The following is a 72089-nucleotide window of genomic DNA, read 5'->3' as shown; positions in this document are numbered from 1 at the left end:
ACATTGTTTGAGAAGTTTTGAGGAGATAAACAAAAGCACAAAGGAGATAAACAAAATACGCCAATGACAACAAAGTGCTGAAAGGCAGCTCCTATCTCCAGGATCTAAGTATATTTATGCACTATTAGTCATTTTGTCATGAAATTTAGAATGAATTTTGTTTAGATGCCTGAAAAAAAGTCAATAATAATTACCGGTAGGGAAGATTTATATGTTTTCAAGTGCAAATTATGACAAACTGCTTCCCCTCTTTTGCTGAACAAAATATTTTTGCTGTGATGTAAGATCTATTTTAACAACTTCACATCCCAACCAGCCTTAACATCTGCAGCATTTTGAGCTCCTCCAGCCTGCAAACCGACCAACCTCCACCCACCGTGTGCATAATGGCTGTTCACCACTTCTTCTTCTTTGGTCCACTTTTTGGTAGATACTGGTCAATGCAGTTAAGGTACACGCCCACAAGAGTTACAGTTTTGGAAATACTCTGACCCAATCATCTAGCCATCAAAACCTGGCAAATCTTTCCACTTTCATATAAAAAAAAAAAAAAGAATTCAATAAGTTTCTTAGAATTGTTGGATGAAATTCATGCATCCATTGCAGGATCGTCACAAACCAAAAATCTCCAAAAATGTATAATTTTGTCTTGCAAAACATACAAATCTGTGATTGGCAGGAAAATACAGAGCAAAATGTTTGTAACATTTCACAAATTCAGTGATTTCAATTTAAAAATGTTTCCAACGAGTTATGGGTTGTCACAGCTCAGACTGACCTAAATTGTCCTGTTTTGAGATTTATTGGGTTATTATCATTATAACTTTGATTTATCCCTTCCTTCATACCTGCATTTTTGAATAATAGTTTATATTTTGTCATCCTCAGTATCTCCTTAGGTTGTTTGTATTGGTCAATACATCATGTTGTAATGACAGTGGCCTGAAAAATGTATTTATGGTAAATGGTGAGCAATCCCGAAACGCTTCACATCATGAATCTCACACACAGACGCATTCACACACCACTGGAGGCTGCTGCCATGCAAGGCACTGTCAACCCATTAGGACTGATTTGGTGTTCTGTGCTCAAGGACACTCCAGCACGTGGACAGGTGGAGATGGGAATCAAACCTGCAGCCTTCCGATTGGGAGACGCTCTACCAACTGAGCCATGTCGCCGATATACAGTGAAGAAAAACATTAACATGTTTAGTTTGTGTCACAAGTTTCTGCATCATTCCCAATATTAATTGAAAAATATCGTTTGAACAAAGGTACAAGAGAGTAACAGATATGCCGAATGTTTCAAAGGAGAAGAGAGGGGAAGTGATACAAAAGACGTATGAAGAAAACTATCAGACAGAAGAAGAATAATGAGCAGAATGGAGGGTAGAAGAAGGCTTTTGAGGATAAGGTTTCACTGCAAATAGCGGTCAGGCAGTGAAGAAAGTCAAAAACTCATTTCATACTCCACTGATTTTTAACTTTTAGTTGTCTTTATTCAACATTAAAACCCCTAAATGCATCTGGAATAAAAAGCTGGCACAAACCTCTGAGTGTGTGTCTGTGTCTGTCAGACACTTATCAAAGACAGCCCTGAAGTCTTTGCATGTGTGTGTTTTTTTTGTTTGTTGTTTTTCCAAAGAGAAAAACAATTTTCAGCTCCTCTGTGTCTAAACTAGTCACCTGTTTCTTCTTCTTTGTGTCTTGACATGTCCAGGCGGCGCGCCCTGTGGGGGTGGGGGTCTGTGATGGTAACCATGGTCCCCGGCAGCCGCTATGTTTGCAGCGCTCACGCCAGAGAAGAAGACTCCACCAATGACCGCGAGGAGCGGATCCTAGCAGTGTTGGGCATCATTGGAACCATCCTCAATCTTTTGGTGGTCATATTTGTCTACATCTACACCTCAGTCACCTAAGAGTTTCTGCAAGACTTGATGTGGAGACTCTGCCACCATCCTCTCCTGAATTATTCATGGACCGAGAGAGGGTTTGATTAGCAAAGTAAGCACTGTGACAAGGGGATCACTGGCTGTACGCCCAGCTGGACATGAATCTCCACCTGTGTCACAACTCACCCACTATGAAAGCTCGACTCCGTTCCATGAAGTTTGCTGCCAGTTACTGAGCGGCAGCAGCAAGTGGGACGATCTGAACTTTTCCATACATGTGTTGTTACATTAAAAAAAAAAAAAAAAAAAAAAAATCAGCTTTGGATATTTAAACGACTGCTGACACAGTGTCCCGTCAGGGGACGTTCATCCATCTGTATTCATACTGAACTGTGGAGGACCAGTTGGATCAGAGCTGCGCTTGTCATATTTTACTGTGCTAACAGCTTGTACGTTGTCAGATAACACTGTGAAACTGTTTGATGTGTGTCCTACTGTGTTGCATTTTGCAATTGCGTCACTGCCAGTACAACAGGCCTGAAGTGTACAACCAACAAGCCACTTTTTAAACAGCCAAATGGCTCAGTAGCTACGTAAACTGAAACAGGGAATGAGGCAATATTGAAAAGTAAATAGCGGCAGTTATCAGGATATAGAGCCATAGAGCCATAGAGTTCTCAAACAAACAATCTAAATCTCAGTTTATTTCCTCGTTAGAGTTGGTAAAAAGAAAAAAAAGCCTTTACATGGACCTAACTTGTCCATACCCGAGCACCCCAGAGGAGAGATTCCTGGCTGTGCTTGGAGTCCTCGGCATTGTGCTCAACCTCCTGCTGCTTGCCTTCGTGTACATATACACTTCCATTTAAGTCACTGTGTCCAGATGGAGGTTCTTCTCCATGTACAGCGGAGTGAAATCCTGCCCAGTATTTTAGTACCGTGTTAGCCAATAATGGTATCAGGCAGCAAGCATGTTCTTTAAGCACAATTGTACATAATGTAACTGAGCACACGTTGGTTCATAGTTTACATGAGAATGATGTGGCATTCTGTGGTGCCTGAAGAAGACGGCGATGCCAGAAAAAGCGTGAGTCCAACACCTGGTAGACCTCAGGACATGCTCCGGAAATCGTGGTCAGTACAAATGACGAGGTCAGAAACTCTTAACTATTCAGGAAATTTGTAACAAGTAACCCTTTGTATGACTTAGTGCCCTTGAAGTAGCTCTCACAATCAAAAAGCCTGATGACTCCTGCTGTGGGAAAAAAAAAAATGGAAATATGGCGATCAAAAGGCGATGGGCGGGAGACTTTAGGAGTAGGAGCAGCTACTTCCAGAAGCTTTAAGAAACTGAGACTTGATGGCTCACTGGTTTGACAAAAATACACTTTATATAAAACTGATCTTTTTTGTGTCAGACGGTCAGTGTTTTCATAATACAGTAGTCTCTCTCTCTCATGTATATTTACTTACACTTGTCTTGCTGTGACGATCAACTTTGGAACAACAATGACCAAAACGTAAAGACTGCCATCTTTGTGCGAACTCGGTTTGCCCTTACTTGACGAGTGACGCTCCAAGACATGGAACTGAAAGGTGTTGATATTTCGTCTTGTGCTGAAGCTCTGCGCATCAACAAACATCTGTTTGTGTACAGTCTGTGCTGCAGAATAATGCTGGATTTTCTGGCGCCGGGTTTCTCTGATTGGTTGCAATCTCGGAGAGGACGGAGCGCAAAGCCGAAGCAACGCCGCACAAATCAAAGCGGGGTCATTTTGCAATGCGGCGCAAAGAACTACAAGAACGACAAAGTAATCAGGGAGAACCGACGTAGAGGACATGAGACGTCTCTCCAAATCCTCGCCGTCGGGATTGAAAGCACAAAACCCTCCCTGGAGATCAGACACAACGTGCCCACGGGGAATCGTGGACACCGTGACCAGCTTCAGCCCCGGGTCTTTAACGGTGGGGCAGCAGACCAGCGAGCAGGAAGGACCGGCTTGAATCTACACTTGATCCCCGTCATCCTTTTCTGCACAAACAAGCTCACGCCGGAGAAGACATAGAAACACAACTCAATTCACAAAATACAGAAATGACTACAGCTGACTGCTCACTTCAATTTTCATGTTGGCTTGAGTGAAAAAGTGTTGACATTTTGATAATTATAAAGAATGTGTGTGTGTGTGTGTGTGCGTGTGTGTGTGTGTGTGTGTGTGTGTGTGTGTGTGTGTGTGTGCGTGTGTGTGTGTGTGTGTGTGTGTGTGTGTGTGTGTGTGTGTGTGTGTGTGTGTGTTCTCTTAGTTTAAGTAGCAATCTATTATTGAGTGGTCTGTCTGGTTTGATTTGCAATCATATTTAAAATTCACAGTCCCGACACTGGGAAATGTTTGGGATCAATCGCAGCATAAATGGTTTTAGTGACCACAGACTATTTTTATAAACTGCTTGGTTCAAATGTGATGAATCTAGTTCAGTGGTTTACAAAGCATGAGCAGATATAAGAACCTCCTCACAGCGTTGGAACCACATTGTGCCCCGAAATACCCTACAATGCAAGTCGTAATTAAATTCAATGTATTTTCACATTTTAAGATTTATTTGGTTTCGGTGCCCATCCATAGGCAAGAAAGTATAACTATTCTCGCATTAGTAGGATTCATTTAATTCAAAATATCTGGTAATTATTTATTTATCAATATTTCAATTAATCTCCATTACACGTCAAATGAATTGTGGTCTACAAATGTGTGTTTCAATAAACTAATTTAAACCTCCATTTGTTTCATTTTCATCATAATTTTTTGTCAACAAGTCAAGGAACAAATCTCCTGGTACTCACACTTTTAAAACCACTGATCTGAAGGTTTCTAGTAAGTGTGATGTATAATTTGTATATGATTTGTCTGTCTCACAGGCATCTGCGCAGTTTAATATCTTCTTGCTTTGGCCTGTTATCAATAATCCTCATCTGATTGTTTCATATCCTGGTTCAATTTTGAATCAAATGTAACTAATAATAAATAAATGGAAACCACCTGCTTTCTGTTTTTCTTGAAGCACACAGCTGAAAACACATTTGACTACAATTTGAAATGCCTGGAAGTACTGAATATTTTTACATTATCAACAAAACAAACGAACGTAGTGGGCGAACCACTAAGTTAGTTAGTAAAATCAACAGAGATGATCAGGTACTCATATCAAGGAATGATTTAAAACTGAATCCAACCATTTACCCTATAAATTGTTTCTGTCCTTAAGATTTTGGATTTCACCCTTCAAATGTGCACAGTTGTGAAGAACATATTAAGCAGGGTCCTTGTTTCCAGTGTCTTACCATTTTCCAGAAGAAAACATGTTAAAATAGAATTACTGAATCTTAAATCTAACATTTGTTTCATTACATCTAACATGACTGTACTTAAAAAAAAAAAAAAACTTTACTATAGTAAATTGTACCCTGTATGTACAAATGGAGCAGGTTTCCTTCATTTGAAAATCATTGTGATAACATGATTCTACTGAAGCCCATGAAACAACAAATCACACTCCAACACGACTGGAGTATTATTGGAATATCCTCCAATCTGGTCCCTTAAAGAGTGAATCAAAACCCAAACTAGTGAACCGTTACAAATAAATGAAAGACATTTGTTTGTGCCGATAGCAACCATGTTAAATTTGCTCCTAAGAAGATGCCAAGAACATCCTTTTGTTGTTCTCAAATGTATTAAAGGGACACTGAAAGGCAGCCTCAAGAGTCTGAAACAACCACAGAATTGTTTTTGATTTTTAAAGTTTGAATTAGATGATTAAAACACAGTGTTGTATTTAATTAGTTAAAATTCAATCTATTTGCAAGGACAATGTCGCTGAATTCAATCTTTTGTGTTTGTAAATGCAGTTAAAGCTTGATGTTGAGACCAGTTTCACAATGAAAGACTTTACCAAATGGACCAAGGAGAGGAAAGAGGCCAGCGGCTGAATTCAGCCATCTGCTTTACTAAAGCACACCCAGTGACCTCCTCAATGTACACACACACACACAAACACACACACACACACACACACACACACACACACACACACACACACACACACACACACACACACACACACACACACACACACACACACACACACAGTGAACATCAAAGACTGATTATATTGTCAATTTTAAGATTTTCTTCCCAATATATTAGAGAATAACAATGCTTTAAAGAAAGGGGAAAGACATCTGACCACTGCTCAATTCAGCTACGATACCCAGAGATCAAAGTGGGTCTGGATTATTTAAAAAAATACTTTAGTCATTTTTATTTTGTTCATGATGCATAAAGTTGACATGACTTATAGAGAGCCCACTGCAATTTGGCTGCAACACACATCAGACAGGACCATGAATGCAGATGACATAACTATATGAAAATAACATATTACTTAGATAGTGGTTCACCATTATGATTTATAGAGTGGCCGCTGCTGGCCAAGAAATCATGTAAATTATTATTATTATTGTTATTATTTTTTCACTTTCAGATGGAAATGGTGAGGAAAAAGTCTGATTCAATGCTTGAAAGTTTTCAATAGAACATGTTTTTTTTATGTGCTTTAATGATGCTATAGTAATAAAGTAATTAAATTATATGCTTAAAAGTTATAAGTGATAAGTTATAATGCTTAAAAGTTATATTGACGGACTTCAGCCTTCTGCCTAATTAAAACACTTTGGACCTTTGACATTAAACTTTCTCTAATACATTGGGAAGAAAATCTTAAAATTGACAATATAATCAGTTTTTGATGTTCACTGTGTGTGTGTGTGTGTGTGTGTGTGTGTGTGTGTGTGTGTGTGTGTGTGTGTGTGTGTGTGTGTGTGTGTGTGTGTGTGTGGACTGGGAGCCCTCTGCCCAATGTCAGCTGTGATTGGCTCCGTGACCCTAAGTTGGTGACGGATGGATTTTCATACTTCAGCGGACTTCCTGCTCTGGTGGAGCTTCAGAAACAATCCGAGGAGCATGAAAGTAAGTCGATGAAGCTAAAAAAAAAATTTTTTTTTTAAATCTTTAAAAAATAAAAATCTGTGGCCATTTTAGCTCCTCCACAATCTGTTTTTCTATTAAGGAAGATGTTTGAAATTAACTGGAATAACTAAATTAAAGTCAAACCCAGTCCCATTTGTGTATCCACTTTTTATCAACCAGATTCAACTTGACTGCTTGGTGTCGTTGTTCCCTTTGGCTCCTGTTTTTTTGTTGTTGTTGTTTTTTTTTTTAAAGCATTTCCTCTTCTATACGCTTCTGGTTTGTCTGTGTTCTGTGCCCTAGTCCCGTGTTGTCTTGAATGCACGAGCAGACTGAATACAAGGTTATCACCCACAGAGCAGGGCTCTTTTTTTTAAAAGTAGTTACTTTGGCAGACCTGTGCTGTTGTGTGCAGCCATGTTCAGCCAGCCGTATAAACTAACACTGTGTCCTCAGGCGCCCCATGAGACGGCCAATGACCGAGCTCATGTGGGCGCTGCCCTCTGCGCACGCACACACACATACGAAGGACAGTCACGCACACACACCAGCCCATAAGGTCTCCTGGAGATCTAATTTCCCCTGAAATGTACAGTAAAGTCAGGTATGATTTAATAAGCAAGTGCCGCTTTCCTCCCTTTCTCTTCTGTCTGACCCTCCCAGCATCCATGCTCTCTCCTCGCCGCCTCGGTTCATTGTTTCTATTTTAGTCTTTAGTTAGTTTGCTAGCTCAAGCATGAAGCCCATCCTTGACTGTGAGCCTCGAGCCACTGTCACTGAAACAGGAAAAGATGTTTTATGTAAACACAAATATAATGTCCTACTTGCCTGTTGAGTGTAACAATTCCCTCAGAAGTTCACCCAACCTTGAAGGAAATTACACACTGAGTCACATAGGGTCTTTTTTTTTTTTTTTCTGAACCACTTTATAAGCACCTAGGTTCCTTTTGAGTGTGCGAAAAAACAAAAACAATACGCATCCAAAGAGCTCTAAGTCATTTACATTACACTTTATTGTCAAACTGAAACACAGCTCCCACTGAGAGAAATCAAAGAACGAGCAAGAAACACGTTGTTGTAAGTCTGACGTGTTGATTTATCAAAATTTAAATTGTTTAATACTATTTGTGCTGAGGTTAATTACACATCTTAACAGTTATTATTGAGGTTTTTATTTCAGCAGATGTTTTTAAAGCCTGACAATTAAAGCCCCCCTCAAGCAACTTGACTCACACTGCATCCTTCAAAACCACCTCACACTCTCATGACTATTATTTTCTTCTTTCTACTTGGAAGTTGGTCTTTCTAATGCTTCTTTCGAGATCCACAGGCAATAAAGAGCAGAAGCTTTTTAGTCCTTGCTTAGATAGATAGATAGATAGATAGATAGATAGATAGATAGATAGATAGATAGATAGATAGATAGATAGATAGATAGATAGATAGATATATAGATAGATATATAGATAGATAGATAGATAGATAGATAGATAGATAGATAGATAGATAGATAGATAGATAGATAGATAGATAGATAGATAGATAGATAGATAGATAAATACTTTAATGATCTCCAAGAGAATTGGAGAAATGGAGAATTTGGTGCTTTTACATTCTTTTTCATATCCACTGAGTCTTTCTAAATAGACACATTTTCCAGTTTTAAATCATTCTATTATTCTATTCTATTCTATTAAAAAAATACAGCATATGCATTAATGGGGAAAAAAGAATACATGTTTCTTTTAATTATAATGAATAATGAAGCTGGGACTCCCACACTTTGAAAACCGTTGGAACATTAGCATTGATGTCATTCTAATGTTTGCGTTTCTGATAAATCGCTCCTAAACATAAGAATAATAAACAAACTGCAAGAGTGTCTCTACATCAAATTTGGCTGATAATATACAGTGACAAAGGAAAGATGATTAACAAAGGATATGTGACCATAAAACTACGGTACTTAAAATTCATATTCTTGGAATCAGTTTCCATATATCTTATAAATTGTTGGGTTGAATGTGCTCTGTCACAGTTCAGCCCTTTGGCAGTGAGGACAATATTTGTGTTACCTTCACAACAAGAAGGCCGTTGCTCGGCTAATCCCCCGCCGGAGGGCTTTATATTTTCTCACAAAGCCAGCTCTAAGGCAGCACACTTGGTACACTAGAGGGTGTTCCATGGGTCCTAGTAGATAATTATGTAGAATCTGAAAGGCCTTCTTCATAAGCTATGTCAAAATACGTCTCCAGAGCCCAAAAAGTGTTTTTATGCATTTAGTGACCCTGTGACCTGATATGCAAATTAGGTCATGGTCACCATGGTGCCCCTTCTCCCCAGGTGGAGTGTCCATGTGTGAAGTTTGGTGACTGTGGGCCCAGGAACTGCTGAGAAATGAGGAGAAATGTTTATATGAAAATACATGTATTTTGCAACCATGACGAGCAAACTTCAGACCCTACCAATCTTCAAGGTCAAGGTCAAGGTCAGGTCACTTGGTATGCTGGAGGGTGTCCCCAGAGTACTAGTAGGTGTGTATAAAATTTCAGAGCCCTAGATCAAAAACCTAGGCCTCCAGAGCCCAAAATGTGTTTTTAAGCACTTCGTGACCCTGTGACCTACTTAATATGCAAATTAGGTCAAGGTCACCATAGTATCCCTTCCCCCTCTGAGATGTATCCACATGTGAAGGTTGGTCACTGTGGGCGCAGGGGTTGCCGAGATATAGGTAGAAACGTTCGAACGGACGGACGGACGGTTTCAAGATCCCCCTTCGGGGCCTATCGGCTACGGCGGGGGATAATAATGATTTCAGCTCATCGCTTTGTTTTTGGAAGACGGCTGGATTGATTTCTGGTTCTGTAACTGCATTCCTGTCTTTATTATCTTACCTGATTTTAATGATCAAACTGTGACGTACCAGAGTTTTAATGTTTTGTTTTCACATTTTAAAGTGGAATCAATTAACATCACCACAGGAGTCACATACAATGTGTAATAAAGTAATGTATTATTGTAACATATCTACATTTGAGCCTGTTAGACATTTCTTTTGTCAACCTTAAAACAGTTGTACGGCTGCTGTTTCTCTTTATTCTGGACCCTGATGCAGTTGTTACTTTCGCCAACATTAATGCTGCAGACATATTCCTGCCTTTAAAAGAGCTGTTGGTGGTTTATCCTAAATGTTTCCCAAAAGTCCTCTTTTCATCATCAATCAATCATTCATCGATTTATTTCAAGAAAAGGTGTTTATGCAGAGTTTCAGCATGACTGGTGGAATCTTGTCTGCCTCACAGAGCACATGCTCAAAGCACTTACAGCAAAAATATCTTCATTTATTTATGACTAATTGACTCAAACTGACTAGAATAATGTGTGTGAGATTGTAATGAACTGATGTGACATAAGATAAACTCATCAGACTCGCCAACATTCAAAAGTGAGTGAGTTAATTTTCCAAGTAATAATAATAATAATAATAATAATAATAATAATAATAATGCATTTTATTTGTAATGCACTTTACATCTGTGAATCTCAAAGTGCTTATACAACAATATAGGCTTAAAGCAGCAATCTAAAACATTTAAAATCAAAAACAGCACTTAAAACAGAGCAGAGCTGCAAAACGTACATGTTTTTAGTCCCTTTCTAAAATAACCAACAGTAAAAAAAACCAAAAAAAACAAAGAAAAAAAAACCAAAGTAATTAGTAAAGTCATTTCACTTCTTTTCTTTTTAAGAGGTAAATTCCTGCAGTAACTTCCCCTGCATTGGCCACATATGAACGATTATGATACACATTAAAAGGCACACATTTCTTTCTTTATTTTAATGCTGTTAAAGAATAATGTGTAATAGACAATTATCACTGTCAGCATCACACTTTGGATGGTGTTGTTTTCTTGGTTAGTGATTACGTCGATGTTGCAGTCTCTGTAGAGTTTTTAGTATTTGCCCTCATTCCAAATTAGTCATCACTCATGAAGCTCTTGAAGCCTGGAGCTCAGTCAGCACAGCTGGGACTAATGGATGAACACACACACACACACACACACACACACACACACACACACACACACACACACACACACACACACACACACACACACACACACACACACACACACACACACACGCACACGCACACACACACAGACACCCAATGGAGAGCGAGATAATAGATTTGTGAAAATGCAGAAAATGCTGTTCTCGCCCTCTGTGAAGTTAATTTTCTCCCACTTTTTTTTTTTTTGCAATAATGCAAATTCAGGCAATCTCACTTTGTGCTATTATATGACCAAAATCTACAACAGACCGAATTCATTTGACTTCTTTGGCTTTTCTGTCACAGCATAGGTGAAATATTGTCGAACATTCTGGCTCATTCTTGTTAGATGTTGGCAAGAACATCGGAAATAAAAAACTAAAAAAATCATATTTGTCAACACTTTGTAATAAGGATGTTTAAATGTATGCACCTCAACTTACCTAAATATGCAGAAAACATTCATGTTTTTCTCTTAGTGACTGCTTATCATTTTCTACTCTCCCAATCTGCCCAATGGACATATTCACAAAATAGTTCGTAGTTTTATAAATAAGAATAAAGAACTTGGCGTAGCCAATGAAAAACTTTGATTTGAGAGTTTTTATTGGTGATTTTGTAATAGCAAAAGAAGATAAGCTGTTTTAAGCCCGCCGCAGATACATGTTTGAACAGCTGAATTTGACTCATCAGACACACACTTTCTGTGGTTTAGACGACTGCCATGAATCTCTTTACCCAGACTGACTCATCTCGACTGAACCTGTTGGTTCGTCTCTTTGTACAACAATGACCAAGGACCAAAATTCCTTTCCACTGGCAAGGCTTTAATTTTACTTTTCAGAAGATCAAAACATCCTGAGTTTTGAAGATGCTGCTCCTCTGTCTGCTTTGAATGTATCAAATATGAATCCGTATTTTTTCTGTGTATGTTTCTGTTCCATAATGCATGATATTTTTAAGTGGAACAATGTTGTAAACAAGGCTGGAGCAAACATTACCCAACTTCATATTTTATGAGAAATGTGATTTGCATTAACATTTTTCCACAGGTAAATGTGATCAGGGTGTCCCAAAAACGGAGACATTGAACATTTTCCTTTTATAACAATCTGTATGTTGCTCTCTCTCTCTCTCTCTCTCTCTGTCGTCCTTTACTCTCCTCTGAGACTGGAGGTCTGCAGGTTTCTTCATTTTAAAAGGGAGTTTTTCCTCTTCACTGTCGCTCATGTGGAATGGTTGGGTTTCTCTGTAAAGTGCTTTGGAATTGTTCTGTTGGCATTATATATTTAAAATGGAATTGAATTGAGTTGAGTTTGACTAAACTCCACAGACACACATACCAACATAAAAATGTAAGGATCTAATATGAACATAAGTACTATTCATGCACGCACGCACGCACGCACGCACACACACACACACACACACACACACACACACAGGGCAGCTCAGCATCTTTTTTGGCCTTCTGTGTGAGTTTACGCCTTGAGATACACAACAGAAGCAAACAGCAGCATCTTTTCACTCTCTCATTCATTACAGACCTGTGGGTCTCTGTGCCCTGAGAAAAGAGGACACTGGAGACTTAAACTCTGAGAGCTAGCTGCTTTATACACAGCTCTGCTGTCATCCTTGTGAATATTTGGATCTGTGTCGTCGGGGTCTGGACTGAAATAAGGCTGAATTGGCGTTTGCTGCTCTGTGAGTGAGGTTGGAAAGAGGCACATGGAGCTCACTCTGGAACTGAGGGATGCCAGAGGACAGAAACATGTCAGAGAGGTAGGTATATAAAAATTTAACAGAAACCTTTTTCGGAGGAAAGATCACTTCAGAACAAAATAAGGCAAGAGGGGAGACTGAGAGAATAAAATATGCAACTGTAAATAAAATCATAAGGAAATCAATTGAATTAATATATCACACTGAATCAACTTATGTATTTTACTCATAATACATGTGGGACATTAATGTACATAGAGCTGCACCAAGGTGCAAAGGATACAACAGGTTACCCATACACTATATAGTATGAGTATAAGTATAGTATGTATAACATACATATATACAATGTTGTTATTTATACCTACGGTGGCCAGAAATACATGCAGAAGTAGAATAGAATAGAACAAGAACTGAACAAATAAAGATTACATACAATTATTTATATTTACTGTGTCAGACATAATTATTAAATATTGCTTTGTGTAGGTTTTAACAAATTTGTATTAATTAATGTGTGATAGATTCAATCATAGGACACTTAATACCTAGTCTTTTCTGTTCTGTCACTTTGTTTTAAGATTCCTCATATTTTGCGTTAGACAGATCATAAATTATACTACTGCTGGTCTTAAGATATGTACTGTATGTTTATCACTAAATAGATCAGAATAGAATCCCATTGAATACATTTGGACTTTTTATCAGTTTCTATACATTTTGTGGTATCTGTTCTAACATTATTTACGTGCACATTACCATTACACACATTACCAATATGTGTTTTGATACAAGTTTATCTCACCTGACAACAGTATGAATATCACTTTATTATTTCATCTGATTAATCCTCATTTTTGATATGTTAAGTTAATTCTCACCATTGGTGTTGAGAAATATGCGACCGGCTACAAGTGACTGATGGAAAAAGGAAAATATATTTGTATCATGTATTTTCCTTTGAAATTAAGTCTTAACATAACATTAGATGAAAGGCCAAAAATACACATATAGGGATACTGCAGGCCTTGAAAAGTGTGCTGACAGAATAGAATAGAATAGAATAGAATACAATAGTTGATTTGACTGATCTAAACTAAATATTAGATTATTAAATCAAAATTGATTTATATTTATGTTAGCCATACTTTATATATTGCATTCTGTGAATGGTTAACATGTTTTTATCAGGCATCAAGTATTGGAGGCAAAAAAAATACATATTCTAATGTTTTTTTTTCCTCTTTTAAATCAAATGAATTTGCTTTATGTTTTCTAATATATTAGATGAGGGAAAAGATGGGTTCTCTGCATGATCGTCTCAACGAAATAGAATACAATAAATTAAAACGAGGTAAATCCACACCTGAACTCAAAGTTACTTTGTAATTGCATTACATTCATGGATATATCTATGTGAGACAAACTACATACTTTGTATTTCCATACAGAATATAAAATGTTGAGAGGGCACAGAAAAAGAAAACAAAAGAACGTTCGCTGGTTTCAGCACATTATGTGCACCCATAGCGCCATCAAGTGGCTGAAACATGTCAGCAACAGTAATTTCATGCCTGCTGCTTCCTTTGAAAGGAATAAAGACGTTGTACATTTCTCCTTTCCAGGCTCAGAACTCAGTAAGGACGCTTTCTGAATCAGCAAGATGCAATATGGACCCTGACCACTTGCTGGGCATTGTGGGTATTGTGGGCACAGTTCTCAACCTGCTGGTAGTGGTGTTAGTGTACATCTACACCCCAGTCTGACACATCGCCAAACTGCACAGATGAATTAACAACAGATTGTAACATTTCACATCTCTGAAGCTGTTGACTTGACTGGTATTTCATGTAATAATTTACTGGCATTCAACTGTAGTTGTGTTTGTAACTGATGAAATGACCCCAAAGCTGAAGTCCTATAGTGATAGAAGTGGGATTAATGCTGGATTTACTGATTTGTTACATTTAGAATGACACCTCCACCTTAAGAACTTTCCCGTTTTGGAGCACAATCTTGCTATTTCAGTAAACAGAGTGGAGTTTCCTTATACGATTTTACCTTGGAGTATTGCAGTAATGCTTGATTTTTAAATTGATGCTTGATTTTAACAAATAAAATGAATTCAATGAAAGTGAAATAACCTACTCAGGGCTTCGTCTTCTTCTTGTGAACAGAGCATCATGGCTCAATGACATCCTACATTTCTGCAGACATAATTCTGACTTCCAATATATATAAGAAAATGATCATTTCAGCCCAAACATGTTTCAAAGAGATGTTTTCAGAATAACGAAGAAAAATGAAACGTATACAATTACATTTATTTTGCAATGTTGAGACTCAGAACAAACATAAAGAGAAACTTAAGACAACTACTCTCCATCTCAACACTGAAAAAACAGCAAAGGCAAACAAAAATGCCATATTTTACAAAAGTATTAACAAGTTAGTCAATATACATCTATGGAACAAGGTTATATTATATCAATAATAAAGAGTTGGATTTTTATTTTAAATCAGCAACTGGTAAGCCAAGGGTGCATTATAAAAAAATCACAACAAATTAGAAGTTATTTTTTCCAAAAACAGTTACTGCAACATATTTTAAATGTATTACACATGAACTGAACTTCTTCAATCCCATTTCATTCAAGAAATCTGAGAAAGTTGGATTCTCAGAACCCATCAAAAAATAGAAGATACTTTTAAGAATAGAAATAATAATAAGCAATGCTCACTATATTAGTGGCACTTTTTGATATCTTTAGACACATCATGTGTACTAATTAGTTTGAGGTACACGAGCAGCAGGGTAATTATTTGGGGTATCAATGTTGATATCAGGCAGGATCTGACAGCTGGTGATAATATCAATCTTCTCGGACACAGCCTTCAGGTCATCCAGGATTAATCGGATGCTGTGGGAGGCGTTGATGATGGCGCTCTGGGATCCGTTCAGCTGAGACGTCGCACTGCGCACCTTTTACAAAAACAGAGTCGACTCAACATGAAACTCTTTATGTAAACAGAAGTTTCTGTTAATAGGACTGAGAAGCATTTGGGAAATTAAGACTACGGTAGTAAAATTACAATATTGTACTGTTTACATTTACATTTATATTGCTATGACATTCACTTCTGGTCTATACTGATGGTCATTATTTGAGGATTCTTTTTAGAAATCATTCTGAAACTCAATTTAATCGTGATAACTACGGCCTCTTGTTAAAAACCGCAAAAACTGGAAAAACACCTGATATGAAATGTAATTCCCCCCCCCCCCCCCCCCCGTATAGCACTAAGTGATGGCTCATAAAAATCAAACTATCAAAACTTGACATTTTCCATTTCTGTGAACAATCTCAAGTCAATTGTGGCAGAAAAAAAACATTTTCCATAGTCTTCTCATCTTTTGAAATACACAAATAAATGAGCGCTGTGCTTGAATGATACTACAATTACGTAATAAATACGGTAACTTCAGAACGGTTTGCATTAATCTACAAGTCTCTATCGGTAGAGGACCATTGTCTTCCTTTCTAAAAAGTATGATTCACTACTTTTCTTATATGCTTGGTAGACTAAATACTGCAGCAGTGGTGTGTTAGAGGAAATGTATGGCTAATTTATGTATGTTGACCTATAAATGCCCTGCAGTGAAATTCACTTACCTCCTTGCTGGCATTGCCATAAATCTGTCGTACTGTTTGTCCCACGTCGGAATACAGCCGGTGGTTTGACTCTTGTAGTTTCTGTTGTAAAAGAGTGTCCCCTGTTGACAAAGTAACATTAAAATTACTGGACTGGCCATAATTCAGTTTAACCATAGAAACATCTGAAACAGCAAACTTGATCAAATATTTGTATTCACTCCATTGTGAATGTTGGCAACAGTTGTCTGCTTCTTACACTCTGCAACAAAATAAAAATAAAAGCTGATAAGTTGTTATTAATGTCAACATTCCTCACCAAACGGCCTGTGTGTGGGGCTGGGTCTGTCCTCCACTACAGATTGTATATCAGGATGGTCTCTGACCACAATAAGAGGAGGCAGGTCTCTCCTGAGGATCTGAGCACTTTCGCTCAGTGCGGACGACCTGGCGGCCTCCTCTGCGTCTCCCTCACTGTCGGTTTCAGACGCCTCCCCGGGGACCTGAGACAAAACAAATTGATTCAAATAAAGCATTGATTGAAACAAAGCAAATATGGAAGGCATCAAATTAAAATAAATAAAATGGCAAAAGCATTCAGATAAAGGTCAAATAAAAGTCACATCTATTGTTTAATGGAAATCCTGTGCAAATAATGATGTGTTAAGGCCTGATTTCAAAGAAGCAAGGGTGTCATCAGGAAATTTGTTCCACAGGTGAGGAGTGTAGGAACTAAAATCTGCTTTGCCTTGTTTCTTCTGACTCTGGGAGCACCGACAAACCTCCTCTGAAGACCTCCGGAGTCGGGATGTTTCATATTCTACAAGTCCGAGATGTATTTAGGCCCGAGACTATTCATGCGCTTTACAGACCAGAAGTAAGACTCTAAAGTGGATCCGTTGACACACAAGCAGCCAGTGGAGAGATTAAAGCTGGGGTGTTGATGTGCTCCACCCAATTTGTGTTGGGAGGACTCCGGATGAGCTGCAGCTGTCTGACAGATGTTTTTTTTTTTTTTTAACCTTTAACCTTTCCTCTTTGTGGTCAAAGACGAGTACCCTCGTTTTTTGTTTCAGGTTGGCATATGCACCCGGATTAAATCCTACAATAAAACACACACCATCAGCTCTCCGTGACACAATAAGTCCCAACCTTAACTCCTCCTGCGGCAGGCTGCGGCGCAGGCAGCGAGGTAATGTACACTTCATCATCCGAGTCCGTCTCAGACGCCTCGCCCTGCACCACGATCTGGTACCTGCTGGACATGACTGCACAGACAAACCGTGAGAAATTAATCTGGGTGAACGACACTCTCACGGTGAATACATCTTTTCTCCAGCTGTAAAAGTGAGACTTTCACTGTTGCATCAAAACACAAATCACATGAGCAAACGGAAGCAGCTCACTTTCCAACATCCAATCCGATGCGAGTATTACTATCACGTGATAAATGACGTTACGCACTGCAACTGGATGAACCACACGGGAAGGCGTTCATATAAATACACCAGCGTATACCGCTATATGGTTTCTCCCCTCATTAAAGCAGAGGGGCGGGCACATACGAACTAACACCTAACAGGTTTGATCAATGATAATATTTTGTAGATGAAAATTTATTTGGGATTTCTCTTGTTATTGCAGATCAAGTAAATCAGTTTCCCCACAGGGATTGTTATTCTTAAGTGGTTAACGCCTGCTAACACCGCCTGTGCTAGTCTTGAAGGCATGCCCTGGTGAGAATATCGAGTGTCAAACCGACAGTCGGCTGCTACGGGTGTTTGACAGGTAGAACAGATTGGACACTTTACTCTTTGAAATATGTTTAGATTCGCTGATTGTAGGTCACATGTGCATGTTTTAGTTTGTTGGTAGTTTCCTCCATATACCAAATTCGGGAAAATGAGCGATTCTGTGTCGGGACCAAACAACAACACGCTAACTGATCTCGCTAGCTAATGCTAATGTTCAGATCCAGGCTGTTTATAGTTACTGCTGGTTATTTTTTATTTGCTGCTGGTTATTCTTTCTGGAGTCGATACAAAAATCTATTTTAAACTGCGTGTGTGTGTGTGTGTGTGTGTGTGTGTGTGTGTGTGTGTGTGTGTGTGTGTGTGTGTGTGTGTGTGTGTGTGTGTGTGTGTGTGTGTTTCTAGAAATGGCAGACGAGGCTCTGTTTGAGTTCCTCCATATGGAGATCGTATCGCATATTTACAAAGAGCAACAGTCCAGTAAAGGAGAGCTCGACAATAAGGTGAGTCGTAACACTTTCATTCAGCTTCATCTCATCCTCAATGGAGAGGCTGGGATCAAATCACTGCCACCATTTTATGTAAAGACCAGAGTTAAAGAGAATCTGTATCTGCACATGAAACTGACACCTGTTCAATTGCTTCTCTGCAGGACCGAGCTGTCTGTGTTTCAGTACTGGAGGGCATGGGCTTCAGAGTGGGTCAAGGACTCATCGAGAGGTAGACCACACACACACACACACACACACACACACACACACACACACACACACACACACACACACACACACACACACACACACACACACACACACACACACACACACACACACACACACACACACACACACACACACACACGGTTAAATGACGTGAGTTGCTGAAAGTGTGGGTATTTGCTCTTCGCTAGGTTAACCAGGGACTCCCCCAGCTTTAAAGATGAGCTGGACATCATGAAGTTTGTTTGTAAAGACTTCTGGACTAAAGTGTTCAGGAGGCAGATCGACAACCTAAGAACGAACCATCAGGTAAAATAACATCCATCCGTATTCTATAATGGAGCAGATACCAGCGAGGGGCAGGTGCATCCTGGACGGGTCGCCAGTGCATCACAGTGCAAACACAGAAACAGTCGCACACTCACATTCACACCTCGGGGCAATCTAGGGTTGTCAATTCATCTCACATGCATGTTTTTGGACTGTGAGAGGAAACCGGAGTGCCTGGAGGAAACACATGGAGAGAACATGCAAACTCTGCTATTTGAAACCATAACATTCTCGTTGGGAAATGAGAACGCAAACCACTGAACCAACCCGGTACAATAACAGCACAGAGAAAATGCAAAAAAAACAACAAATAATGCTTTAAAATCTGAATAATAAGGCATACTGTATTTACTGTACTTAATCCTTCATTCGATTTTAACTCTTTGTCCAACCTTTTCAGATTACTGAGCCATCTTATGAAAATGTGTTTTTTGTGGGGAAAGAGACTTGTAATGTCTAATAATTTATAATAGATCACTTAACTGTATGTGTCTATGTATATTCTTATTCAACTCAGTAGGCACCTCAAAGCTAATTGAATCAGGTCAACTTGACTTGGTCGTATGACCTCATTTGATTTGATTACTGCTGCAGTAATACATCATCAGGGAAAAGTAAAATCCAGCTCACATTCCCTATCAGTGCGTCAACAATCCAATGCTTGGTGAATTCTGCTTCACAATGATGTGAAGAGCAGACAACGAAGGATCAATAAGCTTGGCTCCCACACTTATTGTCTTGAGAGTAGAATGACATGACTTTTTTGGGGGGGGGCCAGAATCTGCATGCGCCATTTGTCATTCCATTAAGTAAACAAGCAGAGTCTGTGAGAGCCCACTGGTGTTATTGGTCAGAGACCCTTCATTTCTATAAAATCCAATCGGATAATAAATAAAACAAAATCACATTTATTGCCAGTGACAGCTTGTCGGGAGGGTTTTAATTGTATTTGTCTCTCTACAGGGTACCTACGTTCTGCAGGATAACAAGTTTGCTCTGCTGACTCAGCTCTCCAGTGGAAAACAGTACCTGGATCAGGCCCCGAAGGTCAGTTTTCAATCTCACACATATTAAACTTCAACCTGCAGGAGATTAAGAAGAAAGAGTCACCCAATAAAATAAATCTGAATTTCTCCGTCATTACTTTGAGCTAAATCATTTCCTTTTCTTTTCTCACAGTACCTTGCTTTTTCCTGTGGTGTGGTGAGAGGAGCTCTGTCCAACCTCGGCCTGGACAGTGTGGTGACAGCCGAGGTCTCCGTCATGCCCTCTTGTAAGTGTCGTCCAATCACGTTTCTGATAGAGTGGGACGTCATCAAATGCTCATTGCTGATCACTTGCTGATCAAATAGTTTAAAAAAATAAGTCTTTTGATCCAGAAAATGACCAGAAAGCAGAGTACTAAAGCTGTTTACTCATTTATTACCCCACAGAATGGAGGTACAATCGTCCCAGTGGCTTCTCACATCATCGCAGGAATTTATAATATGCACTGATGCCCCTTGTACCGATCTGTTATTTTATAGCTGATTTTAGTTTATTTTACGCTTCTATTTAGTCGCTGCTACCGATGTCGTTTCAGATGTCGTTCCCTCTTTGATTTTTAAATGTCGTGTATATATGTGCGTTCTGTATGTTTTGTGCTTCGTCGCAACACTAATTTCCAGAAACTGAACTGTTCTGGTCGCCGTCTCCCACATCTCGTCTGTCTAGGTAAATTTCAGGTGGTCATCCAGAAGTTGTGACGTGACCGTCCGACTCTCGTCCTGACGAGCAGTGAAAAGGAAGTTCCTGTTTACCAGCTGAACCGCCGCGGAGGGAGTGACCCATCAGCCTGACTCGTATCACGTGGTTAAAATGGAATATACTCTGATTACTCTGCCGACCACAAGGTCACAAATGGTCAGCGAAGGTATATATATGTATATTGTATAAAGTTCTTGTTTTCAGTTTGAATTGGTGGAGCCTGCCTGGCTGTGTTTGGATAGAAGTGAGTGGTTGGCCTCTGATAGAATGTGAGAATGTGAATTTGTGTCGTCAATCACGTGTGTTGTCTCTGTAATGTTTACTTCACAAAACGAGGAGTCTTCATGCAAAAACAAGAAACAGAATTAACTCCAATCCGCTCATTGTTAAACCTTTATTTTGAATGTTTCTATCGTTCAGGATTTGCCATTGTGTTGAGCACAAATTTAAAACGGCAGTGCTTGAACCTTTGAGAATTATTACGCCGTGTCAGGCTCATTATTTATCTTTTTGTGTTTCTGTAAACGCACAAAGAAGTTCCATCCAGGAGTCGGTGCTTCGTTCTGCCTTCGAGCAGTGTTTCTCATATGCTGGTGGCCATTAAATTACAGTTCAGGGCAAAATGTGAGTCTTCGACAGTGGAGGATGAGACGCACAAGAGCTTTACAAACGGTAATGCAAGTTGATATTTGGGTCCATAGATAATAGAAATGTTACTCTTCTTGTACTTTTAGGTTCACCTCCATTTATTTATTTTTGTCATTTTTTCTCAAGAATTAAAAAGAAGTTAAATTAAAGTCATTGAGATACTTCACACAAATGTCTGGTTTACATTACTTATTGGGCGGAAACCCACTGTGTATAAAATTCTCCTCACAACTGAGAGTTCTAACTGTTGGGCTGTAAATATATGCAGTTTGTATTATTTATTTTACTTTCTCACACCTGAACTGAAATCCTACTTGGACCTGAAAACATCACAAGCTGGTTATTGCTTCTTTGTGCCACTCGAGGGAGACAAAAAGCTGTTACTGGTTTTTATGTCTGCTGTTTTTTCAGTTTTTCACATTGTTGCCACATTGTGTCTCGTCTACTTTGTCTTTTTTGTCGTTTCTGTTGTGTGAAATTCTTCTGGCTGTACAGTGCTGTAAAACAAAGCTGTTTCATGACTGAAATTAGCACAGTTTTTGAAACTATTGTGTCGTCAGAAGACATGAACAATTTCTGTGCAACGCAATAAAATTGTTTGGATACAATTTTTGCAATTTGTTTAAGTAACGGCTCTAAACGCTGATGTGTTTTGCCTATTTAGCTTGGAAAAGCCGCTGCGACTCCCAGTGAGCGCGCAATGTCACCTGATTAAAGGAATGTTAAGCAACCACTCTTACACATAATGCAGACCAGTGTAGGACACTTAATACTGGACACAAGATTTGATTAAAGCTTATGGAAATCCAATGAAAGAAAGCCATATGATAGTGGTCAGTTTTGCACTTCTCCACACAAAAAATCCCAACAACTTTACATTGTTACTTTTGTAGTTTTAGTCACTGCCATAATATAATTAACCCCAAACACATAGGACTTTTGGAGAAAAGTGATGTACCTGTAGAAAATCCACTTATGTCCAGTGAAAACAAACTACTCTCTATTGTCACTTTGAGGAAAGTGTTCACACCATGACACCAATGATAAAGAAAAAAAAATCAATTTCCTCATCCACTTCAAACAATTGGCAATACGTTTTTCAACAGGAAGACACTTCTTTATGGCACTGTAAACCACAGAAATGTTTAAATATATTGTCCTCACAATGTCTTTCCTCTTCACCTCATCTCTGTTCAGTGACATTTGTATTTCCTACGCGACGCCTGTCTGGTAACAGGTTCATATGGCAGCACGTGGGCATGGCTGCTGGTGTTACCGGATGATCCTGTGGTTTTGCTTTGTGTGTCAGTTCCGATGCAGCACGCGCAATTGTGCTCCAGTGTTTCACTGCCACCAGTGTAAAACGTTTACACAATAAAGTTCTTTCCGTATGAGCTCGCCACTTCAACTGATGTCAATGCTCATTTTCATAATTGCACAATCTGCTGTGACACTAATTACTCTCGTGTAAATTGTATTATTATTCACCATAATGTCTATTTCCATCATTTAGGATGTCCCAGTGGAAGCTGTATACTGAGCCAAAAATGTTTTTCAGCTAATGTGGACTGACTCTACAGACCAGGGATATCAAACATGAGGTCTGCAGACCCAAACAGGCCAGCAAGAGGGTTCAGTCTCTAGTATTGGTATGTATACTTCTTATAACTCCAAGATCATTTATGAATCAAAGCATTTCCACAAAAATACCAGAACTACCACATAATACTCAATAGGGTTACTCCCAAGACGACACAGAACGAACATGTGCGCGTCACAACCTTGAAGCTTAAAACATGAACTTCTCAGTGCTATCAAAAACACACACTCGAATGCAAAAACTGTTACAAAAACAAACAAAATAAAAAAACAACCTGTTATCTTGGACAATAATGGACAGCAGCACTCACTCTTTGTAACCAGTCTATAGACACCAAATCTAAATTGCCATTTAAAAGAAATTAAACTGCTTTTCCAGATTTGCCCACCAAGTGTCGCCCTGTTTCAGTGAAAGCAGAAGAACTAACAGACTGAGCACTGAACAGCAGCTGGAAACAAGATGCTGCAGCACCCTTTTAGCTGGTTGAGTGACATAAGCATAAGAAATATGCATGCTGAAGGCTTCAGAAGTCTTACAGGCCAACAATATGAACATTGTTAAGAGGGATTCTTCTGCATTTTAAACAAAGGTGGAACCGTTAGTTATGTATGTATTTACTGGCCACGAGGTATTTTAAATCCAGACATGCGTACTTACTCCAGAAGACCAAACGATGCTCATGGGGTCTACTAAAAGGCTCACAGTGGGCTGTGTAATGGGGAAGTACAGGATTTAGTGTGTTCCGAGAGGCTGGGAGTACGGATACTTCAGCCTGCGTTACGTCATTCCTTTTGAACATCTATTTTCTGCGTGTCCTTCAGCATCATCAAAGTGTAGTACAACAATACTACGTTAGGTACTCAGAAAGCAGGTTCCTTTTTTGTGCACGTGTGTGTGTAGGCTCCCAGGATGAGAGTCCTTAAAATGAGCTTAAAATTACAAAAAAACATCCCTGGTTAGAAGTGCGAGCGGCTGGTGTGCACACAGTGCGTCAGAAGTGGCACAAGGTTATGTGTTGGTTCATACAAATCCAGGAATGCTGTGAGAAGTAGGGGGACGGCGAAGGAAATTGAGTTTGGCGTCTGTATAAATGTGCTGCACCTGACTATAGGCCCACTCTTTTGCCCATTTGTTGCAACCCATTAAACACTTATCCCAAATCCTCCGTGGAAAGAAAAATCAGGAGGGATTAGAGAGGAAAGAGGGAGAGGGGAAGGATTGTAGAAAGTCCGCAGAAGGGGGGGGGGGGTTGAGGGAGGAAAATGAGATGGAGGGAATGAAGAGCCTCTACAGGAGGCTGGTGGGAGATGAAAGGTCGAGAGGAGAAGTTTATTAGAGGCTTCGGGAGTCGGGGGTGAAGAGGAAGCAGCGGAGGAAAAGTGAACGATGAAGAGGAGCAGAGAGGGACACGACTTTTGCGTCTCATCTGAACCGAAAGGCCTCAAAACGTGTTGAGTGAGGGAATCTGGGAACTGAGGGATGATGATGATGATGATAAGAGATCTCCAGCAGCTGTTTAGTGCCATTACAGGACTCTGCTCCCCTTCCTCCTGCAGCAGTGTGTCACCAAATACACTCACAAAGAAGAATGAATGAATGGAGAGAGAGGAGGAGGAGGAGGAGGAGGGGGAGGAGCAGAGGGTGTGTTCAAGGGCTGCAGGAAAGAAAAAAAAATGTGTTGGGGGGGTGTATGAGAGTAAAACCAGCATTCATTCCCTCAAATTGATGACTTGCTACATTTCAGCAACACTGTCCACAGACGCTGCCTCCAGGCTTTTGTGGTGTGAGAACCTGAGAGAGACAATTCATCCGGGTTCAGTTTCCCCGCAGAGCATTTTTCCCGCGGCACAGCGAAGAAATCCACCGGAACAAACTCAAATCACAAGTTGAAACCGCCGTTTACAAAGACGTTTCTACCATCAGTTTGGTTTCTCTTTAATGAAAAAGCTATACAAAGAGTAACAAGTACACGCCCTGGAAATGTGTGGAGCTCGAGGAAAAATAAAGTTATGAGCAGTGAAGTGATCAGGCTGATTTTTACAGCTGTCGTGAAGCTAAATGTTACCTGATGCTACTTTCTTTGAAAAAAAAAATATAAAAATTAGATTAGATTTTCTGCCTTCTTTGTTTTCCAAAACCTTATCATTTGAATGTTTTATAGCAGAAAGAACTTTAATGAGTAACTTTGCTCCCTTTAATGACCTTTAAGGACATTTCCCTTCCAGAGCATCCAGACAAATTAACTGTAAAACTGTTTGATCTGAATGAAACAGATCCAATCGATGTTGCTAAACTTTAAGAGTGTTTTCATTATTTCAGGGGGGGGAAACCAAACTCCCTTTGATTGTAATTAGCTTTTCTATCTTGCTCACATTTGATGTTTGATAACTAATTATAGAAAGTACGAATTACTGAACCGTAAAAGTCTTAGTTATATAAGCTTGGGTTTTCATTAACTGAGTGAACAAGGAGCCACGAAAGTTTGGTAAAACTCTCATGGCGATTAACATTTGTTTCCCTTATTTTCCAAAGGTAATATTAATCCATCCATTTATGTATACCACATTAACCCGACTTAAGGTTGTTAGACATTTGATTTCCTTCTAATATATACGTTATATATTTCCTTTATTGGCTGTTTTGTATCAAGTTAATGTAAAAATAACCAAGCAATCAATGTCTTTATTCCACAACTGTGATAGAAAATGAACAAAATAAACATTTTGACTAAAGATGTGCTGCCACCAATTTGCTTTAGACTTTTAGATTCAAGGATCTTGAAAGTTTCAGACCAAAACCAATGTATGTCGTATCCATTTCAGTTTTAACCCGCCTCTAAAGAACCACTTACGTTTCTGCTCAGTCTGATGTAAGAACGTGACGGATACATTCATCGGCACAACCCATCCTCCTTTTACTTAACTTCTTTCTACTTTATTTTTCTTCCTCCGTCTCCATCTCACCAACTCTTTCAGCTCCCTTCACTGATGCATAGTCAAAGTAAGACTCTCTTGCTCTTGCTCACACACACACACACTACAAACTTTGTCTCTTGGGGCCATATGTTGACCTGCAGTGGACCTGAATGCAGCCATCTGCCTGCCTTTCCTAAGTCCCACAGGGCAAGAGTGTGGGAGACTGTCTATAGGACACAATGCGGCACACAAACGCACAGAAACCATACAAGCACACACATGCCTCCAACCCCTTCACCACCACTAATCACTCCCAGACGGCCGGCCCATCTCATGTTAACAGTGACAAGATAATAGCCCTTGTGTGTATGCGTGAAAGAGAGATTCCTTCAGGGTTAGCTGGGAGCACGCATTTTAGGCCTCGGCCTCTCATTTTACTTTAATTTTATTAAGCATGGCTGTTTTTCCCGTGTTTTATGGAAGTGAAGAGAGCGAGTGTCCAATTTCCACCATTGGCACTGAATAAATATAGCGTGGTTTAACCTGGCTCAGAGGGTTTGTGCCCTTGTGTTTGTCACCTCGGTTGGAAGATTGAATTAGGGCAAAGAGGGATGTGAAGAAAAGAGTGGAGGAGAACAAAAAGTGGAATCAGCGAGGGAGAGTTAAAAAAAAAAGACATACGCGAGGATATCCAAGACTGTCCAGATTAAAATTCACACAAAGGACTTCATATCTCCACACAAAATCCTCACACACACACAGATGACTCCACAAACTGAAAATATACTTAAAATAAGTTTAAATTTGCAAAAAGGCACCAAAATAAATACATGCTTGAAAATCTTAGGATGCAGGATTTCAGTGGAGCGCATTTGTCGTTTGTAACCTTCAAGACCTCACTTTAGCCTATTAATGTTTGGCATTTATTGAATTATTCATACGGCCTCCTCCTGTTTTTATCTATTCAAGCCTTCCTGGGGCACTCACTGAAATACTTGGAAATTATTATTGAAACGCCACCTGAAACTTAAAAATATGTTTTCGAAACATTTGTGAGGCAGTAGAATTGTACACCATTATTCTGTGTGACATAAGCAATACAAGTACTGAAAACAAGCTGTTAAACTGAAGAATCAAACATTTCTCTCTTTATAGGCTTAAAAGAAGTCAATATTTCTCCCCACATCTCTGGAAAATGTCCCGTACTCTGGTTGATACATCTTTAAAACTTCTGGCATATAATGTGGTTAAAAAAAAAAAAAAGCTATTTAAATGAACTAGACAACAGAATTAAAAGTGAGTCTCTCATGCGCTTGGTTTATAAAATGAAGCAAAACTTCATTTCTTTTCACAATTTGATGTTGTGCCATTTGTGGCAGGGGGTTTCTGTCTGTCCCCATTCGCTCTCGTTTTCGAATCGTTTCATCTCACCGAGCCATGGTGACATGAAATAAAAATTAGAAGTGACAGTTCACTGGTTTCCTGCTTCCTTCCTGCACGCTGCATGAAAACCCTCAACGTGCCATATACAGTCGAATCTCAAGACGCAAGTCGCTTCAGCTATGAAAACGAAAAAGCCCCACACGTTTTAGATTAATTGGAAACTATGAAAAACCTTGACCTCAAAATATTCACAGACTGTAGTTTTGACCGTAATGATTTAAGCTAGCATTAAAAAAGGGCTTGGAGGAAAAAAAAAAAAAAAAAAAAGTCAAATATATTGTATTCTGCTTTATTCAGATCAGGGCGAAAAAGTAAACAAGACTTAAGACTGAACATGCAAGAAGATTAAGCAGAGTCAGTTTAAAAAAAAAAAAAAAGTTTATTTCCAGTACAAAAAAGCAGAAAACCCCCCAAAATATATTAAACTCGGTCTAAAGTCCTCTATAAATACATTAAAATAAATTAAAGAAATTAATTTACTAAAGCTGATCACTTTTTCAACCTCTAAACCAGCCCTCAAACATGTCGATGAAAAAGCCATTTTTAAATAGACAAAGGACATTTGTGTGTCCACACAGCTGCAGAGGAAACATTTGTAAAAACCCTAAACTCTACAGTAACTCTGCTGGCTCTTCCCCCCCCTGTAACACAGACGGCGGGGGGAGGGGGGTCCGGGACGCAGCACATTCGTAACACTACCAAGCCTCAACAGAGAGGATGCTGGGTAATAACACTGAAAGGCAACAAGAGGGCGAGGAGCACAAGAACACATTCAAACAAGTAATGGAGCTCCGGTGGGCGAGAGAGAGAAAAGGAAAAAAAAAAATCTGGGAATGTTTCTGAAATACAAATCAGCACAACACATCAAACAAAACACAAAAAAAAACAACAACAAAGAAACTTTACATCAGATCCAAAAGACCCTGAAACTGAAGCTCTAACGTTTAACAATGTGATGAAATGTCATCAATAACTCAGTCCACCGAACCAAAGCTTTCAACCCTTTACATCCTCATGCGGAGGAAGTTTGTCAACAACAAGAGCCACATCTCTCACACACAAACACCTCAGTGTCTCACTTCGCTGAAAATCAACCAGAATATCTCGTCTCAACAAACGCGACACCGAGGGGCACGCCGGCTTAAAAACATTCAGATTGAGGCCGGCGATCAAAACACGACATCAGACTGGACAGTTAAAAGGAAAACAATATTTCACGAGCTTATAAACAATCTGGTGTACCGTCGATGGAATAACTCCAAAACATTGGTCACTTTGTGTGTGAGGGCGTCGACATGCTGCCATAATCACGTTTACACTACGAAATGATGTCTTTGGCTTTTCTCACAATCATTTGATGTCGATTCAAGTGATTGAAAGGTGTGAACAGACCGATCACATAGTGATTACAAAATCTTTAAAGAAAAGACTCGAGACTTCGTGGCACTTTGAAACATCTAGCTTGATATGTACGAATCAGAGCAGAGTGACGGCGACACTCTGGTCTGAGCCTCAACACGCGACAAGGACATTATATTGGTAGAGATCCATGAGTCAGTCACCAAGCCTCTATTGGCTTCGGCGCCAGAGGAGCCAAGAAGGTCGTCGGTCAGAAGTGTAGTCGAGGTGGTCTCGGTGTGTGAGCGCTGTGTTTTTGGATGTGCGCGTGTGTGTGTGTGTAAAGCATGACGTGTGCACGCCGCAGGCTAAAGGTAGAATCCAGCGGCGTCCTCAGGAACCGACAGCTGGCTGAACACAGCCAGGCGTCTGCCGCTGCCGTCGCCGGGTCCGCCGCAGGAATCTGAGCCGCTGAGCGAGCTGGTGGAGCTGCTTCTGTCCTGATCGGGATCCGACAGGGACGTGTAGGACAGGGATCGGGTGCCCAGCGGCTCCGAGGGGACGGCCGCAGCACCGGGGCTCCGCCTCAGCGGGGGGGAGCTAGTGGGAGACAGCGCGCAGGGAGAGAAGCCAGAGTCAGGGGAGGGCAGGAACGGAGACCTGGGATCAGCCGCCGCCGCCGCCTGTCCCGCGGACGGGGGCAGGTGCTGGTAGGTCGGGGAGGCCTCGAAACCAGAGTCCATCTCTAGGAACACGTGGGAGAGAAGGTCGGTGACGTCGGCGCAGGAGGGCGGCGAGGCCGAGGGAGCGCGTGCGATGGGGGCGTGAGCTACGGCAGCGGGGCCGATGAGGGCAGGCTGAGGGGCGGAGGGGAACCCGGAGAAGCTGAAACTCTGTCTGATGAGAGGGGGCCTGTGGGGACGAGAGGAGGAGGAGGAGGAGGAGAGCGGCTGATGGGGGATGCTGGAGGAGGAAGACGAGGACGAGCGAGAGAGGGAGAGTTTGTTCTCTTCCTCGCCGTTGTGGACAAAGTGGCAGCGCATCCCGTAGGGGCAGAAGCCGATGGTGTGAAACGTACGACACAGCTCGGTTTTGTACTTTGGGTGTCTGTTGAGATCTCGCAGCTCTTCCGGCCCGTGCGCAAACTGGCACTTGCCGCCGTACTTGCACGTGCCGCTTTCGGTAAAAGAGCGACACAGTTCAGTTTTGTAGCGGGACGACGACGAGGTTGAGGACACCGACCAGGAGGAGCTGGCGTTCAGCGCAGCCTGATCGATGTCGCCGATGTCGGCGCCGAGCCAGCCCAGACTGGCTGCCGAGGCGCTGCTCGTCTCGACCATGCTGACCGAGCGCTGGAATGGGAAGCCAGACTTTCCCCACTGAGTGGAACTGCCAAGCCGTGGGGGCAGAGGACTCTGGGACTGCTGCTCCCACCGGCTGGAGGTGAGAAAAACACTGTCCGACGGCTCGGACGGGAGGCAGGAGAGAGAAGACGAGGCGTTTCTGCGCGGCTCGCCGACTGAGCCCGACGCCGCCATGGCCAGACCGAGGGACGGCAGCAATCCGTTGGGCTCTCTCAGGTCCAGATTAAAAAAATGCTGTACAGACAAAAAACAAACAAACAACAAAAAAAAAAATCTCAAGACATTTACACCTTTAAATCAATTTAAGTACATGAACAAAAATGATAAATACATTGGTTGTGATATTAAATAACTCAACAGTAAAAAACTAGAGAAACAGAGAAGGCTGAATTATCTAAAGGCGCAATGTTGTGGTCGAGCATTGCGATTGTGATATGATTTGTAATGCACATTGTGATCCCATTTTTATTGTTTTCAAGTCTCTGTTTGGTTTTAGTGCTTCTCACTTCCCTGCTGCCACCAGGTATGATGTCATGTTGAAATGATGGCGCGTCGTGACATGGCCAGCATGAATGCACGGAAACAATTTATAGACTTTTAGTCAGCCTATGTAGGTTGCAAATGTTGATATCGCAATCACAGTGCATTAGTGATGCAGTGGGAACCATCAGTACTTTTGTACTGGACTGTCCAGTCACGCAAGATTCAGCAGTATCACACAGCTGATTCTCAGTGTGGTCAAAAACACAGCACTATTGAACCACCAGATATTGAAGGATGAGGTTATCTTGGAAAAGGGGGCAGATGTAGTAAACATCACAAGGATGATATTGCTTTAGTGAACACACAGCAAAAGATAGTAAACCCCACCCTCCCCCAACAACCCTTTGCGGCATTGTTTATTCAATATAGGCCTACTCCCTCCACATCTTTTCAGTGAGTTTGTCAGGTCATTATTGTCGACTTCTTTGCTGTAAACACTGCAAACCTCCACATGGTTGTACAACTGAAGGGCCTCACATCCTTATCTGTGCTGAACACCATCAACTCTCGTCTAAGACCTTTTAGTTTTAACTCTTTATCATTTTTTCCCCCGTTTATAATTCAATCAAAATTAAACACCATGAATATTCTTTCTCCCCTCATAATATAATGCTGCTTATCCATCATGCAATACCTGCATGAAGGCATTTGACTGAATCAAAATGAGGTCCTTGATCTAAACAAAACCATGTCTGTGCAAGTAACTTTAAAAACTTTTTTGTGCAACTAATGCTGCTGTAAAGGTAAATAGTGACGCCTCAGCTGCTAATTCACTCAATGAATAATCAGTCACGGTCTAATTGGTCACACATTCATATGATGTAGAGGAGTTGTTTTTAGTTCCCTGTTGTGAGGAATAGCATCATTTGTGATAAAGTTGTACTTCTGTTCTCACACACACACACACACACACACACACACACACACACACACACACACACACACACACACACACACACACACACACACACACACACACACACACACACACACACACACACACACACACACACACACACACACACACACACACACACACACACCTTTTGGTTTAGGATAATAAACAAAGGCACTCTTATGTGTTGTTGTTGTTGTTAAACACTAGCAGTGCTTTAAACTGTTCTTAAAAGTCACATATAGCATTAAAGTACTTGTTTCTTAGTGGAACCAGCCAGTACCTGAACTTCTAGCTAAAAGTCCATCTCTCACAAGTTGTTTTTTTCAATTTGATGGGTTTAACTCAACTTGTGTACGTTCGTCACTTTACTTCAGAGGCCTTTGATAAACTACAACAAAACACAATTAAATCAGCCACAAATAGCAGGTTAGGCGATATTACTATGGTCACGTATCGACTACGATGCCACGATGTGACCAGTTAGCTTCAGACAAATGTCAAATTTCACTGTCAGGACAAACACAAGGCGTTACAAAAATGATATTTAAAGCAGCAGATAAGTTGTATCTGCAACTAAAATAAGTAAAAAGAGCAAAAAGCTAAAGAGCTAACGTTATCTTCCACCCCCTCCCAGCTAGCCAACTTTTTTTTTTTTCTGCTTGGTTCCAACTTTCTTTCTTTCTTTTTCTTTTATTACCTTGCACATCATCTCTTCCAGGTCCGCAAACTGGTTCAGGAGGTAAGATGGCATTCTGCTGAGCTGTGAAACCCTGGCTCCGATCGCGGCCGCCGCGGCAGAGACAGACGCGGGCAAGCTGGCATCGGTCGCTCCGAACTTTCTGGTTGTTGTGCCGCAGCTAAACAAGCTCGAGCCGCACCACGTGTGGATTTAAAACCTCACAGCGCGGTTAGCCCCGCCCACCAGGCTCGTGGAGGAATTGGGCCACACCCACTCCATCGAAGTCCAGCCGAGTGCTGCAGGATCAACCCCCCCCCACACACACACGCACACACACACACACATGCACACACACACACACACAACCACAGAAGGAACACTTTCACTACAGTTGTGGTGTCAAACGGTCCAGGGGCCAGAATCGGCCCCAAAAAAGTTTTGATATCGTACAAAAAGTTTGTATAAAAAAATCTAATCAAAAATAAGTACATATATCAACGTTCAATTTAATATAGTTAGCAAAACAAACAACAACAAAACAATAACTGGTGAATTGAAATCACTCATATAGTGATATTCCTCTATTTCAGCAGTACCCAAGTAATTTGGGATTTAGTGTCTTGCTCAAGGACACTTCGACATGTAGATAGAAGGAATCTACCCACAGCCTTAGAGACGACCCACTCTACCACGTGAGCCACAGCTGCCACAAATATGAGGTTCAACACAATATACCATGTGTAAATATTGAGAAATAAATGAAAGTAAAAATAATAAAATCTCCCAAAAGTTTCAGTGACCCTTTGTTTGTTTTTTGTTTTTTTTACCATTAGATAGTTTCAACACGTGCTTTCCCCAAACAGAATAGAAAAGAAAAGAAAAGAAATGCTTTATAAATCCCAAAGGGACATTCTTGAAATATATTTATGTAAAATATACATCAGTTATAAATTAGTATGACAACATGTGCTTGTAAATTCAGTCATATGTCTTGCAATTAGTCTGTTAACAGATGCGTTTCAATTCACACCTGACTGAAGGTATAGGTGAATGAATAGATCTCAAATGATTGAGATGCACTGGAAATTATTGCTGGGCCTTTCTGTGAGGAGTTTGCATGCTTCCCTTCAGGTGTGCGTGGGTTTGCTCCAGGTACTCCAGTTTGCTTCCACAGTCAGACAACCACACACACGCCAGTTCACACTGAGGGTGCAATTTAGGGTCACCAATTGACCTCACATGCATGTTTTTTGTCTCTCTGCGTTTAGACTATGGTGGACAAGTGGACTGTCCAGGGTGACTCCTGCCCTTGCCCATGGTTAGCTTGGAACCTGGCAGGAACATGTTGACATTACTCAACATGTTTTACTTGGCCTGAAATCGCTTTTCTTACACAATCAATGACACATATGCAATTCAAATACCTCTGTAATAAAGTCATAATTGAAATAATACCACCTCTGCACAGCGATGTAGACCTAGAACGGACTATTTCTGAGCATAACACAGTACTGCGGGCATTCTGTGCAAATCACAAGTAATCTAAATCCATGCTGACATATGAAACCTATCAATACCAGACTTTTTCAAGAATTTCTAACATTTACCTGGATGCCTCAAACACGACATGAAAAGTAAATCTTTGGTCACCTTATAACTTACGTTTTCATTAAAAACCACTGCTCCATATTTGTCAAGTGGAAGGGGATTGTACTGGTTTGGTAAGTGTAACAAATCTAACACAACACTGAGAACCAAGATAATGATTCAGCAAGGAAACGTCCTCATTGGATGCAAAGTAGCATGAGTGTCAACATCCGACTGTGAGGGAGATTCATTGAAAACATGCACGCTGCAGGTTACAGAAGATTTTCCAACATGAAAGGCACTGAAGAGAAACACAGTGGCAACAGTGGATTTCAGACTTTCAAGAACAAAGTCAAGACATTTAGAACATTTTGAGACACAACTAAATCACAAGCAGGAATTTGTTGGCAGAGTTTGAAGTCATTCTTAAAAACATGGCGTTGAATCAACTCGTGTTTATTTTTCAAAATTTCAGGTTTCATAAAAATAATATTAACTTAAAATGTGGACTTGTTCCTCTTCATACTAAAACATTTGAAAACGTCATCGTTCTATTACAATATCAGTTTATTGTTTGTGTTCACCCAAGATGACACTTGGTCTAACCTCGTGATACTTAAATGATACTTGAAAATGTAAAATATATTCCAGTATGCCTCCACTGCATGGATAGAAACAAAAATAATATCTGTTTGTAAATAAATTCAGATCGGTTTCTCATGGCAGGGCAAAGTATTCTTTTTTCAGCGTACTCAACTTTAGTAAGGTTCAGAGTAATTTAGCATAATTTGTGTATATATTTTGGTTACTTTTGGAACATTTAACGTTAGTGGTTTATCTAACCTTATTCGGGTTTTATTTGTAAATGCACCTAATTTAGTTTTTATGAGATTGAGGATTTATATTGGCATCAATGATAGGGTCTCCATCAGCTTTGAAAGGGAACAAAAACAGATGAACTAAACAAGAAAAACAAAGCTCAGAAAGCACAAGAGCCACAAAACACACTGGATTCAGCGATGAAATGAGAGTGTGGAGACAAACACCTGCAACTAGATACAGAAACACAAGCAGAAGGGAGGAGGGTAAGGAGGAGGCAGCATAGAGGCAGCCTCACCCCGAGAGACAGACGAGGAGGAGCAACGGCTTTGATTTCAAAGGTGAAGGCAGATGTGTGAAAAACTCCACGGTGGAGCAGAGCGGAGCCATCTGACAGTCCCCACAGAGATATGTGCCTCTATCTATGCAAGGGCCACAAATGTTCACAGCAAAATAATAAAATCCCGGGGATAGAATCTTGCATGTGTTGGAGGCCTCTGGCTCACCACAGTCCTCAAGTCCAGCCCGGAAAAACTGTGGCGCACACTGAAAGTGAGTATTCTCCCGACATTAGCGAGACATTTCTCACAAAGATGGACTGTTAACAGCCCACACACACACACACACACACACACACACACACACACACACACACACACACACACACACACACACACACACACACACACACACACACACACACACACACACACACACACACACACACACACACACACACACACACACACACACACACAGTTCAGGTCTGCCAGGAGTGATGTTGCCACACCACCGGGATCGTAAAGGGAGCCATGACAGCATGCCCTCGAGGCTGACGAGCTGGAAAACAATTGGCTGTGACCCCAGGCCTTCGCTTTGCTCCCTTAAAGTTTTACTTTCCACCGGGGAAGATCTCGCTAAAACGGAGATCATGTTTGTGCAGGTGCATTTGGCAATAAATGGCCAGTAGTGTCTTTCAAACTTCACACCATTTCTCCCTTTAAAAACTCTGGCATATGAATTTTGATGCAGAACTTCTTTATATTTTAAGATGAAATAAATAAATGATGATTTCAGGGAAGGTTCATACCTGCATTCACCACCAGTGAGTTCCAAATTTAAAATCCAAAGATGATCAGTGAAGAACTCAAACAGTGTTTAGTTGAAAAGGAATTCATTCTGGAAATGTGCCAGCCTCCATCTTGAATTCATGTGGAAATATGGAAAATAAACAAGCTACTGGTGTGAAACAGTAGTTGTCAGAAGATAGTATACACCAGTGTAATCAGTGACATTTTGCATGTGCCACCATATACATGTGCTGTATTCTTGCTTCGTAAAAGTTCTATAAAAGCAGGGGTCAGCCCCAGACCCCCAGTGACCCCGTGCCAGGGTACAGCTGCTCCTCACAACCCCGTGAAGTTTTGCCCCTGGTTCAAACTCCTCCCTGTGAAAGAAAAAACAACAACTTCTTGAATACAACTTGAATGCAACTTTTAGCTCCAAGCCCCTTTGTGAAGATGAGCTCAGCTGATAACAAAGTCTGACAAAAACCTTTGTTTTGGTCCCGCCGAGAGGTCACTATTAAGGGTGTGTTTTTGTGTGTATTCATGATTGTGTGTATGTGTGTGTTTGACAGAGGGCTTAACCCCCCCCCCCCCCCCCCCCCCCATTCTGCTGTAATGTTACACTGGAGCTGCAGTCCATATAGCTCAAGGCCTGTCAGAACCTATGTTTTGACTTGTTTGGTTTGAGTGTGATGCTGAGTACTCAGTACTCCCTTGGATGTGGTTAAAGATGAAGTAAAGGTACTTTGATATCGAATGATGAGAGACTAGTGCAGTCAAATGTTACCCCATTATGGAATCTTGCATCAAATCTACTAATGAAATTGCTATTTATAGTGGACCGTGAAACTGCTTCTGAAATACATGTGTGATTGGAAGAGACCTAATCCTTACATGAAATATGATACTGACTGAGTATTTCTACTTCTTCTACTGCTGCTCTGCTGAAGTAAAATGAGGTTTGTTCACATTTCGCAAAACAGAAATCTGTGTACAGCGCAATTGGGCTGTCAAGATCGTATCATTTAGTCTTCACAGGCGGACAAAGAACTAGTTAAGATGCATTCATGTACTTGAGAAAGTTACGAAGTCCTATTTCCCAGTTAAAATAGTTAATATGACAAGGTAACTACAAAGACTAGACTTGTGAAGTTTGGAAGTTTTTACTCCAACTTCAACAAAGTTAAGTCATTACAGAGTGCATAATTAGGAAATAATATGTTCTTCATATAGATGCACATTTGCTTCGCGCTTTCCCGGAGGGAAGGTCCCATTGAGAATCTTCTCACTTCCCAGAAACTCATTAATGCAGCCTAAATGTCTGCATATTGAACTGGGAACAAAGCTTCCGCTACAATGAACTACAGACTGCAAGTACACACCCAGATGTAGTTAGACTCCACAGCATTTAACAATGTTTCTTTGTGATGATACGAACCAGGAGGCTTTAACACCAACTGTGAACAACTAGTAATTCTATTAGAACTGACCTTCAATTATTAATTAACTAACTCACTTATGAGACACGGGTCCAATTAATACATAATCTTGAGTGGTTCATTCCCTACTTGTTTTTCTTCATTCTTGTTCTCAGGCACTGACATCATTACTGTAAAGAACAAGCCATTAGCGAAATGTCAACAACACGGACACCCCGAGGTAAAGCAGTCTCCTGTGTTAATTTGGGTAGGTAAACAAATGTTATCTACACAAAAAGTGAGTTGGTCAACAAGTGGAGTTTACCTAAATGAAAATCTTTTCGGTGAGGTGGGGGATTATGGTGGGGGGTGGGGTTGAAGGAACAGGGGGATGGGGAGGAGAAAGGAGGTGAGAGTTTTGAAAGAGAGTTCTTGCTTCTTGTTGAGTCCAGCTGGGCTGAAGGGCCTTTGGAGCACAATGAGCTCAATGAGCTGCAGAACCAACTAACAAACTAATGGCCCGCCCTCCACGACTCCAGCCCCCTCCCCCCACTCCCCCCACCCTCCGCCAACACCACCCCCTCCCCGGAACACAGTGAGAATAACAGAGGATGGTGAATGTGTGGGATAGGAGGGCTTGTTAGGAGGAAAGAGATGGGGTTGTGGAGTAGGATGAAGGAGCAGGATTGGGGGCTATTTAGTGGAGACAGGGGAAATGAGGGAGAGAAAAAAGAAAAAAAAAGAAAGAAGGAGAGGCCCTGATGGATTCAGGGTGGAGGAATTAGAAGCTCAAAATATATATATATATTTTTTTTATCAAGACATTTTGGATCAATCAACCAGATAAGACACATTCCTTTGGTGTGTGGTATAATCTTCATGCAGGGGCATAATGAGACGAGTCATTACGAGGGCGCTGACTCAACATCTGTTCGATGGGAGACTTTGCATTGTGGGGTTGCATCAGACTGCATGTTGTGAAGTAGTTTTATTATACAGCTAATCCGAGACAGCAATTTAAAAAGATGGAGGGTGGGGGAAAGAATACACCAATACGCGACCTTATATATCACACATGTTTTAATCATGAGTGTGTTTCCATTAATAGGAGGACTGGGAGAGATGTCTGGAAGGATGAGTCGGCACAACGAGGACGGCTCACTAATTGATGTGTGTGAGTGTTTGCTTGCGTGCATTTGGGTTACTGATGCGTGCACACACACGCACATGCCCATGCTCACTCAGTCTATTTAGACCCTTCTGATTAAGTGAAGTCATTCCTCTGCAGCTCCACACAGGCTTCTTCAGATAAGAGGCTACTATTACCGGCAAAATAATAAAGAGAGGGAAGGAGGGGTTTGTAGACCTGATGAACATCTGCTCCTCTTTTCCTGCCCCCAACCCTCCTCCCCACCTTCCTCCTTTAACAATGTACCCCCTGCGCCACTCACTCACAGTGTGTCTGTGTGTGTGTGTGTGTGTGTGTGTGTGTGTGTGTGTGTGTGTGTGTGTGTGTGTGTGTGTGTGTGTGTGTGTGTGTGTGTGTGTGTGTGTGTGTGTGTGTGTGTGTGCATTTCAGATTACAGAGATCCTTTTGGTTTGTGAGTGAGTTTACAATTGGTTGGATGGTTTCCCTGTGAGCATTGAAAGCCCAGTGTGTACACGTGCAGCCAAGTCTTAAATGAAAGTGTTTTTTATCCACACTGTTATGTAGTATTGCATTAATTTGCATCGGTTTTCCATGTTGGTAAAATTACGAATTTGTCACAGAGTAACTTTATTCTCTTCTACTGTGTTGATGAGATTTGCTTTGTGCGACTCCCATTTCTCTCAAAAACGTTTGATTACGGTTCCTTTTGAGTTCTTCAAAAACATCCCTTTTATCATGACAAACTCTAAAGGCTACATAATGGAAAATTTCCACAGAGAGCGTCAATGGACTGTGTGTTGGAGGAGTCATGTGCAATGGAGCAATATGATTCAAGTTTTGTTATGAGTACAGTTCTTCATTTCATGAAGGAATATTCATCGGGATTTGTTAAGAAGTTTCAAACCCCTCCAGATATAATCTACAAGAGTGTTTGAAGCTTTGAGTTTTTCCTAATAATTGTGTTAGGTGTCATTTGTATTTGTGTATTTAAATTGTTATCCACATATCTGAGAGTTATGCGCCTTAAATTATATAGTTAGTGTAAAAGTGACTAATGTTATCCTCTTCTTCTACTACAAAACAGTGAAAATGCATGAAGATTAGGAAAAAAGCATCTACAAGAAAAGTTATCCCTTTTACTTTAGATGGTTCCCAACAACTATTAAAAAGTCTTGTAAATGTGAAAATACAATAGAAAGTACAATAAAAAAAAAAAAACTATATCTTGTTATAAGACTGAATGTGTTCGGGGTGAGAGTTTGGAATTGCAAACTATGGTTGAGGTTTTGAAATACCAACTTCTGTGAGAATAAATAATAAGCATTACCCCTTTCCTCCTCCCACCTGACACACACACACACACACACACACACACACACACACACACACACACACACACACACACACACACACACACACACACACCCAAAAGCCCCAAACAGTAGGATTCTAGTGACAGGTCAAGGGTCATGATTCAACCTTTGACCTCTGACTTCTTCTCCTCCTCGACTCGCTGGACTTCACTTCTGTGGATTCAATTAAAAAGCAGGAGGAGGAGAAGGAAGGATCTTCAAAACAAAATAACAGTGACAAATGTTGGCCAGAAGCAGAGACAATGGTTCAGAGTGATGCTGCCGTGTTCATGCATGTTGTTTGGACTCATTTGTTTTCAAGAAACAATAATCTGTGCTTGTATTTGTGTATCATATTTCTGTGGATTTCTGATATGATAGAGTCACACTTTCAACTACACTGAAACTGAATATGGAGGGTTGTCTTATATACTAAAAGAAATAAATCACTATGCCACTGTATTGATGTCTATGTGCTGTTCTGTAGGAATTTAGGACTGAAGTTAGTTTGTTACTTATCCAGTCTCAGGGTGTCCTTTATTGTAAATTCAGCATCTAGTCTGTCCTCAGTCTAGATTTAAAGTAAATACAACAGAGGTCGCAGGTCTTAGAAAGTACTAATAAAAACCAAATAGAATTGACAGGAAATCAAAGGACTGAAAACAAACTGGGCAATACAGTGCCCAGTTTAGTGACTCGCTACTGACACCTAACACACAAAAGCAACATTACATCAATTTCGCAAACATCATCTTGCCTTTCATGACTCAAGTTGTTTGTGTTCTGTTAATTTGAGAACTTGTTTTTTTGTTTTCATATTCAGCTATAGCTTTTTAATTTATGAGAAACTTTGCCATTCAAAAAGCTTCATTTGATTTGCACCACGTTGTCTCCAGTGACCCAAATCACTGAAATCAGTTCACGTATGAAATTTCTTCACTGAATCAATCAATGTTTCCTTGAAGTATCAAAGCATGGTTTCCTGCCTGAACTAAAACTTGGTCAAATGATGTGCATTTTGATTCACGGCTTCTTGAAAGAGAAGAGTTGTCACTTTGATAAACATGACAAAGTTCACTGAAGTTTAGGATTGAGAATCATTTAAATGGATTTAGAGTTTCACAGTTAGTTAAATTTTTTCCATTGTACAGTACATTGAATAACCATATCACTAAACTTGCTCTGCTCCTCCACAATCACAGGGTGATAGGGTTTTATTTACATGTTGCTTTTTAAAAAATGAATATATGTTCTTAGCTACTATTGTATTCAGTGTGTCTCTGCACTACCTCTATTTCATATTTATCTTTTCATTTTATGTTTATTCTACCAGAATATTATATTATTCTTCAGTCGAATTACGATGAAAATTCATTTCCAAAGGTAGTCAGCAGGAATTATCACACTACCACAATACAGATAAAGGAAATAGTCCTCTTCAGTTTAAAGTAATATTTTCACGCGCTCTGGCACTGCCTCTATTTCCCACGAGTCTGCAGTTGATGTACTAAAGGAATACCTGCATCACCATCTCTGTAGATGCCGAGCAGTGGGAGTCTAGTGTGGATCGCTAAAGAGCAGCTGAATGAAACAGGAAAACATATCCTATAAATTAAAGCAGGGACTTAATGCTCATATTGTTTCAATGCTCTTAGTCTGGGGTCCAGCTTCAATCACTTGTAGCACAAATTCAAGCCAAGGATCAGAATCAATTTAATTGCATGAGAGAGAGGTTAAATTGGATGAAGAGAAATCTCTGCTCCCTTACATTAAAGCATGTAGTAGATTCAGCAGTTAAACTTACTGGTACATTCATACAATATGACTGTATGAGAAGGCTGAGCCTCCAGGTGCAGGAACTATATATGAAGCGCAGACCAAAAGCTCTCGACTGAGCAGCATGATCAAACAGAACCATTTTATTATTATTTAAAACTGCTTATGGATATATTTGCTACTTTAGGTCATTTTTTTTTGGGGGGGGGGGGGGTGAACATGTACTTGTTTGGAGTAACATGGCAGATTGTGATTACTTTGCAGCATTTGGTTCTTTTACATGTACAACTGTAATTAATTGTTGTGGTCACTAATGGATTTTGAAGACTGGTTCGGTAAAAATGACTTCACATTGTTTGTAAATCGCTTCGAGGCAGTGTCATAACAGGAAAATAATCTTATGTTGAATTGCAGTGCATGATTAGGATGTAAATTGGACGGATGGAAGGATTACACTGCGGTTGCTGCATTCTACTGCCCACTACTGGATTAAACTACAAACAAAGTCCAGGCGACATCTTGCAATGATCAGTAGTCCATTAAAAGGCCAATACAGAGAGGCAGACAATAATAAACATTTACATTTGTACAGTAAGCAATTGTACAGACTGCTTCAAGTCACAGGATGACTTCAGTCACATGTTTGGATCGTGAGAGGAAAAAAAAGTCTTCCTTCTTGCCTGACTGCCATGAGGCCACGATGACAATATAGAGAGCAAACACACTCAGCTAGAAATCCCTCCAGCTGCTCTGGGGGAAACCCCAGGTCACAATCAGAAATATACAACCATTTCTCAATGAGATCCTGTAATTTCCAGTTAACTTTATCCAGTACGCCTCCATTCTGAAGCAACCAGAAGAATCCTAATCATATATCCAAACAGCTGGTTCTTCTCAATCTGGAGGAGTACCGGTAACAGCTCTAATTTGAGTCTCCCCGTGACTGTGGAGCTCTTCTCTACCTCTGTGTATGTTTGTATTTGCAAATCTCATTATTTAAGTCATGGCCAGAGGTGAGGGTGAGGGTGTAAACAGAGAGCTTTACATTTGATCTCAGCTCCCCATTCACCACAACAGTCAGCTGCATTATTTCAGCTGTTTGCACAAACCAACAGCTAATCTAATCATCCCTGCCTCCATCTCTCGTGACGAAGGCCCCAAGATACTTGAACTCTTCCACCTGGGGTAGCTTACACCTGAAGAGGGCATACAATCTATATTCTGTGAGAGCACTGTGAACTCAGAATCACATTCAGCTGGGAACTGCTCCTGTGAATGCTTGAGGCCCTTTTAAGGATTGAGCGGAACGGTTAACATCATCCGCAAATGGCAGGCATCACTTTCTGATCTTCCTTCTTGATGCCATCCTGACCTTGCAGGCACCTTTGGATGCACCTCGGTGGAGTTCAATACTTGCCATGGACAAGTCTGATTTAAGGCTGAGTATATGAACACCACCACTTACACCACAAACCAAATAGGCCATGGGGAGTAGTCCCTCTGTGACTATTAACCACATGTATACAACACGTACGAATATGAGTCAACCATCTGATTCCGCCGTGCAACAAAGGACAGCCCAAATATAAGATGAAAACATTACATTTGAGAAGAAAATGACTTTAAACTAGGGAAATAATCTGCAGCAAGTACATTTTACTTGATAACAAATCTTGAAATGAGATTTTTAAAAGTACATTTAAAATTAAATTGTAAAATCCAGGACTAAAAATAAGTAAATAACTTTTAAAACAAGCCAAATTATCTATCACTTCTAAGAAATATGATCTTAAATCTTGGCAAGTGCCAAATACTTAGCAGTGCCATTGTTATGTATTGAAATGATGTTTATGCAGGTTTGCATCAGGAAGACGTAACAGACCCAGACGTGCTGTTCGTCCATATCAACAGCAGGGGGTAGTGTTGCACCATATTCGTGGTCGTGTGATCGGCCCTCACTGTTGATTAAAAAAATTTATTTCGGCTATATCAGTACTAAGTCAACCCACCATCCACCCCCTCCAGCTGTATACGTGTATTTACTTTTACTATTTATGTACATACTATTTGTCTCATGAAGTAAGTGTGTTTTCAGTGCCACTGCAGGAAACCAGAGCTGCAGAGTGAACACAGACACACTGGCAGTCAGATAGGGGAACTTGCACAACCTGGAAATCCGCCAGACAACACAGTGAAGCCTACATGTTGAGCAACAGTTCCTGGAGATCCTGCTGACCCCAAAACAAAAAGAGCTGCCAAATCCTTGTTTCAATAACAGAGGAATCATTTATCACCTTCTGTGTTTGTGACCAGAAGAGAGAGCGCACAGACCCAAAGTGTGTGCTCCTCTACAGGAAAACACTTACAAATATATATACAAGGAAATATAATCAGAAAGTTCCTGTAAAAAGAGGACATATCTCAAACCCCGGTTCTCTCATCTCATCTGAGCAAAAGCTGTGATTCATGAGTAATTTATTTTGATGACTGTGAAACTCACATCTTAAATGATAAGATCACGATGAGCCAGATGGGGAGAAGGGAAGCAATGGGGGATGGAGGGTAGGATGTAGTAATGAGAGGAAACTTTGTGGGAACAAGTTGCGCTCATGAAATATGTGACAGTTGATCGTTTTGGAGATTTGGGTGTTGTGACATATTTGGAAAGATTGAAAAAGACTGAATGTTTCGGAATGTTGTCTTGAATAGAAGAGGTTTGACTGAACTCGAAAAAAATAAATAAAATAAAATAAATAAAAATCTGAATATAGGAAGTTTTATGATAACATTACTTAAAAAATGTAAAAAAAACAAAAAAAACATAGTGCAAGTGATGTCAAGTGTTTACATGTCAGAATGCAGTCGAATGGAGCATGAGCATCATCAGGGGCTGTATTGCAATATTTTATTTATTGAAACTGTTTCATGATGAACTCAGATAAAAATACCAAAATACTATTACCCTGCTTGAACCCGACTTATATATTATTATAGAGTTTTTGCTATTGGCTTGTTGATTTCATGTCGAGAACACAGATTGTTTAGTGCTTGAAAAGAAGTAAGAAAAAAAGTTGGGCTGATCTCAGGCCTTTGATAATTTGATAAAAGTGCGATACTGATAAAATGATGGGTGTGTATGTTGTTGTTTGTCAAACTACTTACAGTAACTGTAACGTCTGTGGAGACTTCAGATGGTGAATCTGCATTTCAGGAATGTGTGTTGAGTCAGCGAAACTACCCCTTATAACTACATAGAAAATCTTAATTTAAACAAAACTAACAAGGTGCAATTAAATATAGAAATAAAAAAAAGTGTTCTGCTTTTTGTATTTGATTTTGACATCTTATTTAAAAAACAAACAAAAAAAGACATCAGTGTTTAGAAGCAACATTTGTTGCTATTTCCATTTCATGTTGATATGAGGTTGTCTAAGTTAGTTCATCATTAATGAGGGGCTTCTCCACCAGCAAACAGTTTTAGTAAAAGAACAAGTGTTAAACCTCTTTGAATAACGCCAACGCTAACAGAACAGAGAGACACAGCAGCTCTCCAATTATTTTAATATACTTCAAAAGGAACTCGTATCAAGCTTTAATTGTCAATACATTGATAGTTGTATAACAATAATCAATTAATCTATATCAAATTATTCCTATCTTGGGAAATTAGTGCAACTAAAACTAAATATGTGTTGCAGACAGTTCTTGTAAAAGTAATTTATGCTGTAATATGTTAATGTGACGATAGGGCGAGCTGAAGTTAACAGTTACTTCAATACCAGCATCATTGAGCGAGACAGCAGCTCTGCTTCTCCTCAAACTGCAAAATGTTTGAACGACTGCAGAAGTGAGTCTGTGGGATGTCAGTGATGGGTCAGCCAAACGTCAGCCAAACGTCAGAGAAACGTCAGCGATTGCCATATGAAGTGTTGGTAATTTCATGGTTGTGTTCAGTTGATCTCAATGAGGAAATTATTTTTATGTAGTTGATCTTAGCACACATATCCCAGCTTGCTAAGCCACAGTGGAAACTAACCTGCAGTGGGAATGAAACCTACAAACCGTCTCAGCGACACATTATTCCTAATACTTGACTTTTATTGCATGTGAAACTACTATTTGATCCAATAAGTTTAATATATATAACTGAAAAAACCCCGTCTGTTTACATGGTGTCTGTGTCATGCTTCTGCGTTCATTACAAAGCTACTGTAGATCAAGGTGAAACAGCTTTGTGTATTTTACCAGTGTGTTTGCTCTCTGTGTGTGCTTTGCGGTGACTGATCCTATCTGCATCCACACAAAAGTAATAAAAAGTAATAAAGAAGGTTTTTGGTGTAAATGCCTGCTTGTAACTCACTCCCAGCACAAGAATTCACCTTGCGTGTGTTATTTGTTGTTGTTGTTGTTGTTGTTTTTGTTTTCACTCCCATCACATTCCAATCTCTATTCATGTCAGCGGTGGGAGTTCGATGTGAATATATTACAGGCCTCCTTTCCCTCGAAGTCTGTGTAAAGCAGTAGTAGTGGCTGTGCAGATGATGTGATAGTCTGCTAGTGTGTGTCTCTGTCCGACTTTGGCTGTGTACCAAAAAAATGATTCCTGGTCTGTATATTCTCAAAACTGTGCTCGTCCACTGTATCTAAGCAATAGCACATAATATTGATGAGTGTGTTTCTTCAGATGGATATTGACGCATATGGAGATTCACACCAAATGAAGTGAACTTCTTTTATTTAGAATTTAACATCCAGGAAACTTGTAAAAACAGTGTGTTTCTGTGCACAGATTTGCTTTTCATATAAAAAAAACATCAAAGGTTGGCTGGAGTAAAGCTGGTGCTCGCCCAATCAACCATCTTGCCCTTTCACATGTACAAGTGCCCATGGGCAAAAAAACAAAGTCTGAATTCCTCTAATGGAAGTTGACCACTTTTCATAGCAACCATCATCATTTATATATGGGTGAGAGCAGGAATCAGTTAATATTTATGCTCATGAAAAGTGTGAATGTGCCAGACAAGTGGGGTCCATTCATTCATTAATAGTACAGGTGATACCAGACTGAAACGTACTGTATATGTGAAAAAAAAAAAAGGCTAACCAAATTAGAAAGCATTTTGACTGTGCTGTAGTCGACCAGCATCATCTCGCAGTCTGGTGGTAAACAACCAGCATCGGGGCCAGTTATGGCAGCTGTTGAGTGCTTTGTCCTTTTTTTCTTCGAAGGCGCCTGCCCTGCATGTTTTAGTTCTCTCCCTGCTTCAGCATCCCTGAATCTAATGGTGATGTCATCACCAAGGTTGTGAAAAAGCCCAATGACGAGCCCCTCATTGCAATCAGGTGTGCTGCAACTGGAAGGAGCTAGAAAATGCAGGACAGGTACCCGTGAGGACCAGGGTTGGAGACCCCTGGGTTAGAGTAATTATACATATATGATAAGTTAGGCAGCTTGCCAAGTCGACCTGCATTACACAAACTTTTTCACTCAATAGTCTGATGTTTTACATGTGCATGAGGATGTTAGAGTTCTGCACACATCCTTGTGTTTTCCCTCACATAACTAAAGGTACCTCCCTGTGTTTGTGCCTCTGTATGCTGGTGCTGTGTCACAATGTTTTCGGTAATAAGAGTGTCTGATGTGCTGGTTTCCCGTTGTAACTTCCCCCCGTAGTTTCCATGTTTTGTACCAGCCGGTGAGTCTCCTAATATGTCTTTGAATCACAGGAACAACGAGAATACATGCAATGATGTCAGTCTAAATAAAAGTAGGTCTTGAATCCAATGTGTAACTCACTGACTCATATTATTGAGTAAGGTTTAAACTAAATTAATTATAAGCTATTTGGATGTTTATTCCTGTGGAGTTTCTTAGAAGGACAATTCTGTCATCGTGGCCCCATGGGACAACAACCACCAGGCAACAATGACTGCATGGCGGTGTCATGGTGAGCCCCCTTATTGGAATAGAACTTGTTTCTGTCTGGATGTTTTCATGTTCTGTCAATGTTTACATATGTTTTGCTCTGGAACTACTTCTTCTTACAATCCAAAGTTATGCCAAGTTTGTATTCATGGTTAACTAAATAAATGATTGTGTGCCTTTCTGGCTAAATGTGGTGGACTCCGGACTTGATCCCACTATATTGAACTCTGCCTTTGGCCCAGATGCATCTTGGGTTGTCTGCAGCTATTCATGGAATTAAACTGAATCATTTTGGTAAAGAAAATGGATAACGAATACAAGTAACCAACCAACCAACCAGTGGCATGCATAATATTCAAATATCAGGTTTGGTGGATGGAAGCAAGGAAAAGTTGGTTGGGATGACAACTTTTTTGACCATTACACAGAAGCTCAAATCAAAAGACTGATTATCTTGTGCAATTGTACAAGTAGAGTCGTTAAAGTCCAATTCTTCTTTCACATAAACTCACATTTCTACTTCAGTAGAAATAGATATATTAGAGTAAAAAGAAATTCTAGTTGAATATTGGTTGGACATGGTGGTTCACTCACTTCAGTAAATGTAAGAAAGTACTTCTTCCAAGATAAGTACAAAAAGGAAAAGGTGGATATACATCATAAATCAGAAAACTTCATTATCATTGCCATAAAAAACAGCAAAACTTGGTCGGTTGCAATCAGACTACTTGGAGCAGCAGATAAATAAGATAAAGATCAAATTTAGTATAACAATTGTATAAAAAGTAATACTAGATAAATAAAACAAATGTACAGAGAACAATTGCACTGTCCCCAGCTGAATAAAGTTTATGGAGAAGAATGTACAGATGTTTGTGTTCAAAGGTAAATGTAAATCAGTCGTGGAAAATGTACTCAAATGAAGTACAGACATGAAACAATCTAGTAGTACAGTTACAAAGTATTTGTACGTTGTTACTTCCTGCTTCTCCTTAGCTACGTCACCTCTCGGGTATAAGGTCTTGCTGCTTGGGAATGACAACCTGCTTGGCAACATTCAACACTGTCATTGATTCACATTCAGGTTTTGTTGTTGCAAAGTGTTTCTGGGTGATGTGATTGTGTCTCCGCTGAACAGTGATACAACCAGAGTAATACTGCAAACATTAGGTCATGGTCAGCGAGACGGGTGTGTGTGTGTTTGTGTGTAAAGTTGCAGGAAAAGTGGAAACGTGAGAGAACGTGTACTCCTGGGAATCATTCCCATGAACCCCACCCCCCCCAACCATCAACCATATCAGTGTATTCCTGTTGATAATTTGAAACTTGGTGTCTGGTGTCATCTAATCATGCTCTTCCTCTTTTTACAGCCGTCACTACCTCAGTAATTCACCTCACACTGCAAGTCACTTCCCAAAAGCTCGGCCCATTTGTGTGTTCACAAGCACACAGCAGATGCATCCAGTTCCTGATTTTGAGTGGGAGAGGTTCATAACTGCACCACGTTTCGTTGCTGTAGCAGCATCATTTGTTTATGTAAGACTGTAATTTCTGTATTTCCCGTCCACCGCTTTCTCAAGTTGATAAATGTGAAAATGGGAAAGCTGGTGGTTAATATGGAGCAGGATGAGGAGGGTGTGAGGTGGATATCAGTCTGTGTAAGTGAAAGAAGTAGTAAAAGAAAAAGATACATTGTTTTAAACGCTATGCTGATGTCTTTTACATATATACGGTGAACAAAAAGGGGACGCAAGACAGTTGTATGGTGGTTAACATTACACAATCAGAATGGGTGACGTTAGCATGTTCTCTATGTGAGTGTGTAAGTTTAGCTTGGTCACAGTCCAAATACATGTTTTTTTGTGGTTTTTTTGGTTGTTGAGAAATTTTCTGTCTGCGTTTGCCCTGTGATGCTCAGGCAATCTGTCTTAAGCTTACCCTGAAAAGTTCTCCATGACCCCAAGTGGAACAAAATAGATTGAGAAAATGAATAGATGGATGTCACGAACGGATTCCAAAACCTCCTTGAAAGAAGTTTGCAGTCCTGGATCTAATTAACACCTCACAGAGGAGACGTGTCTACCAGCGATTGGCTTCACTGTTATGTTTTGGTGAATTAGAGGCCGTGTTTGGGTCTTCAAGAAAAAACTAAACAAAACAAAACTTTGGAAAATCAATTGTAAACTATTTGAATTTATTTCATAGAAGGACATGTGTTTTCTATTTTTATCCCTCCTCTACTCTTCTCTCCATTTCCATGATGCTTATTTTCATAAAAAAGAATTCTGCTGGTCTCTGCACTGCTAGTGTCACTATGGTATGTATTCTTGGGAGGGCGGCCAGAGCTAAACACACATATGCCATATCCATTCCTTTCCTTTTAATAACCAAAGTCACCACACACACACACACACACACACACACACACACACACACACACACACACACACACACACACACACACACACACACACACACACACACACACACACACACACACACACACACACACACACACACACACACACACACACACACACACACCTTGCTAACCACTCCATTTTCAGCCCACCTGTTTAAACACAGCAGTGTGTATATGTGCATATGTGTGCGAGCGCCACCTCACAAAGGGGTCTATTGTCCACAGGGCAACGGTGTGTGTGCTGTGTCATGAACTGGCCCGGCAGCCACAAGTCCACTGCTGATTTTAGCTTCAAACTAAAACATGAGAATGAAAATAAAATGGCCACTGGTGAGAGGGAGCTGAGCTACAGTATGGCTTCTTAAGCACTGTGGCTTTGGTTGGTGCACGAGAGCAAAAATCCATTTCTTGGAAGCACTAAAATGGGGATTAATAAGAAGCATGAGGATGCTGTTCAAATAAATAATCAAGAAAGACCATGCTGCGAGAAAGGCAGTGGTAAAGCATTTATCTAAAGAACTGGTGTTTGAGTCCTGAGTGACAGTTTGACATTTATGCTTTATGTGTGTTTGTTTTTGCGATATAAAGTCTATGATGGGCAACACTTCATTGGAGAGAAAAAAGTTTGCCCTCCTGAGTATACGTAATCAAAAATCAAATATGTGAGCACATATTCAGTGTCGCAGGTAGTTTTTTCTCCTATCTGTGAAAGTGAAAAGAAGACTCACATGACTTGTGACTTGCGTCAGAAGATGGTTTAAACTAACAGACAAAACATCCCGTTTTACTATTTTCTTTATACCAGGGCTGGAGCACATTCTGTCCACCATCAACTCACTTTGGTCAGAGTTGAATGCCAGATTTCTTCATGTTTTTCAAATAATAAGATATGATTAGAAAGTTATAGCAGTTGAGATCTAAAGGACAGTTAGCTGAACACTGCTAAAGAGTTTCCTAATGAAAAGTACATACAGCTACATATTTATTATTTATTTACAGGTCTTTTAGTTGGTGATAAAACTGATAAAATTGAACACTGTCCAGTTGGAATTCAAACTCAGGATCCTGAGACCATGTCTAAAGCGTTATTTGTCCTTTCACACAGAAAGCTGCTTTTGTTCTCATCTGCCTGTCACACGTGTTGTCAATAAACACGCTAACACAGCGCTAATTTATATTCATATTGTCAGGAGAGGAGGACATGAAAACAGGAAGTGTGAAGTCTAAAAGGAGAAGCGCACACACTGGTGTGATCAAGAACAGGAAATGTGCCGCCAGCACGTATGGGCCGGCCTCTTGTGAAAGATTGGCTTTAATAAGCCGAACAGATGTGAAACTGCGAGGGGACTTTTTCTTCTGTCCAACAGCATGATGTAACAGATCAGACCTGCTATACAGTCCCTTAAAACGTTGACAGTAAAGCATCCAACGAATGTGATATGGGCCTTCAAGTGGCTGTCAGATGAAGGTTTCCGAAAGTGGGGATAAGGCATTCGATGGCCTGATATGAGTTAATATATAAACTAATATACACAATAAACTATCGTTTGCATTTTCAATTTAGGAGGCTGTAAAGTGAGATATAAAAGCTCATTTCCCGACTAAGACACTGACAGCAACCATGTCACGCTAAAGTCAAGAATATGATGAAATCTTATCTTGATCTCAGGTTCACAGCAAGTGCGGCAAGGAAAGGCTTTCATGTTTAAAAAAAAAAATTACAAAAAATCAGCCCCAGCAAACCTCCAGTGCCAGCAAAAAGTTTGCAGCATCAGCAAACTTTTTTTTTACTGGCATTGATGATTCGCACAAGAGAATCTTCCCTGCTGGTGCAATAAAACACAGTCCACACGAAGCGCTTTTAAAAGCTATTGAAATCAGATGAGTTTAAAATGCTTTTATTGGCTGTTTCATGGAATAACTGTGACGTTTATCAAAGCTTTCAACACTTTAGAACACATGCCTCTAAAAAGACTAAATGATACAGTCTGAATTGAATATACCACATTAACAGACATTTTTTTTCAGTACATGCTCAAAACTTGTAGATTGATAGAAGAGCTCTGCTTTGTAAAACACATAGCTTGACAAATGGCTGCCATGGTTTTTTTCTGAGATTCTAATTCAGCACCACAGACTATGGTTGATGCTTCCCCTTTTAAGATCAGTATGTTAGCAACACATAGAGAATCACTTCTTGTTCCGTAAAATAGGAACGTCAGAACATTGAGTTCAGCACATATGGTGTGGAAGTAATGACACACAAATAACAATGAAATTAAGCTGTATTTTTCTTTCATGATGGTTTGAGTCTTTTGATCTGCAGTATTGTCACCAATTAATTATTTCTTTATAAAGAATTGATTGGTGACAATACTTGAAACAATACTTGAAATAGTCCTATTTCAACATAATATTTTCATGTTCGCCAATGAAACTTGGGCAACCAACATAGTTGGCTGAGAAGGTTATGTATTTATTTATTCCTTTTCTTGTATGTATGTATGTATGTATGTATTTTTTCCCTTCACAAAAGCGACTCTCCCAAACTACATAAATTTTTCAGGGATCATTTATCATCACCCAAGTACGAATCGATTAGATTTCAGGACGTTACTGGTTAACCGTGTCCAAATGAATCCCCCAAACCTGTGAAAAAATGTCTAATACAAAGCGGATGAGAGAGGCACCTCATGGAGATCAGAAGAGATCAGCGCCTGTTGCCATGGAGACGCTCCCTGCTTAGTGTTTCACAGAGTGATATTGCTACCTGACTGTTTACAAAAAAACGTATGTGGCAACATTGTTGTTTACACGGGGTCTATTACTCTGGGTAGTTTATTGAACAGTAATTTGTACTTGTACGCCAGCATTTTTCATTACTTGTAAGTACAATAGAAGCAACATAATTGTACTGGGTATACATTTTAAGTACACATCTTACCCCACTGAGAATCAAACCAAGATGTTGAGTGTGTCGAATAAAATAACATTTAAAACAAACCAACAACAATGTTTTGGGACATCACTTTTACGAAAAAGACAGTTACAATTACTGAAGTTTCAATAAGCGTGTTTCTTTTGGAGCTGCTGTCTTTCCATGTCCTATTTATTGTTGGCTGTTCACTTTAGCATGGGGAAGCTTTGACACCCCTGCTGTTGTCTGCATGATGACATTTTTTCTTATCTGTTTTGTTGCTGCTTTTGACTGTCATTCTTTTATTGATCAGTTCCTTTCAGGAAGCGGTGCTATGCTAACTTATGCATGGCATCCCAGAAGTATATCCACAACCAATCATTACTGAAGCATTCAAATACAGCAAAATGAAGTCCATAACTTCAGCTGAACTTAACTGGTGAGTCAATCAATAGGTCGATCCACATAGAGCTGACAGCTCAGCTACTGTGTCCCTGTTAATTCTCCCAAACTAAAAGAGCCAATCTAAAGTAACATTAGTTGGTTTTCCAAGCAATTAATTATCTTTATTTCTCCTGTAACTAGAAAAGTACCTCAAATACTTTTCACAGAAGTAACTTAGATAAGAACACATTTTCTTTTATTTTCTTAACACAGGTTTTAATCAAGTTCAGTTCAGGAAATGTAACAGTAGCCATAGGTTATGACACTGAATCTCAAAGCTTTTTGTCTGGTTGACCTTATTTCAGTGCTTATAAGAAAGGAAATACTAGTTTTTAATGTATGAGACATTTCAGGCAAAGTCTTGAATATCCAGAAATAAAACATAAACAATATTGTAGTGATACTGTAAGACGCCTGACTGGAGTTTTAATACATGAGGCTCATTAAAAGCAGTTTCTGAGAAGAGGAAGCCGAGCACAAAGCACAATGTAGTGAATTCTCCAAGTGTACCTTTCGTGCCTAATCAGGCCTGCCGGTGAAAGTAAAAGCTGACAGAGGAAGAGTGCAGTGAAAGAAAAGGGGAAGTGGCCACAAGGGCTCCAAAGGGGGAATTCAGGGAATTTTTCTGCCTTCTCCCTTGCAGAGTTTACCAATCCTCACCCGTTCTTCTTCCTCCTCCACCTCCTCCTCCTCCTCCTCCTCCTCCCCCTCTGTCTCCTCCCCTGTTCTCTGTGTTTGCGTCACAGGAGTTAAGAAGGAGGAAAGGAGGACAGGAGGAGGAGCGGACCGTGTGGCCTGCTGCTAAGGAATGTGGCAGAGAGAGAGAGAACATGGCTATAAAAGGATAGTACTTCCCCTCTGCCGCTGTGATGTCACTATTCAAATATTTCCTTCCCCCTCCAAGTCTGACTTACTGACGTTGCTATTTCTTCTGATTTCCCTGGATCCTTTCAGCGCCCCCCTCTTGCTAAATAAGCATGCAGGTTGCCATGAGGAGGGACGGTTGTTTTGCACATGGACAGATTAATTCAAGTGCATGGCAGGTCATGGCCCATATATTTTGTCTATGATGTTTATCAAACTCTCACATCCTCCACTACTCTCTGCTTTGTGGCTAATGACATCTGAATGCATAATTTAAACATTAAAATTGCATTGTGTTGCTATAAATCATCCGCTGACACTCTTGTTTGCAATGAAAAAGACAAGTTTTGTTTTTCATTTTCATTTTTTGCCTGCAATGATATGTTATAGCAAGGTAAATAGACTGCAATAACAGTCTTTGGGTATTTTCAAGCAGCATTTATTGACAGTGACATTTGAGAATAATAGGAATTATTACAGAATGTATAATCAGGGGGCAAATCCAGATAATTTTGGGGGGTGGACAGGGGGTACCAAGAGTTTAACTAAACATAACTATGAAGGCTATCTATGAAATCTTTTTTTAAAGTTGAAATAAACTTTACAGTTCTGTGTATGTATTTCTTCAGTTGCTATTGTTTTTCACTGCTTCAGCACTTTACATTGTCCATCCATCCACACAATCACATTTATCTATTCACCCACACTCATTGACCAGCTATGACAGCCACCATGTCTGACATGGTCAGGCCTCCGTCTGTCCAGTCTGATCCCCCATGAAGTCTCTGTCCGTCTCCTGATTGTCTTTGTGTGTGTGTTAATTGATTCTGGTTGTCTTGGTGTGTGGTTGTCTTCCCTCTGTTGTGCCTATTACCCTCACGTGGTTCATGTGTATTTCTTAAACTCCTATCTCCTCATGTTTCACATCCATCTAGTTTGCCTGGTGCACCCACATCCAGCAATTCCTCGTGTTCCTCTTGTTTGCTCTTATTTTAGACCAAAGCCTGTTTTTAGATTTGCTCTCTCCCAGCCCTCTCGATACCTTTGTCTTTGGTCCATTAGTATATAAGCCTTCTGTTTTTTTGTTTTTTTTTCTCAGTCTGCTTTTGGGTCCACCATGTTCCTGACAGGCCATGAGACATGAGCGGATAGGGGTTAAAGTAGAAAGAAACACAGCATTTTACACTAAATGATGATCCTGAATCACCAGTAGGTGTGCCAGAACACGTGTGTGGTTGTCTGTCTCACTATGTTTTGCATGGGATGGACTGGTAACCTGTCCAAGAGGTATCCTGGCTTCATCCACTAATTACCGGGATAACTTACCACAGCCCATGACCCCGAGCTGGAGAAGGCAGCACAGAAGATGGACGTGTGTCACTTTGGTTCTACTGTTCTCTTCGGCATGTGATTGCTTAATGCAGTTAGTGAGTTTGTCAACAGACACCTGAGCAGTGTGAGCAGTGTGAAAAAAAAGCAATACTTATGAAGTAGGCAATTATCACATCATGCAAAATTTACACCAGTTTCTGCAAAATTTAAAATACAATCAGTCCAATCCTGCTTGTCCTGTTCAATTCTCTCTTTGCTTTGATTTGAATTTTTTGTTTTTTGTAAAACAAGAACAGATGGTCCTGTTGCACAATCTCTGACATCACTTTAAACGTTTGACAAATCGGGGGGCACACAGGCCGACCAACAGACAGCGAGTGGTATTCTCAAGAAGAAATACAGACATATTTTCCTGAGTGTGAGCAATTCAACTGAAAGTAAAGTAAACTGTACGTAGAAGATTTTTCTGGTTTTCAGATTTGAAATTGATCCAATTTTTTGGCATCCCACTGCAGAACACTATGTCCTATTTCTCCTTCATGTGTCTTGACCCTCCCTTCATCCCATCACACGTGACACTGACTCATTGCAGTGACTCAACAAAGCTTTACTCTTGCAAATGTTCATATCATGTTGAACGACAGAGGGCGGTAACACAGTGGTGCGGTGAGTTAATCAACACAAGAAGATGAATAAAAGTTTCGACCTTGAGAATCAACGTCTGGTCTCTGTAGATGTTACAGCTGTGCTGCCGAGACCGTTTATGTGTGAATGTGATTTGCAGCTCCTCCAGTGCTGTTGTGCAATAGGGTCACTGCTCTTTCCGTAGTAAAATTCCAGGAAAGACTTAAATTGAAAAGAAGTGTTTTTGGGAGTACAGAGTTCAAGTTCAAATGAGCATTTTAAAGTGCATCAACCTTTTGAATTTTATTCTTTCCTCGAAAAACAAAAAATACGTTTCATTGACCTAAATGATAACAGAGATGTTGCATAAGGAATTCCGTCATTCCACTGATGATTGACGAAGGCCCGGGGCTGAAACTGATTTGCCCTACCATTATGTTTAACCCACAGGTTGTGACAGAAAGAGGACAGGAGCTGTTGTCAGGTGCCGAGAGCAAATCGGGGTTCAAATCTGACTGGAGCATGCACACACATGTGAACACATTTAACAGGTAGGAATGTTTCCTATCTGATTTTGGTTGCCGGTTGCCTCAGGCTGACACAGTCCAACCCTACCAGCACAACTGGCAGCAAAGATGAAAACCAACTTCTAACAGAAAGACTTCCTCCCTGTTATAAACTAAAACGCTTCACATTATAGAACTCAAGCGTCTGAAGTTTCACCCAGAGGAGAGGTTTTCCAACGCCGACTGAAGTGTTTAAAGGATTTAGATATACACACCCTAATGTATGCCTTTAGAATTGAGTGCTGCCATCTGCTTTCCTACTCCAATCTGCTTGGTGAGTGAGAATGCCTGTTCTGACCTCTGAGACTGTTGCTTCACTGTCTACGGATAAGAGTATCTCTCTCTCTCTCTCCTACCTTTAGACTGTTTGATTTTCTTTGCTGTCAGAAGAGGTTTGAACTCTGTGTCTCCACTTTGCATGTTTAAATGTATTTGAAGCTCAAGCTGTTACCTAAGATTCAGATTTAGAAAAAAGTTATGATAAAGTTATGATAAGCTGCTAATGCATTATATCAGTGGGCAGACCCCACAAAGGCAGTACGTGTGTAAAAACGATAAATTAACTTTATTTATATAGCACATTTTAACACCTAATCAATCACTTTCCTGAATTTGGTCTGACAAGGACACACTCATACACACCAATGGCCACCATGCAAAGCACTTCCACACCAATGTCTCGCCCAAGGACACTTGGACTGATGGACATCATGTGAGTGCGGGGGGATCAAACTGTTAACCGTCAGATTGGAAGGCAATCCACTCCACACACTGAACCAGAGATGTCTGTTTGCACATACATGTGCTGTGTGATTAGGGCTCAAGATAAGGTGACATGGGTAAGGAGACTTTTGAAGGCAGCGGCTTTCTGGTTAATCGTTAACGGTTCTACAGAAGGACATGATAATGTGGAGGCTGTGATAAAAGAGACTGGCTGAACTCAGGTAGTTCATGTGTAATATGTAGACATTTCAGATAATGATCATATTACATTTGAAAAGTGGAGACACAGAGCAGCTTGTCTGCGAAACCACAGCAAACAGAAGCAGGGACTCACTGCTTCCCCATTGGACGCTTGACCAGCAACGTGAGCTGCATTTAAACACTCACCATATTCTGCTCCTACTTGGTATTATCAGTACAGAATAAATATTTAAATTTACTTACTAGATTTTCATATATCTTCATCCAAATGTATATGAATAAAACTTTGCTTGTTGAGTTTTCACGTACCAGTTGTGCACTTTGGTGAACTTTAACCAGTCTGATCTTATGAAACAGGCTGGGATGTTAATGTTTGTGAGCACAGGCTGATGACTTCTCTTTGGCCTTGCAGCTTACACTTGTGGTCATTGTTCATCACTATGGCAACACATCCTGTCATTGGCTGAAAGAGGAACAAGGCTTAAAGGCACATTGCACGGCCGTCACCAGAGCTGTGATAGACTGGAACAACAACAAAAATCACTTATAATTGAAGTCAGAGATTTTAGATTCTGATTGATCAACCAAATATAAGTGACATTTAAATTAATTAAATATTGGCAGAGATATATTAGTGACATGCAAAGCAATAATGCATACACTTTTGCTGAGCATTCACAACAGTGACCTCAATGGCCACAAGTGGTTGTCACACGTCTTAACTTCAGCAACAGACTCACAGAGGATGTTGATGGATGACTACTACTTAACAGAAACAAACAAGACCTAGATTCTGTTGTTGTGAATCTAGGTCTTGGGTGTGTTGTGATGCAGGTTGGCAACCGCCCCACCTTGAATCTAATCGCGTTCAAACAAATGTTATTATTCTTGGGTGATGTCAGCCATTGTGCAAAAGTTGCCAAACATCATTGTTTTATGAAAAGAAAAAAATAACCTAAACCAGTTAGGTGAGCAGGAAGTGTAGGGCTAAACATTTTATAGACCTTTACTGTAAAAACGAAATAAATATCACACTAAGTGATACATGACAAAGCTCAATTGTATTGTTAATTTTTTGCATATTTAAGATGGACAGTCTGCACTGAAGAAGCAGATGTTGAAGCAAAAAAACACATCCTACTGAATAATAATGTTGAGAGTTAAGGCCTCTTTACAAAGTTGCGTTTCTTCAATGTTCTAACAAAAGCAATATAAAGAAGTAAATATGACAAAGACCAAGAAGTTGATGATTGGACCTTCAGAGAAAAATCAGTGGCAACCTTTTTTTTCTGGAACAACGGACTTGATGAAATTACCCAAAAATCAGATATACTGAATATGTTTAAAATGTTAATTAATTTATAACTACAAATAAAGCCATTTTCTAAAGTCATGCGTTAGACTGTAAGGGGTGATGCAAATATTCTTCTAGAAAAAAGGGGTTTTGGCATAAAGTCTGAGCTGAGTATCCTGACATTTTTGTGTGGCAAATCCAGATGCCTTGACTGACATTTCAAGAGGTATGACTAAACAACAAAACTGCAAGAAAGATTTGTCCTTGCTTTTCAATGTTGTAATATCCAAATGCAGCGCATGGAGAATGCCACTGTTGTTAAACGTAACTATTACAAATTGAACTTTATCTCCCAGCTTTCCACAAAGGCCTTTTTGTTTCTTTTTGTTTTCCAGTCACTGTGGGTTTCCACTGTAACAGGTTTTTTCTTTTGTTTAGGTCTTTTTTTTTTTTTATCTTTTCCTTTTCCAGGTTGCAGAACTGCCACATAGTTCACAGCTGCTGAAATGTGGCTGTGTGAACGAGTTGTGCAACATGAGATCACATGAGATCACACTGGGAGTATAAAGTGGGAATTGCAACAGGGTTGTTTCATGCACTTCTGCTTAACTTGTAAAAGTTGCTTTACGTAAGCTCAAGAGTATCCATCATTCAGAATCATTCTCGACAACTAAACTATCCTCATCCTGCCTATGCGTGATTTTCCGTGGAATTTCTGAAATATAACAATGTGGATGTTTAGTTGTTCTGTGAATCACACAAGGGTTTGTTAATACAAAAGCTAGAAACTAAACACTGATATTTAGTCAAAGTCGGTCAGATGTGGGGCTCCACAGTGGTGTGGTAGGCTACAACCTTAGACAATAAATAAGTCCAGTTTAAAAGCAGTAATTGCTTCATTAAACAATTTTCAAGATTTTCTGTTATGAAGTATGACAGGCCTACATGTGTGAGTCTAACTACCAAATATACCAAACTGTACCCTGGAGACAACAGAATCATGGGCATTAACTAATGTCAGTATATATTTGGACTAATGTGTGACTAAAAGAGCTTAAGTCGATCACTTTAACAGATAATTCATCCCAAAATGGCTTTATATTTGGTCCATACTTGGGAAGCCAGACTGTGACAGAATATGACATTTTGTCAATCAGTTTTCTGGTTATTGTTTCTGTTCATTATCGGATTTCCATAATGTTTCAAATGTCTGTTTTTTTTTACACTGATCAACACTGATGTATTATAATAATTTATAATGATGTCAATTGCATGCCTGATTAAGAAAAAGCAGCATGGTGGCATGTAGACATGAAGTGATCTTGGCAGAGCAGTGTATACAAAACAAAGACACTGTATGCTACAAAACACAGTCACAGGACAGATGGTCAAGGTTTCGCATAGAACAGGTTAGTCCTTATCCATTAAGCCAATCAAACAGAAAAAATGTCATATCCTATTAGTTCCCAACCCTTTGATTATTTCCCTCTCGGCAGCTTTTTCACAGGGTACAAAGTTAATACATGTATCTAGTTTCAAGTGAAACCCAGTAATGATACAACCGTCCCAACAATATATATGGACAAGTGGTCCAGCACAGTAAGACATGGCAAATACTCTTGGTTCAAAGCAAGAATATCCCTGGTTTTAATCTGGGCTTTTTGGGGTTAATTGGTGAAACTAAGTTGCTACGAAGTGTTTGCCATGTGACAGACTGGTGACCTGTTTTAAAGTGCAAATTGCCTTTGCCTGTAATCAGCTGGGATTGGCTACAGTATCTTGAAATCCTACATTAGATGAGGGAGACTGGATGATAGACTCTATGGAATGGTTTCAGATTCATAAAGTATCATAAAGTACAAATTGCTAATTCATACACATTTGTTTCCACAGCCAATGATTTTACAGACACTGAACATCTTTTAAATATGTAATAAAGACCATCTATCTGACAGAAATGGTACTTGTTGGACTACTGGGTCCCATATAAAATGCATCATTATACATTAAATGGAAAGTAGGTGAACATGCTGAGAAACCTGGCAAATAAACAAGACAACATTTCGACTCTTGCAGTGCAGAGCAGCCACTTTTATTTGTCAAAGTAGCAAAGCCACTTCTGTGTTGCTGTGCTCTTCTTATAGAAGCTTAAGTTAATGTCTTGAGACACACAATGACAACTGGAAAACTATTGGGAACCTCTTGGATTTCATGTACAATCCATAAACTGTGCAACTCATGTGGTGGATAGTGAGAATAAAAAAGTCAAGAGAACGAATAGCTTACAATCATTTCTTTATTCAGAAATTTATTTTGTCCCTTTAAGGTAATTAAAAATATAAGATTCTCTTTTTTACTGCTTTTTTTTTTTTAAACTCACATTGTTATTTCACAGAGCTTGAAATATTCTTCCATAAATAAAGTACAAAATACATTTGCTTCTTTTTTCTTTAAACACAAATAAATATCATAATAAATATATTAGTTTAAGTTAAACAACACAAGGCAACCAATAACCAAAAGGAAATACTGCGGTGTTCCCTGAACCAGGCTGTCGAACGAATGGGGGAATAAAAGACGGCGTGCATTTTACAAAACCAGCAAATCTAAGCGAATGATTGGCGTATGCAAATCCCGTCAAGTGTTTTCGGATACAGATGTTCAGGTGAAAACTTTAGCGATCTGCACACTTTGATCTTGTGAAATTCGGCAACTTATATTTGCATGCACCCCAGGTCTTAGGAAAACGTTGTTACACACATACAACCACACGTCCAACTATTCAGACTCACTCCACAAGCATAAAAACACTCATTCATAACACAGAGCAAAGTGAAGTGTGAAGCTTTGGCTGAATGCTACCGGGAGATTTGACAGCTTCTCCCATCTGAATTAGCTGTAAAGTGCATATCACAGACTCATGTCAGGTCTCATTGATTAAGGCTACTGAATCAAACATACTGTTTGTGGCACACATAATTGATGGCCCATAAGGCAGGCAGAAATCTTTAAGGCACAGAGAAATTGATTATCACTCAAGATAAGCCAATTTTGATCAGCTACAAACCAGGATATGAACTGGTGACGTTGCTACCTGCGGATGAGTTCATTCTTATAGCAGACCACATACAATTGCCCAATAGGCTACACATTATCTGTATGTATAAAAAAATAAAATGTGATAACATTTGGCTACTAAAACGATCACAGAATGTGTCGTTTGTCTATGATGAGTTTTACGAAGATAAATTAAGAACTTTAAGTGTTATTGTAGCAATGTGTTGACTTGTTCTGGTTCCGAAGGAAAGTCCAGAGTTCTTAAAAGTGTCACTTCCATTTAGTCAGACAGGGACAGACGCTCAAACACCGTGAGCCTCTTGGTGGCTGAACCGTCGAATGTTGGGGACTCACTTCCGCTGGAGCCACTGCTGCTGCTGCTGTAGCTGTCCTCCAGGGAGTCCTCGGAGGAAAAACGCTGGAGCCCAGTAGGCCTGCTGAATCCCCCGTGGGCTCCCGGGCCAGGAAACAGCATGCCGCTGTCCTGATACTGCCCGTCTTCCATGCTGGTTATAACTCTGCTGTTGTTGCTGTTAAAGTTTTTTCCATGGCCACACACGCAGCGGGAAGTCTTTGGCTCCAAGATGACAGGAATGTTGTGGATGTCTCCGGTGCTGGCGCGTGTCTGATGGTTGCCAAACTGAAAGGCAGCTGCCTCCCGCTGCATGGTGTCTCCAAACACCGGAGACAGGAGGTCAGCAGGAGGTGGAGAGACTGAGGGAGCGCGGCTGAACCCCAGGTTGGGATCGTTGAAGGATGAAGGGAATGATGGAGGAGATGAGCTGCGCGAAGACCCAAGGAACCCAGCAAAGCTGACACTCTGGCGGAGCTGGTGGCGTGGGTTGTGCCCACTGGTTGTTGAGGAGTTAGGCTGGCACTGGAATTTGGAAGACGCCAGTGTACCACCACTGATTTTCTCCTCGTGGATGAAGTGGCAACGTGAGCCGTAGGGGCAGTAGCCAAAGTTGTAGAAGGTTCTGCAGGGCTCAGTCTTATACTTGGGGTGTCGGAACAGTCCTCGCAATTCTGCCTCGCCATGAGCAAACTGGCATTTGCTGCCATACTTGCAGCTGCCAGTCTCCTGGAATCCACGGCACAGTTCAGTTTTGTAACGGTTAGACGACAGCATCGGCGGGACCTGGGCCGGAAGAGTAGACGAGGGAGGGAAGCCCGGCGGGGGAGCAACGGTCGTAGCAGGGCTTGAAGGAAACACATCCAGATTCTTCAGCTGCCGAATGGAAGAGAGGAGGCTGCTGCTCGACTCGGTCAGACTCATGGATCGATCAGGCCGGAAAGGAAGCTGTTTTTGTTTGGAGACCGGGGCCTGGCTCCAGATGTTGGATGGCCAGAGAGAGCTGCCATTTTCATCTTCGTCAACATGCTCGGTTACCAGGTTGAGGCCCAGAGATTCAGGAGGGGAGGGAGGAGTGAAGAAGGAGGCTGACCGGTTCAGCCGACTCTGCCCTGGGACTTTGAGCTGTGACTGTTGTGGAAGCAAGGCATCATTGAGGGCCAAGTTCAGAAAGTTCTGTAAGGAAAGATTAACATTATTATTATTGTGCTGAATACAAAACAGCACATTTAAAGAGTTACTGCCTTTATGCAACTAAACAACTTTTTTTTTTTTATTTAAAAAATGGCTTTCTTTGCATAGAAAAAGAAGCATAAAGCAATGTAATGACATTGAATTTGCCATTATATGTAGTCGCGTGATGAAAATGTGGATAATTGTTGTTTGACTTCTATTTCTGGCACCAGAAAAATGGAAGTGAAGAAACAAACAACTCAGCCCTTTCTCCCTCGTCTAATTATGTCTTCAACGTGAAGGAACTCTCTGCTATTCAAGTCGGCTCAAAAGGAGTTCACAGTCAAGTCAAAGTTTCACAGAGGAATGAAATGAGCCCAAATAGGATCGTAAACCAACTTCCCAACTCCAACTTCATGAAGCACTGGTGCTTGCTCATTTCAAAGGAAAGGCCAAGAACATAAAGAAACAAAACAGTGAATTTTGACTCACCTTCGTGAAGAGGTCGTCAAGCATTTCGGACATGCTGTTAAGCCTTTGGCCACAAGAGGAACAATCAACTCTGAACCACGGTTGTCTGTTGGATACCTGTGTCCAGACTAAGATTCCAGTGTGTGCTGGCTGTTGCCTTTATCCCCCTCAAGCCACTCCCAGCGGCTCTGGGTGGAGTTTCCAGTTGCTATGTTCCCGCAAGACCCTCCCTCTGCCTCAAGTTTCATGGTGAGCTCAGAGGTGGGCGGGTAGTAAAACAACAACAACATTTAAAAAAAGAGAGAGAGAGAGAGAGAGAGAGAGAGAGAGAGCGAGAGAGAGAGAGAGAAAGAGAGAGAGAGAGAGAGAGAGAGAGAGAGAGAGAGAGAGAGAGAGAGAGAGAGAAGACAAAAAAAAATCTGTGTATTTTTAGCTTGCTGTGTGAAATGTTTTAGTTTTATGGCCATGGAAAAGCAAAGTGCCCTATTTACCCGCCCTGAATCTGGACCTTGAGTAGTTTACACATGATCACTCATGTTTGGTTTGTGCTCACTGCTGTGATGGACTAGAATTTTGTGATGATAAATCAGTTGGGTCCATGTGGTTTTCTTTTAAGAGTTGTGTACAATCCCCTTTCTTTCTGAGACCATCAAGAAAAGCAGTGCTTCTGTTCAAAAACACGTAAACATGTGTACGGGAACATAATCATGTGTTTTGGTATATACATCCCTATGACTAATGTTTTCAGGAAGAGCCTTAAAGCGTAATGTCCCTGATCATATACCGTATAGTTTCTGAGTGATTTTACCCACAGAGTAGTGATGATAAATCACTGCGTGTTGCTCATTACCAGAACACATACAGCTACTCCCCCTGTATCCTTTCGTTTCACTTGTGATTACAAAACACAGGCCAGAGCACACAGAGTTCAGAATCCAGCAGAACACAGTCATGTATTGTATTGATCACTAAAATCCACAAACCTTTAGCTTGACGTCAGATTAACAAACCTATTGGAGACAGTTCCTATCCTTCTCTGTAGAAAATATGAGCCTCGCAGTGGTGGAGTGGTTAGGGCTTTTGCCTCAGCAAGAATCACCCCAGGTAAAGGCTTTAGTGGCTTTTATGTTTGGGGTTTGCATGTTCTATCTGTGACTTTTCCCCGCTTTCTTACACATATTTTTTTAAACAGCTGTTTCATATTGCAATGCAATTCTTCATAAATTCATGAAACAACACTTCCAGTCACATGTTGTAACACGATTGACATCGCTGTTTTCATGGAAGATTCCTAACTTGTAACTTTATGGCCTACAACGGAAACAAGACTGTCGCTCTTCAAATGCCACAACTTCAAAAGCAAAGCTGTTATTGCCAGACGCATACTGTCGCTTTTTTTATTCATTGGTTTCCATGGTGAGCAATGCAACACTTTCTTTTTAGTTTCCCTTCTCATACGAACTCAGGGGTGTGTGTGTGTGTGTGTGTGTGTGTGTGTTTACATGACCTTTTGCTGTTTTGCACAGTACATTCATTATGGATTATGATCATAACTGCAAAGAAAAATGTTTCTGATGCAACTTATTTGCATGAACCTGTTTTGTATTGAATCATCAATACACCGATCACATGTTCATATATGTGACTTAACTAAAACAGCCAGAAAAATACAAAACCCAAATCCCAGGATGAAAGTATTATTTAATGGATGATCTTAGCATATCTTCCAACTTCACATCTTTTCACATATTGTTTTTTAACCGCTGTGCTGATATCAGCTAATTGAGGCCTCCCATTACTTTTAATCTGCTGCTGCATGCGTCACATACACATGAGTCATATTCAATCCTGGCAATGACAGCTCATGTGTTATGATAGTTATTGTGAAAATGTTGAAAGCTCTCAGAATTACTAGAGCGGTAACACGTGACAGCTGTGAGTATCAAGTGTGAGCCAGAAGAGAAAACAAAAGCCAACGAAACTGCCACACCACTGATTCAGTAAAATATAATGAAGTTGGCAGATTCAACAAAATAAAGATGTCAGGCCACAAGGTCACTGCTTTTCCATGCAGACTGGTAATGTTTGCAAAAGTAAAGGCTCTAAAACATAACACTGCTGCATTCAACAAAAGATTATGGAATAAAAGTGGACAATTGAGGTGAAAGAGACGTAAAATTAAGCATAATTAAAGGTCCTTACTTCTGCTTCATGAAACAATGACATGTACGATAACCATAAGGTTTCACTACAATTTACAGACACAGCATGTGGATGTTTTTCAAAATCTCCCTGTAGTTTCAGAGGTTGATGCTTATATTATATCCCTCAAAGAGAAGATGTGTCCATTATCAGGTCATTTTGAAGTGATCAAGACATTTCAGATATCAGCCTTGTATGTACACAATTTGACATGTAATTTCTGAAAATATAAATATGTTAGTAATTTTATAGAGCGCTATGAAGCTACATTTGTCCTATAAATCATTGAATCAGGATTTATACTGTGTGAACTGTGAAATTCTTTTTTAATGTTAAAGTGCCTTGAGATGACTGCATTGTACTCGATGAAAGTACATCAAGTACATCAAGTTTTCTCGCAATAACCTTTAATTAAACAAGATGTGTTACATTTAAAATTAAATTCATTGCCAGCAAAAGGACAGGATTTTTGTCAGTGAATATATTTTTTCATGACATTTCTCTGAAAAGCAGATTTGATTTGTCTGAAAGTGCAAGCATTTGCATCCACATGAATGTGAATATGTGTAATGTGTTACTCCACCCCTGCTGAATATTTTCTCAATAATGTGAGATGGTGTCAGTGAAAAGTGCATGTGCCACTCGGACAACACCCAGACCTCGCCCGCAGTGAAACGGACAGGACGACAGGCTTACCAAAGGCCAACAGGCCTCTCATGTTTAACTATTAATAACTGCAGCTGGATATAAATAAGGAATCTAAATATACACCTGACGGCATTAGGGCTTCATGAACTGAGCCACTGTGATGGAAAAAGTCTTTCCTGCTTTGATCCGCCTCTTTCTCATCGGGCGGGCAAGTAAGCTGGCGGCTACACGGTCCAGGGAAGCAAACATGGCTCAGCTTTCAGACCCTTACTATACGTACTGGATCTCTCCGTGTTTGCATGATAGCGTGGTTACGCTTCTGTTTGTGCTAAGTGTCTTACACACACAGAAGTTTTAAAGGACATTCCTGTTAATGATAGCTTCCAGGCAGTTCTGTGTATGTGTGCGTGCATGCGCGCGGGCGCGTGTGTGTTTTCTTGGTGACTCAGCAAGCCACTACTCAATACTTTCCCACTTGTTTTTTTTTTTTTTTTAACTGGCATGCCAACGTATGCTGTGAATGGTGTTATAACATGTTGGGACATGATGGTATAATAAATGTGTCATCTATCTCACAAGAGTTTACGTATGTAGGTCCTGGCCGGGACAGTGGGAAAATTTGTAATATGAGCAATGGAGGCAAGAAGCCACAAGTCTGAATGAAAGAAAACAGAAACAACACAAGAAATGGAACATGTTTGAGCCCCTGTGCTTATAGACGCATCTATTGTATTGTACAATTAAATAAAAGCATTACAACATATATTCTGTCTTTACATGCAGAAATGCAGCACTGAAAATACTCAAGAGACTGTATACTTCAATACATAATACTGTTTCATCGCTTCAATTGTACTCCAACAAATTAAAGTACTATTCTTGAGATCTACTCAGGTAAATATACAAAGTACTTCTCCGCTACTCAAAGTATAATTTACCATATTCATCACAGTTAATTGGTTTGCTAATAATGTTATTCAGTTTATTTCCTTAAGAAACAAAAAAGTAATACAAATTAAACCATAGTAAACGCGTGTAGTTAAAAAGCAATACAATTTCCCTGCTAAATTAATACAGTTAGTGGTTACAGAAAATATTTACCGACTTATTCACATTGTGGGACCACACAGTAGTGATTTAATTTTCAGGGTTGGCAAGTATATTACATGTAAATTGTAAGAAGTCCTCAATATACCACCTATTTATAGTAATGTGAGTATTTGTAACCATCCCTACAGGTGCTTTTTGGCTGAATGTTGAACCTTCTAATGTTTACCTCATTATCCTTTTTAACAGCTTTATGCATCCACAGGCAATGAAAGAACAACTCATTAATATGGTTGAATGTCGTTAATATGAAAGGTCTGGGAAGTCTTTCCATGAAGGCTGATGTAGTTTTGATCTAAAGCTGATTCTGTCATTCAGTTTTTTACAGTGTAAATTTAAATAATGCGAACTAAGGGTTTTACCCTCCAATTCTTTGTTGTTCTGTGTTATTTTTATTTCAAATGTTTCTTAATTATTCCGCTTTAATGTATGATGCACATGGTGCTATTAAAACTAATGTACCTTTCATTTGATCTCTTAGTTTTTGCCTTTTCTGTGTATTGGGGGTTATTTAAAGGGCCCGAGAAACTGGATGGATCAATGGATCATTAACTCAGACAGTGTTTACTGTAATCAATCAGCTCTGCTTTTACAATGAACGGCGTCAGGAGACCAGATCAGACCAGATCAAAAAAACAAATTGTATTACCAGTTGTAATAATTACTCTAATAATAACTTTAAAGCAATTTTTCTTTTATTCTTGTCTTGTATTTACTGTTTTCTGCTCCTTATTTGTGTGGCTTTTACTTGTTCTCTGACAAGTCCCTTTTAATTGCATTAACCTGCATAAAACATGCAAATAAAACTTTATTTACTTTAAACCTCTATTTAATTAGTAACGTATGTGCTTTAAACTCAATGTGAACTGATTATAGTCTGAGAGTGAATGCATTTCTGATTAATTTAAAGAATATTTACAAATATGGACAATAGATGTTTTGTTGTCTTGTACACATGGCCTACATAAAAAAAAAAAAAAGAGGCTGAAATGAAACTAATGTGTTTTCTTCCTGCGTGTTCCTTTCTAAGAAGACACATTGCCCCACCAGGAAGAAAACTGAAGGGAACTTTTCAGGAGTTTGAGTCATCAGTGATGGCCGTAAACTGCACAGTCATCCTTGTGCCTTTCTCGGTGACAGGCAGGTGAGCTCAACATACAAGGCGACAGGGTTTCCTTTCTGTTGAAACTAAATTGAATCTCCTGTTGCGCCTGATAAGCAAAAGCACTTCTTGAGCGCCTGAGTATATATTTTTCATGTGTTTTCAACTCAAACAAATTAAGATTTCTTTCACCCCTGTGATCCCGGTCCAATTTCCCCTAAAGCCCCTGACGAGTACAGTGTGGAAGGTCCGTAATAAGTGATAGTTTGCAAATATTTAACCGTCTCTGTCCTCCATAACACTGCTATGGTGACATGCCAAACATTGCACACCTAAATGGGCACAGGTTCAGCGGTCACTTAGCAACAGCGGCGGAGCAGGTTTGCAAAGCCAACACGGCTGCCACAGAAATATGATGAGCGCGAGCGGCTCATGACTCCGAATTTAATGGGTGATTCATCAGGTAAAAAAAGAGATGGAGGGACAGTTGTTGGGAGGAAGAGGAGAAGTAGGAGCACGCAAAGGGAGGAGAGAAAGTGAGTCAGTGGTTGTAGTTGGCAGCCTGTGTTGACATTATGATCTGGGAAAGTACCTGCCTCTCCAGACATATGGCAGGGACACGGTGTCTCTGACTTTATCTTATAGACGTAGCAGATAAGTGTGCTCCTACGTAGGGATAATACCACAACGAATATGGACTTTGGAAGTCACGCACTGAACACACTGTGCCACAATGCACTGCGAACGTGTAATACGCCTCAGAAAAACTACTGCTGCTTTGACGAGCACTTAAAATGCTTTCAGAGCTGCTTTTTGTTTCACTTAAAGCTACATATGCATTTTGTGTTGCATCATCTGAAGCTGCTGGCATTCATTTGACTGTCAAAGCTCTTATTTAATTCACCTTATACAAGTGGTGACAAGGTCACATTTCAGAAAGGTTTCAGAACAATCGTGAATTATAACTCAACTGTTTTCAGAAAAAGAATATCAATATAATGATAAAGCAGGCAAGTTTAGCTCCCGTTAAAGTGTTTTAACTTAAAGACAAGAAGACTCTGAGAAATATGAAGGGAGAGTCCCTGGATAGAGTTATATGTGAAGTTACACCCCAGTTGATAATGATGACCAGAGTGTTGGGTGAGGTTTTTACAGCCATTTAGGTTTCTTAGGGCTCCATAATAGACATAATGCACATTGTGCAGAGAGGTGGCAGAAGCATTCATGAAAACAATGTCACTGTAATCAACTAGCTGCTGAGAAAGTGGCAGCTTCAAGCTGTTTTTTCAACAAACCCCAAACTTTGTGTTAAACTTTCATGTTTGACTTGGTTTTCTTTCACCTGAACTGTAAGTTTGACTCATGCTTGTAAAAGCCACTCAGCTCACACATTTCTTGAATACATTTTTTTGGTTGTATTGTTTTCTTGCTTTGTCATTTTAGCATACTGCCCATGCTGGATACATGTTATAAATTAATCTTCCAAAGAAAAAAAAACAAAAAACAAACAAAAAAAAAAATAGACCTATCTGCACCTCATATGATTGATTATGGGTTAAATGCAGAATGGATCATTTAAAAAATATATCTTAATTAAACCTGAGACAACAATAATAAGCAGTAATCAGGTATCTATAGTAAAGAACTAAAAATAATGATGAAGAGTATAGCCTTTTTGTTGGGGGTTTTTTTTTGGGGGGGGGATCCCAACATGTGGTAACAGTTAGCTGTCTCTCTATTTACATCAGAACATGCTTTTGGATTACCAGTAATTTATCCAAAGCACATAAACAGTCACATTTTAAATGCACGTGTCAGTATTGAGGAGCCTCAAGGATGTATGACACTAATATTTCTCAATCTGGGTCTGGAGTTTTCCTGTGTAAAGCATCTCTGTGACTCACTTTTCTTTTCTTTTTTTTAACAAATTGAATTGTGTATGTTTACCAACATTCATCTTTATTCAGAAGTTTTCAAATTTCCTTTTTGATTTGTATTAAACATTATTCCCAAATTAGAAGGCGATAAGAAAGTGGCTATGTTGTCATGAGTTGACATGACCGTCTGATGAGTGGACAGATGGAAAGAGACAATGAATAAACCATTGTGTAATGACTCATAATGATTGGCTGGACCTGTGAGTGAGGCTACCACTGTATGAGCAAAATTCAGTTACATCTCATTCACAGTAACTATAAGTAATTCCACCGTTCCTATTCACTGAGATTACGTACTGATTTTCTGTAACCTGCACAGCACTGAAGAACTTGAAAAGCCTTGGTGATCCAGTAGCAAAGGTTGAAGCTTGGTTTTTTTTCCATATTGACACATCCGTGTAGCCTGTCATTGTTAAAGATGTACACAAGGCAGAAGGCTTAGCATGTGGCACACGTCGGCATGAGGTTTTACTGGCTGAACCTGCTTCTGCAGGTCGTCCTCAGCAGCTGTGATGAAGATAAGTTCTCAAGAGCAAAAGTAGAACGTGGTCTTCCCTTGAGTCTGCCTTTAAAATGTCTCCCCTCCTGTTGTTTTTAAATTATGTTGTGAGCCAGAATTAAATTCACCTATACATCCAAAAGCCACAAACAGCTTCAAATCTTCAGATTCTGCTTCAAAAGACCACATTAAAATGTAGAAATGATAAATGTGTGTATGAAGTGGTGTGGATTTCATAAAGAAAATACAAATTCATGTTGCCAAAAGCATCAGCGATGAGGAAACCCAGCCCTGCTTCCTCAATCATCAGCTGCAGTGTGGTTTTGGAGAAATGCTCTGGGCCAAATAGTAATAATTATCTGCTCAATCTGTAGTGCGACAGCTGCAAATGTGTTCCAGGATAATACCACAAAAAATACTTGTGTTTTCCAGAATGAAACTTTAAAAGTTGTTTATCTGCCGCTCTTCGCCTCGGGGAGTTGAGGAGTGTAAACGCATGAAATGTGGAATGCATGTTGGGAAAGTAACTTTTCTCCATTTATCTATGCAGTTTTTGTATGAATTCTATGAATCTTTCAAACATGATGGTCTTATAATCCAAGTTCCATCTCACACAATGGTAAAGTGTGTCTCTCAAGTCACAAAACACAACGAATAAAAAGTTACAAATCATCGGTGTCAAGTCCGGTCGAGTGAATCCAGTTACACTGCCTTTGTTTTCCCGTACCATTAGAA

The 72089-nt window shown here is 40.0% G+C and overlaps 4 protein-coding genes across 4 annotated transcripts; 1 reads left to right on the top strand and 3 right to left on the bottom strand.

Annotated features, from left to right (window-relative positions):
* Positions 1–15172: 15172 nt before the first annotated feature.
* On the bottom strand, positions 15173–17708 carry bloc1s3 (biogenesis of lysosomal organelles complex-1, subunit 3). The gene is made up of 4 exons (XM_080503187.1): positions 17503–17708; positions 16670–16853; positions 16372–16472; positions 15173–15680 (listed from the first exon to the last, which is right to left on the bottom strand). Exons 1-4 carry the CDS (start codon positions 17614–17616, stop codon positions 15483–15485), a joined length of 597 nt encoding a protein of 198 aa, XP_080359313.1. The 5' UTR covers positions 17617–17708; the 3' UTR covers positions 15173–15482.
* A 312-nt stretch (positions 17709–18020) lies between these two features.
* On the top strand, positions 18021–22108 carry trappc6bl (trafficking protein particle complex subunit 6B, like). The gene is made up of 7 exons (XM_080503201.1): positions 18021–18138; positions 18507–18604; positions 18754–18821; positions 19012–19129; positions 20114–20197; positions 20330–20423; positions 20864–22108. Exons 2-7 carry the CDS (start codon positions 18509–18511, stop codon positions 20893–20895), a joined length of 492 nt encoding a protein of 163 aa, XP_080359327.1. The 5' UTR covers positions 18021–18138; positions 18507–18508; the 3' UTR covers positions 20896–22108.
* A 7059-nt stretch (positions 22109–29167) lies between these two features.
* On the bottom strand, positions 29168–32396 carry LOC308135275 (uncharacterized protein; the record flags this gene model as incomplete). Its single annotated transcript, XM_080503175.1, has 2 exons — positions 29168–30438; positions 32343–32396. 2 exons carry the CDS (start codon positions 32394–32396, stop codon positions 29209–29211), a joined length of 1284 nt encoding a protein of 427 aa, XP_080359301.1. The 3' UTR covers positions 29168–29208.
* Positions 32397–61084: 28688 nt separating this feature from the next.
* LOC308135265 (mRNA decay activator protein ZFP36) lies at positions 61085–63978 on the bottom strand. Its single transcript, XM_080503165.1, has 2 exons — positions 63881–63978; positions 61085–63391 (listed from the first exon to the last, which is right to left on the bottom strand). The coding sequence occupies exons 1-2, from the start codon at positions 63911–63913 to the stop codon at positions 62144–62146; spliced, it is 1281 nt and encodes a 426-aa protein (XP_080359291.1). The 5' UTR covers positions 63914–63978; the 3' UTR covers positions 61085–62143.
* Positions 63979–72089: the final 8111 nt, after the last annotated feature.

This window comes from Blennius ocellaris (genome assembly GCF_963422515.1).
Source record: "Blennius ocellaris genome assembly, chromosome: 2".
Lineage (NCBI taxonomy): Eukaryota > Metazoa > Chordata > Actinopteri > Blenniiformes > Blenniidae > Blennius > Blennius ocellaris.
Note: the sequence above shows the minus strand (reverse complement) of the source record. Positions and strands in the feature narration are given on the sequence as shown.

What these genes read in the sequence shown, in the direction of transcription:
- bloc1s3 (XM_080503187.1), bottom strand. Translation starts at nt 17,616, where the DNA reads ATGTCCAGCAGGTACCAGATCGTGGTGCAGGGCGAGGCGTCTGAGACG. An exon ending in CTGCCGCAGGAGGAGTTAAG is followed by an intron (nt 16,854 to 17,502) that starts GTTGGGACTTAT and finishes GTTTTGTCTCAG; the next exon opens with GTCCCCGGGGAGGCGTCTGA. An exon ending in CCCCACACACAGGCCGTTTG is followed by an intron (nt 16,473 to 16,669) that starts GTGAGGAATGTT and finishes CTTTGTCAACAG; the next exon opens with GGGACACTCTTTTACAACAG.
- trappc6bl (XM_080503201.1), top strand. Translation starts at nt 18,509, where the DNA reads ATGGCAGACGAGGCTCTGTTTGAGTTCCTCCATATGGAGATCGTATCG. An exon ending in GGTCAAGGACTCATCGAGAG is followed by an intron (nt 18,822 to 19,011) that starts GTAGACCACACA and finishes GCTCTTCGCTAG; the next exon opens with GTTAACCAGGGACTCCCCCA. An exon ending in ACCTGGATCAGGCCCCGAAG is followed by an intron (nt 20,198 to 20,329) that starts GTCAGTTTTCAA and finishes CTTTTCTCACAG; the next exon opens with TACCTTGCTTTTTCCTGTGG.
- LOC308135265 (XM_080503165.1), bottom strand. Translation starts at nt 63,913, where the DNA reads ATGTCCGAAATGCTTGACGACCTCTTCACGAAG. An exon ending in TTGACGACCTCTTCACGAAG is followed by an intron (nt 63,392 to 63,880) that starts GTGAGTCAAAAT and finishes CTTTCCTTACAG; the next exon opens with AACTTTCTGAACTTGGCCCT.